General features: G+C 45.6%; 1 protein-coding gene and 1 long non-coding RNA gene across 2 annotated transcripts; one reads left to right on the top strand and one right to left on the bottom strand.

Annotated features, from left to right (window-relative positions):
- The first annotated feature begins 35,851 nt into the window (after nt 1–35,851).
- On the top strand, nt 35,852–37,389 carry LOC123157531 (ethylene-responsive transcription factor WIN1). Its single transcript, XM_044575821.1, has 2 exons — nt 35,852–36,257; nt 36,471–37,389. The coding sequence occupies exons 1-2, from the start codon at nt 36,175–36,177 to the stop codon at nt 37,063–37,065; spliced, it is 678 nt and encodes a 225-aa protein (XP_044431756.1). The 5' UTR covers nt 35,852–36,174; the 3' UTR covers nt 37,066–37,389.
- Nucleotides 37,390–37,705: 316 nt separating this feature from the next.
- Nucleotides 37,706–42,347, bottom strand: LOC123160141 (uncharacterized). The gene is made up of 3 exons (XR_006480013.1): nt 39,073–42,347; nt 37,869–38,040; nt 37,706–37,779 (listed from the first exon to the last, which is right to left on the bottom strand). It is a non-coding gene; the product is annotated as an uncharacterized lncRNA (long non-coding RNA).
- Nucleotides 42,348–72,089: the final 29,742 nt, after the last annotated feature.

Raw genomic sequence — 72,089 nt, 5'->3', positions numbered from 1 at the left:
GACCATCTTCTCCATGAGGATTTCGAGTGACTTATTATAAGTTGTTCCTTATGGATCCTTTGTTCTCCCGAAGCCAGACCTTTACTTGATGTTCCAGATACCGACTGGTATTGGGTTAAGCTGGTACATCAAGGAGAACATTAGAAGCGGAGTGCTAAATGTCTCTCGGTCGATCATCCAGATTTTGTCCCCTTGGCCCCGCCAAGGTGAAATCTGAGAAGGTGTTATCTTCCTTTGCATCTGCATCTTCTACCGGCATTCATCATGGTAGTACGTTATGTTGCCAGGATCCTTGACACGGATATTGGTAAAACCCTGATGAATATGGAAATGCTCAAGTTCTTGAGAGCACGCACAAGCGCTAGGTGTTATCATTGGCACTAACTGGGCTTGCTCTCAGCTCCTCGGTTATGCTATAACTTCTCAAATAGTGGACTCACTCTCTACTGTTGAGCTTCTCTTCAGTTACTAAAATCATCCCTTGTGTTGTTTTCAACAAGGTAATCCACATCATCCATTCTAATCCAGGCATGCCATTCTACCGACCCCCTCCAAACGATCGCTCGAGAATTGCCTTAGGCTGGTATAAAGAATATCGATGATCTCTGAATCAAAGGTAATTCTTTTTGCCACTTAAGGGGATATTTCTACGAGCCACCTTTCCCTAAGGTGCCCCGTTATGGTATCATGGCAATTATTTCATCGCTATCTTGAAACCATTCACCATCTCCTCAAGTGTGGAATTGTTGTCTACCTAGTGAACCCTCGTCATTTGTTCCACTCCATCCCTCTAGATGTGTGTTTTGTGTCTCAGCTCGAGTGGTGTTGCTATGCCTCATTCCGTGAGTTGATCCTAAGTTGTTCGATCTTCGAGAAGATCGATCCTTCTAGAGTCTCCTTCTCCTCTCGTTGTCATGTTAGTTGGAGTTCTCAAAGGAAGACATCGAGTCAAAGATGGTGATCGAATCAACGCCGCTATGAAGTGCAACTTGGATCGTGAAGATTGTGTTAGTTGCGTTTCCCCCTTCATCCTACCCTACGGTTGAATCTCAGGACGAGATTCTTGTTTAGTGGGGGCGAGTTGTCACATCCCTAGCTTCTGGATTTGCACTAGGCTAACTTCATGTGTGCATCATGTTTAAACTTTGAAAGAAACTTGAAATGGGGATGTCCAAACCCTAGTACCAAATGGAATTCAAATAGGTTCAACCTAAAAATATTTTCAGTGAATCCAAATGGCTTTCAAAAATGTTCATCATTTTTGGAAAATGCTTGAAACCATCACCAGAGGTGTTGCACATTTTTCCATGACATATTTGGTCACTGAATTAAATCATATGTACTTTGCATTTGGGCATTTAAATGCTATTAAATATTTTAAATGCTCAAATAATCATAAACTAAAATGTTTACTGTGGTATATATCCTAAACAGTAGCCATTATTAGTTTCATGATTTTTGGATCTATTTCAGTATTTTAAATAAAGCCCTAAAGACTGAAGAATAATAGAAAACAGAAACAATAAATAAATAACACAGAGAGAGAGAGAGTTAGTACCTGGGCCTTACCTGGCGCCACCAACCGGCCCAGCACGGCCCAGCCCACCGCCGCTTCCCCCCCTATCGTCTTCCTCCCTCGCTAGAAGGACAGAGGCGCATGGCCACCTCATGCCGGCCACCTCCTCCCTCCCTGCCTGCCTGGCTCCTCCCGGTGCTCCTAGACGACGCCACGGAGACGCCACGCACCCCCTGGCCCCTCTCACTCTCTCCCGTGCCTCTCCCCTCCTCTGGCTCTCTCCCTCGCACCACCCGAACGCGCCCGCCGCCGCCGACGTGCACCACCGCGGCCACGGCCATCCCTGAGCCGCCCCGAGCTATCCTCGAGCTCCGCCACCTTGTTCCCTACCTCCTCACCGAGCCACGCGACCGGAAGGGCCCCGAAGCGCCGCCCCGATGCTTTTCTCCTCCTCGGCCGCCGGAGATCGGCCTCGCCGCCCCGCTCAACTCCGGCCACCCTCGAGCCCACTGACCCTTAAAACGGACTCACGGTGAGCCCCTGAGTCGCCTCCCCCTGCTCCCCTGGTCGCTTTCGACCTCTAGGCCATAGCCCCGTCTTGGCCGAGAACTCCACGCCGCCGGCGATGTCGCCGCCGTAACTGCAGCCACTAAGGCTCGAAACCGAGCACGACATCGTGCTCCTAGCATCTTCAGGAGCTCGGTGAGCCCCTTAGCCAGCCCTCCCGTCCACTGTGGCCTCGCCCTGCTCGAACCCGTAGCTCCGGCCGCCGCACTTGCCATCGCCGCCGTCGCTGTAGTGCACCCCAGCTGCTGCCGCTGGCCGTAATGGATGTGCACGAGCCTGGGCGTCTCGTAGAGCCTCCCTGCCGCTCGTTTGGTCGCTTGAGCTGCGATTTCGAGCACCTCCGCCGTCTCTAGCGTCGCCGGCGACGAGCCGTGGACCAAGTCCGGCGAGGTTGACCCGTTTGACCTGGGGTTTGACCCGGGGTTTGACCCTCCCACGGTCACTGACGTGCGGGCCTGTCTCTGTTAACCCTTAGTTAGATTTAGATTAGTGCTAATTAACCCTGACAATTAGTTTAGTCACTAACCAGTGGGCCCAGGCCCTAATTAACCTAGGTTAGTGCTAGCGTAACACTAACTAACTCTATTAGCTAGCTGTTACACTGACATGTGGGCCCCAGCCGTCAGGTTTTGACCTGGGCTGGCGTCTTTGACCTGATGACGTCACCCCGACGTCATGCTGACGCAGTTAATCATTTTCTGTATTTATTCTTATTCAGGAAATCCAGAAATTTGCCTAAACTTCTAAAATTCATAGAAATTAAACCGTAACTCTAAATGAAATAAGTTATATATGAAAAATGATCAGAAAAATCCAATCTATCCACCTGTACTGGTTTCATGCATGTTTAAACAACTTAACCTTGCTGTTTAGTGCAAAACATGATAAGCACTATTTAAATTCATAAGATGAGTTTGGGGTTGAACCATTGGTTCAAAATGACTCAAACCCATTTGGTTTTAGTTGCATTAGCCCAACACACTCATTTTGCCATGTAATGATCATGCATCATATTGCGCATTGCATTGATTGTGCTTCCTTCTCTGTTACCGGTGATTGCCCCCTCTCGGTAGACGACGTTCGACGATGAGTTCGATGACACCGATGAAGAACTATACTATCTTCAGAAGTGCCAGGCAAGCAAAACCCCCTTGTTCATTCCGATACAATCCCACTCTCTCGCTCCTGCTCTATTTTACTGCATTAGGACAACAATGATACAACTGTTACTTGCTGCGGTAGTTGAACCCCTTTATCCTCTGCATGACCTGTCATTGCCACAGTAAATAGATGAAACCCACTAGCATGAGTAGGAGTTGTTTGAGCCCTGATGTGCCTACTCATTCATGCTTGTTTGTCATGCCTGCTATTGCTTAGAGTTGTGTCAGGTCTGATTCATCGGGGATGAATTGGAGGTGTGTAAACATGTCCTACTATGTGTGAGCTAAGTGTGTGAACACGATTTGGTAAAGGTAGCGGTGAGAGGCCATGTAGGAGTACATGGTGGGTTGTCTCATTGCAGCCGTCCTCAGGAACTGAGTTCTGTGTTTGTGATCCATGAACAGTTACTACCACACATTGGGTTCCGGTAACTCGACCCCTCTCGACTTATTAATCAACATGATCTCTGTCCAGGAGTTGCAACTAGTTTCTGGTGTTTGTAGGTAGTGTTAGTAGTCTACCAAGTGGCACCCGGTACAGGTGGGCTTGGGACAGACTAGGCACCGTGGCACGGTGTACCAAGCGTAGATCCACCCATCGAGGTGGGCTTGGGAACCCTGCACACATTGTTTGGGGCCGTGAGGGACACCCCGGCCGGATCTCCTTGCGGATGGAACCCGAATAGGCGATAAACCTGGACGAGAGACTTGTGTGGTTAGTCAGGTCGTGGCCGACTCCCTCGCCAGGCTTCCGCTTGATGGTTGCCGAGATACACGAGGTGTACATGGCGGTAAGTGGCGAGAGCGTGTGTGAAGAAGTACACCCCTGCAGGGTTAATATGATCTATTCGAATAGCCGTGTCTGCGGAAAAGGACTTCTGGGTTGCCTGTACAGTTCATAGACAAGTGAAAGTGGATACTCTAAAATACGCAAGATAAGCGTGAGTGCTATGGATGGCGTTCTCATAGGGAGACGGAGCGGATCCATAGTGGTGTATTGATATGGTGAATATGTGGATTCGTGTGCGCCACCTCAAAAGAGTTACTTGCAGTCGTAGTTCAGGATAGCCACCGAGTCAAAGCTGGCTTGCTGAAGTTAAACCCCACCATCCCCTTTGTTGATAATGATGCATATGTAGTTAGTTCTGATGTAAGTCTTGTTGGGTACATTTGTACTCACGTTTGCCTATTTTACGTTTTTGCAGAGAGACTTCAGTCTCGCTAGTAGTTCCGCGTGGACTTCGATGTTTAACTTGTTACCTCAGCTACGATCTTGTGCCCTTGGCAGGATCTAGTAGATAGTCAGGCTTCTCAGCCTTTTTCATTTGTAGATGTCTGTACCCAGACATGTTGAGCTTCCGCTTGTGCTTTGACTTGTATGCTCTGAATGTTGGGTCATGAGACCCATGTTTGTAATATCTCGCTCCTCGGAGCCTATTGAATAAATACTTGAGTTGTAGAGTCATGTTGTGATGCCATGTTGTATTTGCACATATCGAGCATATTGTGTGTATGTTATTGAAATGCTTGGTATGTGTGGGATCTGACTATCTAGTTGTTTATCCTTAGTAGCCTCTCTTACCGGGAAATGTCTCCTAGTGCTTCCACTGAGCCATGGTAGCTTGCTACTGCTCCGGAACACTTAGGCTGGCCGGCATGTGTCCTTCTTCGTTCCCGTGTCTGTCCCTTCGGGGAAATGTCACACGATGAATACTGGAGTCCTGTTAGCCCGCTACAGTCTGGTTCACCGGAGTCCTGCTAGCCCAGTGCTACAGCCTGGATTCACTTGCTGATGACCGACACGTTCGATGTTGGGTCATGGATGCATGTCCCTGTAAGTTTGTGCCACTTTGGGTTTACGACTAGCCATGTCAGCCCGGACTCCTTATCATATGGATGCTAGCGACACTATCATATACGTGTGCCAAAAGGCACAAACGGTCCCAGGAAAAGGTAAGGCGACACCCGTGGGGATACCGTGCGTGAGGCCGCAAAGTGATATGAGGTGTTACATGCTAGATTGATGTGGCATTGAGTCGGGGTCCTGACATTTATACTGGTTCGGCCCCTTGCGGTGAAGGTAAAATCCTATGATCCAGTTTTGGGTGGGATTGCTTATGTCTCGATAACCAGGGAGTGAATTCGCTTGACCTAGTTCTCGATCTGATGTTACTTGCCCTAAACCGCCGCCGGGTCGTCCCTTTATATACAGAGGTTGACGCCCAGCGGCTCACAGAGCCCCAGTCGGTTCATAAACAGTGTTCGGCTCAGTCTCTCTCTATTCCTGTCTTACAATACAAGTTATACATACATGGCGGTTTATATCTACAGGCCTTAAGTCGCCTCTAGGCCTTGGGCCTTTAAGTGAACGCCATCTTCAAGTGTCTTCAATGGGCTTTGTCATAGGTGTGACCTGGCCCCTCCTGGGCAGGTCATGCCTAATAGTTATATCCCCAACATTAGGCCCCAGATTGATTTCAACGGGTTCATGTCAATCTTCAACACTTAAGAAAAATCTTCTGCTCTTTGCTTATGAAATTTTTGTAACCCACCATGACGTCATCATTTGGATCTACGGTAACCCACCATGACGTCATCTGTCATCAAGTTATGCTTTGTCCAATATACCTCAACAGATCCTTATCTTTAATGATCATCCCGAGAATCAAGGCATCTCAGTAGTTGGACAATTATTTTTTCAGTCTCCTCATTTTTCGCGCCTTCTCATCAGCTTTTTCCTTATAAATAGACCTGACCAGGTATTTCCACATTCTTCTCCTTCCTGCGTCTTCTTACTCCCGCAACCCTACTGCCACTCAAGCTCCGCCGCCGCAGCAGCGCACCTTGTCTTCCTCGACCCCGGCCGCTACATCAACCTGAGTCGATCCAGAGAACGGTGGAGCCCCTCCACAGTAGATCTGCAACTGTAAGTCTTTCTCTTTCTGCACCTTAGATCTGTATTAGGGTTGCGAGCTCCTCTTTGTTCTTCGCTGTTCATCATGGGTTCTTCGTGGTTTCTCCACCGTAGCTTCCTTTGATCCAAGAGAAGTATGAAACTCATGCGGTAGCTGTTTCGCGTCCATTTTCAATACTAGCAGATCCCCTTTTCTTGTAAAAAGGACTCATTGAACTGATGAACTCATATGTACTTCGTTTTTAGGTCTAGAATATTTTCTTTTCTGAACAGCCGTTTGATCCAAAATAATAGTTGTAGCATGTGAAACTTGTTTATGCAACACTTAGGCAAAAAACTAGTATTTGTTAGATCCACATAGCCATGGCGATTCTCATCACCGGCGTAAAAGGCAATGCTTAGTTGATAATCTTGACCGCCCATGGCGGCTTAAATAACTTAACTGCTTATGATGCTCATGTCGGCTTAAATGATCTGACATAATTAGCCTTATACCATTAGGCCCCTTTATAAGCCGCCATCTTGAATATGCACTGTAATATTTTATTTGACTTAAATTTGAACCGGAAATTTTTATCCTTTCTTAGGCTTCCATCACGATGCCGCCTAAGACAAACACCTCATGCAACTAGGTCCCGTCCATTGTCACCGAACATACCTTTGAAGACTTTGTTAAAGTCGGCTATCTGCCAAAAAGGGATGTTATGTCGTACCGTGCCCCTGACCCAACAGAAGAAAGACCTCAACCCAAGGAAGGGGAAGTGATTGTCTTTACGGATCATATGAACCGGGGTTTCTCACCAACCGGCTCAAAATTCTTTAGGTACGTCCTCACTTCTTTGACCTCCGTCCTTAAGACATCGGACCCAATTCTGTGTCTAACATTTGTAATTCAAGTGTTCAGTGAGGTATACCTTGGAGAAGAACCCAACCTACTACTATTCAGAAAGTTATTCTACTTGAACAGCCAAAATGAATGTGCCAGCGGACAAAGCTTGGAACTTGGTGGTGTCTCAATCTAGCATCGGAGAGACGTGATTTTTCCCTATGCCCATCCGCCAAGCCATCCAAAAGACTAGAATCAAACGTGGTTTTATTGCCAAGACACCTCTCCGGCTGATGAGAATCCGTTGCCCAGTTTTCGTTCCTTGTGTCTTGATTCCAATCATCCACTTCCTGACACGATATCAGCCGCCGAATGCAAAACGCTCGCCCCCACCTTGGCCAAAATCAAAGCTCTTTTGGGGAATGGGTTAAATGGCATTGACTTGGTCCGGGTCTGGCTCGCCTGGCGGATCATTCCATTAAGCCGCCGCCCCGGTCTAATGTGCAATTAGTCAGGCAAGAAATATGATCCTCTGCGACACAGTCCTGATAATTTGCCTGATCACGTCATCAATGACATGACCAAGTCTCTCCTCAATGAAAGCCTAGTAGACTGCGGCAAGGTGGGCTTAAGCCCTTTCTGCCAAGCCAACCCAGCTCCAGCGGTAAGTCGCTAAGCTGAACAAATCATTTCCAAAATTGATGTTTTGTCTGTACTTAAACTTTTGCTGACTTTCACAGGCTGATGACAAATTCTGGAAAGTAAAATATGATCATGAGGCCGCAAAAAGAGCCAAGAAGGCCAAGAGAGCCGCTAGGAGAGCCGCCGTGAAGAGACGCAGAAAGAAACCTAGTGCTTCTGAGCAACTTCAGCTGGATGATTATTCTGAGTTGGAGGTAACCCTTGACTCTCTTGGCTCATTTTTTAATCACCTTATTGATACTGATTATGATCAGGATGACACGGGCACGAGTCACGGGGTGGATGAAGAGGTAAATATTATTTCCTCTGACTCAGAGCCTTTGTCGCACCCAAAAATCCGCCAAGTAACCCGGAAAGTAAGATTTTCACATCCCTTAGCTTATCAAGATCCTCAATTTATTTTGAAGCGACAGATTCATGAGAGCCGGAGACAGACCCGGTCCACCAAAGACACGGAACTCTCCTTCGGTCTACCCAATACACCAAGAAAGCGTCAGAATGAGTTCATCTCCGTCTTAGATTCCTCTTATCCTTTGGCGGGTCTCACTCGTCAGCCACTGAACCCTTCTGACTCGAATTATCAGGAAACATCTCCTTCCTCCGGCGACTCAATTCAATCCAACTTGCCGGCTTTCAAGACCGCTCCAGGGTAATGATGACTTACTTATCTTGTACTTTGAATTTTTATGCTTATACTGACCTTTTGATCTTATGTAGCAGCAAAGAAAGGTTAGAAAGAAGGCCAAGAAGGACAAGCCGGACGAGCCAATCCTCAAAGAACCGGCACTTCAAACGGTCGTACCTAAAGCCTCTGGTACTGAGCCACCGCGTGAGCTGGCGTATGAACAGCCAACATCAGCCGCTGACCCGCCTGCCGAGCAAGCTCTTGATGGCTCTGAAAATCCTAAAGTTTCTAGTCCCGTCAAAACAAGTGACCCTCAAGATGCTGACGTTGAAATTACCAAGACCAGCTATACTGAGCCGGGAAGGCCTACTGTGCTCGCCAAGTGCTCTGCCAAAGAAGAACTCATGGAACATCGCAATGTCAGATTTGACATTGCTGATTACTCTCACATGAACGTTGGGGAAGTTTTATCTGGCTATCTTAGTCAAGTGCACAGCAGCCGTGATGTCGAAATCGACATGGTGAAGCAGATGCACCATAAATTTGAGGTATGATCTCCTCTTTTCCTTGAATCTCCCTTATTATGCCAGCCCCCAAGTCTATTTCTTATGATGAATATGTTGTAGACTTTAGAACAAACATATAATATTAAATGATATCCTTTGGTCAAACCTGAAAAATCCGGCTTAATCCATAGCCCCCAAGGGCTGGTTTAATCAAAATGAATGAAGCGGTCCTTCACATGCTTGTGTAGAATATATTAACTGCATAGTTTGAACTGCAATATGCATTAGCCCCCAAGTGCCAAGTAGTCTTGCTTGCAAAGTGCTTGGGACTTTAATTTTGTGAGCCACCAATCTCATGAACCGCCACTATAAATAGACTTCCGTGGTAGACATTAGCCCCCAAGTGTCAAGTGCTTTGCTTTGCAAAGCGGTTGGGACTTACTCGCATGAACCGCCAATCTCATGAACCGCCACTATAGATAGACTTCCACGGTAGACATTAGCCCCCAAGTGCCAAGCACTCTTGCTTGCAAGGTGCTTGGGACTTGAATATGATAGGCTAATAGTCATAATTTTGACCCAGTATTTGTGCAGGTCGCCACCAATCAATTTCAATCAGAAATATCTGACTTGAAGAAATGCCTGCAATCACAAGAGACAGAAACCCAAAGGGCCAACTCCAAGTTTGAATTCAGTGTATCTGAACAAGAGAAGATGAAGGCTGACTTTGAGGTGGAGAGAAAAGCTTGGGCTGATGAAATGAATGCCTTAACCAACGAGCTGACAAAGCAGAGGCGACTCTTGAAAAGGCGACCAATGAATTATTTGGCTTAAAACGCCACTTGACCCAAATGGTGACAACAATCTTTGGTAAGTCGCCCTGCAATTTATAAATAGTTGAAACTTTCCAATGATCATATAAATTGTTATTAACGCACCTGACATTGCTATGCAGGCCCCAGGAGTTCAAATCTCAACCAGGACATGTTGATAAATCTTAAGGCGGTTTATACGCTGGTGGAGCAACTCTATACCAAATCTCAGTGTGCCTTAGCCACAGTGGCCATGTCTAATGAAGTCCCCAAACTTTTGGCTGATGTATTAAGGAAGCTTTCTGTGCTGCCCCAACGGTTCACTGAACTGAGGCGATCGTCTGCGAGAGCTGGAGCTGTGGCCGCGTTAAGCCGGGCCAAATCTTGGCTTCCGGAACTAGACCCGGACGATATCTCCATTGGGTATCCAAGCCTTAAAGAAGATGGTACGCCTTTTGAACAGGAAGATTTTGCTGCTTGTGTGAAGGAAATACGCCCTGTGGCCACTCTGATTGCTAAAGAGGCGGATCTCACGAAGTATCAGGCGGGTTATGATGCAGAGAACTAGAGGATCCCAACGCCACTGTATACTCTGACAAGTCTGATTCCACCAATTCGTAAGCATACCTTTGCCCTTGAAGTTGACCCGGATGGATTAATTGATGACGAAGCTGAATTTAAAGCTTTGATTGGCATTGACTGGTCGTCATCAACCTTCCAGGACCGGGAACAGGACGAAGAAGTGGAAAGGGCTGATCCGGAAGCTTCAAGCCATCAAGAGAATTGATCCGCTGGGCAGCTCATATTTGTAGTCTTGTTGAAAAACAATATTAATCATTTTGACTCGGGGAGTCATGTAATAGGAGTAGAAATGACTTTGTTGTGACGTGCCTTCGTGCATGTTTTCATGCCTTAACACTGTTTAAGTCGCCATCATATATTTACTCCGTCTTACGCTTTTCTATTTTCCTTGTGCATAAGAGCCTGTAATCTGTCCTGCACAGAGAGATAGATCACAGAGACCCTTGGCGGCTTACCGCAAGGCGAGTCATAATTATCCCACATAATAATAAATGTGAAATATGAGTTATAAATAATCCTGATGAGAATCTGAACTTTCAATATAACTGTGATAACATCATACTTGAGATGTCAAATTTTTACTGCCGGTTTAGATGACCTGTATAGTAAGGGTGATGACCCACTTTAGAAGTCATGACTTCAATTGGAGTTTGTCTCATGCCTGGCGACTTATTGTTCAAATTCAAGCCTGCTTAAACAGAAACCTCATATGACTTAAAACATGAACCCAGAAAAGGTCTCAAGACAAACTCAAAAGGTGCTTTCAAAAAGACATAAGCAAAAAAGAATAGAAAGACAAATCAAGGCTTTTGATTCGAATACGATCAGTAAACCGTCCCAAAGGGGTTAAGATAGGGTTCGAATACGACCATGTAGCCCCCAGTGGCTTTGGCATTGCGTCGATCAAGAGGGTACCGACAGTTATGTTCTCTTTGGTTTGAATACGACCTATGTTTGAACAGGAAGCCCCCAAATGACCTTGAGAAGTTTTTAACGACCCTGATTCGAATATGATCAGAGTCGGACCCAAGAGGGGTTAAGCTATTATTTGAATACGATCAAGAAGCCCCCAAGTGGGTTTTGGCATTGCACCGATCAAGAGGGTACCGACAGCTATGTTCTCTTTGGTTCGAATACGACCTATGTTTGAACAGGAAGCCCCCAAATGACCTTGAGAATATTTAACGACTCTGATTCGAATACGATCAGAGTCGGACCAAGAGGGTGAAGCTAGATTCGAATACGATCAGCCCCCACTTGATCATTTGAAGTTATGATGATGAAGACATATGATCTTTGAGGATGAAAAGGATAGAGGTCCTGCTTTATTATTTATAATATATACATCGTCAAGATATGTACATCATGAGAGCCAGTGGATCAAGTGTAGTAAGGCCGAAGATGAGCTATATTCCATGGCCGGCGGGTCTCCTCCTCCGACTTACGTGAGTCTTTGTGCTCTAGAACATCGATAAGGTAGTATGACCCGTTGTTCAAATTCTTGCTGACCACAAAGGGCCCTTCCCAAGGCGGGGATAACTTGTGTGCATCAGTTTAATCCTGGATAAGCCGGAGCACCAAGTCGCCTTCTAGAAAGGTTCTGGATTTAACCCGGCGGTTGTGATAATGTCGCAGGTCTTGTTGGTAAATCACCGAGCGGGCTGCTCCAAGTCACGCTTCTCATCCAACAGGTCAAGTGCCTCTCGAGGTGCTTACTCATTATCAGCTTCCACGTAAGACGCCACTCAGGGCGAGTCATGACGAATGTCGCTAGGAAGAACCGCCTCTTCTCCATAAACCATGAAGAAAGGGGTATAACCCGTAGATCTGTTGGGGGTAGTATTAATGCTCCATAACACTAATGGTAACTCCTCCACCCAACAACCCGGCGTTCGTTGCAAAGAAACTAGAAGCCGGGGCTTGATACCCTTCAAAATCTCCTGATTGGCTCTTTCTGCTTAACCATTGGATTGGGGGTGAGCTACTGACGAGACATCAAGCTGGATATGCTCACGTTGACAGAACTCCTCCATAGCCCCCTTGGAAAAGTTAGTGCCATTATCAGTTATAATAATATGGGGGAAGCCAAAAAAGAAAATCACCTTTTTCATGAATTGAACCGCCGTCGCCGCGTCACACTTACTGACCGGCTCTGCTTCCACCCACTTTGTGAATTTATCCACTGCCACCAATAGATGGGTCTTTTTATCCCTAGATCTTTTGAAAGGCCCGACCACGTCAAGCCCCCACACAACAAACGGCCAAGTAATTGGTATCATCCTCAATTCTTGAGCCGGCACGTAAGCTCGCCGTGAAAATTTCTTACATCCATCACATTTACTAACCAGATCTTCTGCATCAGCGTGAGCCATCAACCAATAAAATCCATGACAGAAAGCTTTGGCCACAAGGGACTTTGAACCGGCATGATGAGCACAATCTCCTTCATGAATCTCACGAAGAATCTCTTAACCTTCCCCGGGAGACACACAACGTTGAAACGCCCTAGTGACACAAAAATGATGTAACTCGCCATTGGCAATCGTCATTGACTTAGACCGCCGGGTTATCTGTCTAGCCAAGGTTTCATCCTCAGGCAATTCGCCCCGGGTCATGTAAGCCAAATATGACACTATCCAATCTGGGATAACATGAAGAGCCGCCACCAACTGTGCTTCCGGGTCAGGTACAGCCAAGTCTTCCTCTGTGGGCAACTTAACAGAAGGATTATGCAACACGTCCAAGAAAGTGTTCGGGGGTACCGGTTTACGCTGAGATCCAAGCTGGCTTAAAGCATCAGCCGCCTCATTCTTTCTGCGATCAATGTGCTCCACTTGATAACCTTTGAAGTGTCCAGCAACAGCATTAACCTCAAGGTGGTAAGCCGCCATGAGAGGATCTTTGGAATCCCACTTGCCTGAGCCTTGTTGAGCTACCAAATCTGAGTCGCTGAAGCACCTTACCCGGCTTAAGCTCATCTCCTTAGCCATCCGAAGACCATGGAGCAAGGCCTCATACTCAGCTGCATTGTTAGTACAGGGAAATATCAACCTTAGCACATAACAAAATTTGTCACCTCGAGGGGAAGCCAAAACAGCTCCAGCCCCCGAACCTTCCAATTGCCTGGATCCATCAAAGTGAATAGTCAAGTATGTGTTGTCCGGCTACTCTTCAGGCGCCTGCAACTCTGCCCAATCATTGATGAAATCCACCAGTGCTTGAGACTTGATAGCAGTACGTGGTACATACTTTAAACAGTGAGGCGCAAGCTCAATAGCCCACTTGGTGGCTCATCCCGTAGCCTCTCTGTTCTGGATGATATCCCCTAAAGGAGCAGAACTGACCACAGTGATGGGATGACCCAGGAAATACTGATTAAGCCTCCGGCTTGCCATGAACACCTCATAAACAAGCTTCTGCCAATGTGGATACCTCTGTTTGGACTCAATAAGCACCTCCCTGATGTAGTAAACCGGCCGTTGAACCGGATATTCCTTACCAGTATCCTTGCGTTCCACCACAATGGCCACACTGACAGCACGTGCGTTATCCCCCACGTATAACAATAAGGGCTCTTAATCAATGGGAGCGGCAAGAACCGACGGCTCAGCCAACTGTCGCTTCAAATCCTCAAAGGCAGCGTTAGCAGCATCACTCCAGACAAAGTCATCTGTCTTTTTCAACATCTGATACAACGGTATGGCCTTCTCACCTATCCGGCTTATGAACCGGCTTAAAGCAGCAATACGACCCGCCAAACGCTGAACGTCATTGATACACTTGGGTTTTGCCAAAGAAGTGATAGCCTTGATCTTCTCCGGGTTAGCCTCAATGCCCCTGTTAGAAACCAGAAATCCCAAGAGCTTGCCTGCCAGCACCCCGAAAACACACTTCGCCAGGTTAAGCATCATATTGTAGACCCGGAGATTATCAAAGGTCTCCCTTAGATCATCTATCAGGGTTTCCTTCTCTCTGGACTTCACCACAATATCATCCACATAAGCATGTACATTGCACCCAATCTGAGTATGAAGGCAGTTCTGCACACAACGCTGATAAGTCGCCTGGGCACTCTTGATCCCAAAAGGCATAGAGACGTAGCAAAAGGCTCCAAAGGGAGTAATGAACGCCGTCTTCTCTTGGTCCTTAACTGCCATCTTGATCTGATGATATCCAGAATAAGCATCCAAAAAACTCAAACGCTCACATCCCGCCGTAGCATCAATGATTTGATCAATGCGAGGGAGAGCAAAGGGATCAGCCGGACAAGCCTTGTTTAAGTCCGTGTAATCCACACACATATGCCAAGTGTCGTTCTTCTTGAGCACTAGCACCGGGTTAGCCAACCACTCAGGGTGAAATACCTCAATAATGAACCCGGCTGCCAAGAGCCGGGCCACCTCCTCACCAATGGCCTTGCGTCTCTCCTCATTAAACCGCCGAAGAAACTGCTTGACCGGCTTAAACTTCGGATCAATATTGAGAGTGTGCTCAGCGAGTTCTTTCGGTACACCCGGCATGTCAGAAGGCTTCCATGCAAAGATGTCCCGATTCTCATGGATGAACTCGATGAGCGCGCTTTCCTATTTGGGATCCAGATTGGCACTGATACTGAACTATTTAGATGAATCGCCAGGAACGAAGTCAACCATCTTAGTGTCCTCAGCCGATTTAAACTTCATCTCCGACTCACGCTCCGTGGTGGGCTTCTTCAAGGACGTCATGTCGGCCGGGTCAACATTGTCTTTATAAAACTTTAACTCTTCTGCAGCACAGACCGACTCAGCATAAGCCGCGTCGCCTTCCTTGCACTCCAAAGCCACCTTTCAACTGCCATGAATCGTGATGGTCCCTTTATGACCCGGCATCTTCAGCTGCAGATAAACATAACAAGGCCATGCCATGAATTTGGCATAAGTCGGTCGCCCAAATAGAGCATGATATGGGCTCCTGATCTTGACCACCTCAAAAGTTAACTTCTCAGCCCTAGAATCATACTCATCTCCAAAAGCTACCTCCAGCTCAATTTTGCCCACTGGATATGCCGACTTACCAGGAACTACGCCATGGAAAACAGTATTGGACTGCTTAAGATTCTTATCAGTTAACCCCATACGGTGAAAGGTCTCATAATAGAGGATATTGATGCTGCTGCCTCCATACATGAGTACCTTAGTGAACTTGTACCCCCCAACTTGAGGTGCTACCACCAAAGCCAAGTGACCCGGGTTGTCAACCCGGGGCGGGTGATCCTCTCGACTCCACGTAATGGGTTGCTTAGACCATCGGAAGTACCGAGGAACTGCCGGCTCAACGGCGTTCACTGCCCTCTTGTGAAGCTTCTGGTCCCGTTTACATAAACTTGTGGTGAAAACATGATACTGCTCACTGTTCAATTGCTTTGGATGACTCTGATATCCAGATTGCTGCTGCTGCTGACCCCCTGGCCAGATTGTTGATTGTAGCCGCCTTGACTACCTTGATTGAAACTGCCTTGATTACTCTGGTGGCCCTGAAAGCCGGAACCAGACCCGCCACTTCCATTGTTCGGACCATGAAAGCCGCCGCCTCCTGAACCGCCGCCCGGCCCATGATTACCATCAAACACGTTAGAATCCTTCCATAAGTGAGTAGCTGGCTTCTCTTGAGTGTCATGCTTCGGGCAGGGTTCATTTAACAACCGCTCGAGAGTAGGACCTGACCCGCCGGATCGAGGAGGTGTCCTCCCCTGACGCCGCTGATTGTTGCCCTGTGCATTGGTGTTAGCCACAAACTCCGAGCTACCATCAGCCTTACATTTATTATTACCTCCTTGATTTGTCAGGTTTTGCTGAGGACCCTTAGCGTTGTTGCGCTTCTTTCCCTTCCCTGCCTTCTCATCATCAGACTCGGGATCCTTGGTACTATTAGAGTCAACATATTTGACAAGAGCCGCCATCAGCTGGCCCATGTCAGTGCAGTCATGCTTGAGCCGCCCCAGCTTCATCTTCAGGGGCTCAAAACGACAATTTTGCTCTAACATTAATACCGCATAGCCGGCATCCATCTTATCAAATGAATGTATTATTTCCTTGACCCGACGCACCCAATGGGTCATGGACTCACCCTGCTGCTGCTTGCAACTAGTTCAATCCACAATCGACATGGGATGCTTGCATGTATCTTTAAAGTTATGGATAAACCGCTCCTTTAACTCTGCCCACGAACCAATGGAATTAGGCGGCAACACTTTCAACCAATTACGAGCCGTCCCATCTAGCATCATGGTGAAGTACTTAGCCATTGTAGCATTACTAACTTCCAGTAGCTCCATGGCCATCTCATAACTTTCAATCCACGCCCCAGGCTGTAGATCAGCCATATAATTAGGCACCTTATGAGGCCCCTTGAAATCCTTGGGAAAATGCTCGTTACGCAGAGCCGGCACCAAACAAGGTACGCCCCCAGTCCTGGTGACCAAACCTGCCTCAACTGATGCTGTCGGATAAACCGACAGGGGCTGATAAGCCGCCTACTGAGCTGCTATTTCTGCCGCCTGTTGAGCCGCCAGCTGAGCTGCCTGCTGAGCCGCCAGCTGAGCTGCCTGCTGAGCCGCCTGCTCAATTTGCTGACGCACTCTGTCCTGATTACGCACATTAGGAGCCACACCCTGAGTCGGGTCGTACCCGCGCGGCTGATCGCGGCGCTGGGCATTGCTTGAAACGGCCGGCGAGTCTAGGTGCCTGCTATAACTCTTGCTCCGGCTCGGACGTGGGGTTGAATGAATCATGTCTCGACTGTAAGAGTATGCCTCCTGTTGTGCTAAAGCTGTCTGAAGAAGATCTCTGGCCCTTCGTGTTTCAACCGCCGTCGGTGAGTCACCATCTGCTGGGAGAGCCGCCAGCCGTGCTGCCACCGCGATCATGTTCTCCAACGGGTTAGAATAATGACCCGGTGGTGTCGGCACATAAGGAGGCAGGGCAATATTCAGACGTGGGGGCCCATAACTCGTGGCTGAACCGGCATGTCGGTCTCGGGTGCTGCAACCCGGTTTACCTCTGACGGGTTACTAGGGCCTGCTCCGGGTATGTCGAAAAGGTTCCTAGGATCATAAACCGGAGGCAGACGAGATTGAGTCTTCTGGTACCTTCTCCTCATAACCTCATTTGATGTGTTCTGGTCCATCGTGAGCTGAAAAGCCTGCGACTGAATCTGCTGAGCTCGAGCATCCAAAGCCGCCCGCTCTACGGTCATCCTGACGTCTTCCGCCGCCAGGTCTTCTTTAGGTTGTGCTATGTCAAGCTTCAACTGTGCCACTTCTACATCATGTTGAGCCTAATCCGCCGGGTTGACCACGGCGGTTAACAAGGTCGTCAACTTGTCCATGAGATCCATCAACACCTGAGCCGACGAGCGTGCAGGGCCTCCTGCCCCGGCACCTGTCACCGCTGCTGACCCAGAAGTCATTGCTGCCGCAGTTGATGAATTTAACGCAGGTTGGGTACCTGCCATGAAGATTCCGACTCTGCTCGGCGGCTCAAAGGGGTCCGGAATGCTGTTGCAATCGGAACAGCCCCCAAGCCCGCTGTCTTGCAGTTGATATAACGAATCCGTCTCACCTTTGGACGACTCACCATCAGAGTAGATGGTCGTCTCACCGCCTGAAACAGATCCTTCAGAAAATTCCCCTCCATGGATGCATCGCACGCTGAGCCGTCTTGATGATGTCGGCGCAGATGTCCGGCTCAGGACCCGGCTCGCCGATCTTGCCGATGAAGACGTGGATTCCGCCGTGTTGGAAATATGCCCTAGAGGCAATAATAAAAGGATTATTATTATATTTCCTTGTTCATGATAATTGTCTTTTATTCATGCTATAATTGTATTATCCGGAAATCGTAATACACGTGTGAATACATAGACCACAACATGTCCCTAGTGAGCCTCTAGTTGACTAGCTCGTTGGTCAACAGATAGTCATGGTTTCCTGACTATGGACATTGGATGTCATTGATAATGGGATCACATCATTAGGAGAATGATGTGATGGACAAGACCCAATCCTAAGCATAGCACAAGATCGTGTAGTTCGTTTGCTAGAGCTTTTCCAATGTCAAGTATCTTTTCCTTAGACCATGAGATCGTGTAACTCCCGGATACCGTAGGAGTGCTTTGGGTGTAACAAACGTCACAACGTAACTGGGTGGCTATAAAGGTGCACTACAGGTATCTCCGAAAGTGTCTGTTGGGTTGACACGGATCGAGACTGGGATTTGTCACTCCGTATGATGGAGAGGTATCTCTGGGCCCACTCGGTAATGCATCATCATAATGAGCTCAAAGTGACCAAGTGTCTGGTCACGGGATCATGCATTACGGTACGAGTAAAGTGACTTGCCGGTAACGAGATTGAACAACGTATTGGGATACCGACGATCGAATCTCGGGCAAGTAACGTACCGATTGACAAAGGGAATTGTATACGGGGTTGCTTAAATCCTCGACATCGTGGTTCATCCGATGAGATCATCGAGGAGCATGTGGGAGCCAACATGGGTATCCAGATCCCGCTGTTGGTTATTGACCGGAGAGCCGTCTCGGTCATGTCTACATGTCTCCCGAACCCGTAGGGTCTACACACTTAAGGTTCGGTGACGCTAGGGTTGTAAATATATTAGTATGCAGCAAACCGAAAGTTGTTCGGAGTCTCGGATGAGATCCCGGATGTCACGAGGAGTTCCGAAATGGTCCGGAGGTAAAGAATTATATATGGGAAGTCGAGTTTCAGCCATCGGGAAAGTTTCGGGGTTCACCGGTATTGTACCGGGACCACCGGAAGGGTCCCGGGGGTCCACCGGGTGGGGCCACCTATCCCGGAGGGCCCCATGGGCTGAAGTGGGAGGGGAACTAGCCCCTAGTGGGCTGGTGTGCCCCCCTGGGGCCCCCTCTACGCCTAGGGTTGGGAACCCTAGGGGAGGGGGCGCCTCCACTTGCCTTGGGGGGCAAGTTCCCCCCTTGGCCGCCCCCCCCTAGGAGATCCCATCTCCTAGGGCCGACGCCCCCCCTGGGGTCCCTATATAAAGAGGGGGGTGGGAGGGCAGCCGCACCCTGACACCTGACGCCTCCCTTCCCCCCTTGCTACACCTCTTCCTCCCGTAGTCGCTTGGCAAAGCCCTGCCGGATCCCTTCTGCATCCACCACCACGCCGTCGTGCTGCTGGATCTTCATCAACCTCTCCTTCCCCCTTGCTGGATCAAGAAGGAGGAGACGTCACACTGACCGTACATGTGTTGAACGCGGAGGTGTCGTCCGTTCGGCGCTAGGATCTCCAGTGATTTGGATCACGACGAGTACGACTCCCTCAACCCCGTTCTCTTGAACGCTTCCGCTCATGATCTACAAGGGTATGTAGATGCACTCCTCTATCTCGTTGCTAGATGAACTCATAGATTGATCTTGGTGAACGTAGGAATTTTTTTATTTTATGCAACGTTCCCCAACAGTGGCATCATGAGCTAGGTCTATGCGTAGTTCTCTATTGCACGAGTAGAACACAAATCTGTTGTGGGCGTAGATGTTGTCAACTTTCTTGCCACTACTAGTCTTATTTTGCTTCAGCGGTATTGTGGGATGAAGCGGCCTGGACCGACCTTACACGTACGCTTACGTGAGACAGGTTCCACCGACTGACATGCACTAGTTGCATAAGGTGGCTAGCGGGTGTCTGTCTCTCCCACTTTAGTTGGAGCAAATTCGATGAAAAGGGTCCTTATGAAGGTAAATAGAAGTTGACAAATCACGTTGTGGTTATTCGTAGGTAAGAAAACGTTCTTGCTAGAACCCTTTTGCAGCCACGTAAAAGATGCAACAACAATTAGAGGACGTCTAACTTGTTTTTGCAGCAATTGCTTTCTGATGTGATATGGCCAAAAGTTGTGATGAATGATGAATGATATATTGTGATGTATGAGATCATGTTCTTGTAATAGGAATCACGACTTGCATGTCGATGAGTATGACAACCGGCAGGAGCCATAGGAGTTGTCTTAATTATCGTATGACCTGCGTGTCAATGATTCAACGCCATGTAATTACTTTACTTTATTGCTAAACTGTTAGCCATAGTAGTAGAAGTAATAGTTGGCGAGCAACTTCATGGAGACACGATGATGGAGATCATGATGATGGAGATCATGGTGTCATGCCGGTGACGAAGATGATCATGGAGCCCCGAAGATGGAGATCAAAGGAGCTATATGATATTGGCCATATCATGTCACTACTATATAATTGCATGTGATGTTTATTATGTTTATGCATCTTGTTTACTTAGAACGACGGTAGTAAATAAGATGATCCCTTATAATAATTTCAAGAAAGTGTTCCCCCTAACTCTGCGCCGTTGCTAAAGTTCGTCGTTTCGAAGCACCACATGATGATCGGGTGTGATAGATTCCTACGTTCACATACAACAGGTGTAAGACCGTTTTACACATGCAAAAACACTTAGGTTAACTTGACGAGCCTAGCATGTACAGACATGGCCTCGAAACACAGAGACCGAAAGGTCGAACATGAGTCGTATGGAAGATACGATCAACATGGAGATGTTCACCGATGATGACTAGTCCGTCTCACGTGATGATCGGACACGGCCTAGTCGACTCGGATCATGTAACACTTAGATGACTAGAGGGATGTCAAATCTGAGTGGGAGTTCATTAAATAATTTGATTAGATAAACTTAATTATCATGAACTTAGTCTAAAATCTTTGCAAATATGTCTTGTATATCAAATGGCCAACGCTCATGTCAACATGAACTTCAACGCGTTCCTAGAGAAAACCAAGCTGAAAGATGATGGCGGCAACTATACGGACTGGGTCCGGAACCTGAGGATCATCCTCATAGCTGCCAAGAAAGCATATGTCCTAGAAGGACCGCTAGGTGAAGCACCCATCCCAGAGAACCAAGACGTTATGAACGCTTGGCAGTCACGTGCTGATGATTACTCCCTCGTTCAGTGCGGCATGCTTTACAGCTTAGAACCGGGGCTCCAAAAGCGTTTTGAGCAACACGGAGCATATGAGATGTTCGAGAGATATGAAGTCTCCGACAAGTTCTATAGTTGTAAGATGGAGGAAAATAGTTCTGTCAGTGAGCACATACTCAAAATGTCTGGGTTGCACAACCGCCTGTCCCAGCTGGACATTAACCTCCCGGACGAGGTGGTCATTGACATAATCCTTCAATCGCTCCCACCGAGCTACAAGAGCTTTATGATGAACTACAATATGCAGGGGATGGTGAAAACTATTCCTGAAGTATTTTCAATGCTGAAGTCGACAGAGGTAGAAATCAAGAAAGAACATCAAGTGTTGATGGTCAATAAAACCACCAAGTTCAAGAAGGGTAAGGGTAACAAGAACTTCAAGAAGGACGGCAAAGATGTTGCCGCGCCCGGTAAGCCAGTTGCCGGGAAGAAGTCAAGGAATGGACCCAGCCTGAGACTGAGTGCTTTTATTGCAAAGGGAAGGGTCACTGGAAGCGGAACTGCCCCAAATACTTAGCGTACAAGAAGGCCGGCAACACTAAAGGTATATGTCATATACATGTAATTGATGTGTACCTTACCAGTATTCGTAGTAACTCCTGGGTATTTGATACCGGTGCTGTTGCTCATATTTGTAACTCACAGCAGAAGCTGCGGAATAAGCAGAGACTGGCGAAGGACGAGGTGACGATGCGCGTCGGGAATAGTTCCAAGGTCGATGTGATCGCCGTCGGCACGCTACCTCTACATTTACCCACGGGGTTAGTTTTAAACCTCAATAATTGTTATTTAGTGCCAAGTTTGAGCATGAACATTGTATCTGGATCTTGTTTAATGCGAGATGGCTACTCATTTAAATCCGAGAATAATGGTTGTTCTATTTATATGAGAGATATGTTTTATGGTCATGCCCCGATGGTCAATGGTTTATTCTTAATGAATCTCAAACGTAATATTACACATATTCATAGTGTGAATACCAAAATATGTAAAGTTGATAATGATAGTCCCACATACTTGTGGCACTGCCGCCTTGGTCACATTGGTGTCAAGCGCATGAAGAAGCTCCATGCTGATGGACTTTTAGAGTCTCTTGATTATGAATCATTTGACACATGCGAACTATGCCTTACGGGCAAAATGACCAAGACTCCGTTCTCCGGAACAATGGAGCGAGCAACCAACTTGGGAAATCATACATACCGATGTGTGCGGTCCAATGAGCGTTGAGGCTCGTGGAGGATATCGTTATGTTCTCACTCTCACTGATGACTTGAGTAGATATGGGTATGTCTACTTGATGAAACACAAGTCTGAGACCTTTGAAAAGTCTAATGAATCTCAGAATGAGGTAGAGAATCAACGTGACCAAAAGATAAAATTCTTACGATCAGATCGTGGAGGAGAATATTTAAGTCACGAATTTGGTACACACTTAAGGAAATGTGGAATCGTTTCACAACTCACACTGCCTGGAACACCTCAGCGTAACGGTGTGTCCGAACGTCGTAATCGCACTCTATTGGATATGGTGCGATCTATGATGTCTCTTACCGATTTACCGCTATCATTTTGGGGATACGCTCTAGAGACAGCTACATTCACTTTAAATAGGGCTCCGTCTAAATCCGTTGAGACGACACCGTATGAATTATGGTTTGGGAAGAAACCTAAGTTGTCGTTTCTAAAAGTTTGGGGATGCGATGCTTATGTCAAGAAACTTCAACCTGAAAAGCTCGAACCCAAGTCCCTAAGGAAACCATTGGGTATACTACCTTAGATCCGAAGGCAAGATCTTTGTTGCCAAGAACGGATCCTTTCTGGAAAAAGAGTTTCTCTCAAAAGGAGTAAGTGGGAGGAAAGTAGAACTCGATGAAGTACTACCTCTTGAACCGGAAAGTAGTGCGACTCAGGAAAATGTTCCTGTGGTGCCTACACCGACTGGAGAGGAAATTAATGATGATGATCAAGGTACTTCGGATCAAGTTGCTACTGAACTTCGTAGGTCCACAAGGACACGTTCCACACCAGAGTGGTATGGCAACCCTATCCTGGAAATCATGTTGTTAGACAACGGTGAACCGTCGAACTATAAAGAAGTGATGGCGGGCCCAGATTCCAACAAATGGCTTGAAGCCATGCAATCCGAGATAGAAACCATGTATGAAAACAAAGTGTGGACTTTGACAGACTTGCCCGATGATCGGCGAGCGATAGAAAACAAATGGATCTTTAAGAAGAAGACGGACGCGGATGGTAATGTTACCATCTATAAAGCTCGACTTGTCGCTAAGGGTTATTGGCAAGTTCAAGGGGTTGACTACGATGAGACTTTCTCTCCTGTAGCGAAGCTGAAGTCCGTCCGAATCATGTTAGCAATTGCTGCATACTATGCTTATGAGATATGGCAGATGGACGTCAAAACGGCATTCCTTAACGGCTATCTTAAGGAAGAACTGTATATGATGCAGCCGGAGGGTTTTGTCGAACCTAAGAATGCTAACAAGGTATGCAAGCTCCAGCGATCCATTTATGGGCTGGTGCAAGCATCTCGGAGTTGGAACATTTGCTTTGATGAGATGATCAAAGCGTTTGGGTTTATGCAGACTTATGGAGAAGCCTGCGTTTACAAGAAAGTGAGTGGGAGCTCTGTAGCATTTCTCATATTATATGTAGATGACATACTTTTGATGGGAAATGATATAGAACTTTTGGACAGCATTAAGGCCTACTTGAATAAGTGTTTTTCAATGAAGGACCTTGGAGAAGCTGCTTACATATTAGGCATCAAGATCTATAGGGATAGATCGAGACGCCTCATAGGTCTTTCACAAAGCACATACCTTGATAAGATATTGAAGAAGTTCAAAATGGATCAGTCCAAGAAAGGGTTCTTGCCTGTATTGCAAGGTGTGAGATTGAGCTCGGCTCAATGCCCGACCACGGCAAAAGATAAAGAAGAGATGAATGTCATCCCCTATGCCTCAGCCATAGGATCTATTATGTATGCCATGCTGTGTACCAGACCTGATGTAAACCTTGCCGTAAGTTTGGTAGGAAGGTACCAAAGTAATCCCGGCAAGGAACACTGGACAGCGGTCAAGAATATCCAGAAGTACCTGAAAAGGACAAAGGACATGTTTCTCGTTTATGGAGGTGACGAAGAGCTCGTCGTAAAGGGTTACGTCGATGCTAGCTTCGACACAAATCTGGATGACTCTAAGTCACAAACCGGATACGTGTATATGTTGAATCGTGGAGCAATAAGCTGGTGTAGTTGCAAGCAGAGCGTCGTGGCGGGATCTACATGTGAAGCGGAGTACATGGCAGCCTCGGAGGCAGCACATGAAGATATATGGATGAAGGAGTTCATCACCGACCTAGGAGTCATACCCAATGCGTCGGGGACAATCACTCTCTTCTGTGACAACACTGGAGCTATTGCCCTTGCCAAGGAGCCCAGGTTTCACAAGAAGACCGTGCACATCAAGCGTCGTTTCAACTCCATCCGTGAAAATGTTCAAGATGGAGACATAGATATTTGCAAAGTACATACGGATCTGAATGTCGCAGATCCATTGACTAAACCTCTTCCGCGAGCAAAACATGATCAACACCAGACTCTATGGGTGTTCGATTCATCACAATGTAACTAGAATATTGACTCTAGTGCAAGTGGGAGACTGTTGTAAATATGCCCTAGAGGCAATAATAAAAGGATTATTATTATATTTCCTTGTTCATGATAATTGTCTTTTATTCATGCTATAATTGTATTATCCAGAAATCGTAATACACGTGTGAATACATAGACCACAACATGTCCCTAGTGAGCCTCTAGTTGACTAGCTCGTTGATCAACAGATAGTCATGGTTTCCTTACTATGGACATTGGATGTCATTGATAACGGGATCACATCATTAGGAGAATGATGTGATGGACAAGACCCAATCCTAAGCATAGCACAAGATCGTGTAGCTCGTTTGCTAGAGCTTTTCCAATGTCAAGTATCTTTTCCTTAGACCATGAGATCGTGTAACTCCCGGATACCGTAGGAGTGCTTTGGGTGTACCAAACGTCACAACATAACTGGGTGGCTATAAAGGTGCACTACAGGTATCTCCGAAAGTGTTTGTTGGGTTGACACGGATCGAGACTGGGATTTGTCACTCCGTATGACGGAGAGGTATCTCTGGGCCCACTCGGTAATGCATCATCATAATGAGCTCAAAGTGACCAAGTGTCTGGTCACGGGATCATGCATTACGGTACGAGTAAAGTGACTTGCCGGTAACGAGATTGAACGAGGTATTGGGATACCGACGATCGAATCTCGGGCAAGTAACGTACCAATTGACAAAGGGAATTGTATACGGGGTTGCTTAAATCCTCGACATCGTGGTTCATTCGATGAGATCATCGAGGAGCATGTGGGAGCCAACATGGGTATCCAGATCCTGCTGTTGGTTATTGACCGGAGAGCCGTCTCGGTCATGTCTACATGTCTCCCGAACCCGTAGGGTCTACACACTTAAGGTTCGGTGACGCTAGGGTTGTAGATATATTAGTATGCAGCAAACCGAAAGTTGTTCAAAGTCCCGGATGAGATCCCGGACGTCACGAGGAGTTCCGGAATGGTCCGGAGGTAAAGAATTATATATGGGAAGTCGAGTTTCGGCCATCGGGAAAGTTTCGGGGTTCACCGGTATTGTACCGGGACCACCAGAAGGGTCCCGGGGGTCCATCGGGTGGGGCCACCTATCCCGGAGGGCCCCATGGGCTGAAGTGGGAGGGGAACCAGCCCCTAGTGCGCTGGTGCGCCCCCTGGCCCCCCCTCTGCGCCTAGGGTTGGGAACCGTAGGGGAGGGGGCGCCTCCACTTGCCTTGGGGGGCAAGTTCCCCCCTTGGCCGCCGCCCCACTAGGAGATCCCATCTCCTAGGGTCGGCGCCCTCCCTGGGGTCCCTATATAAAGTGGGGGGTGGGAGGGCAGCCGCGCCCTGACACCTGGCGCCTCCCTTCCCCCCTTGCTACACCTCTTCCTCCCGTAGTCGCTTGGCGAAGCCCTGCCGGATCCCTGCTGCATCCACCACCACGCCGTCATGATGTTGGATCTTCATCAACCTCTCCTTCCCCCTTGCTGGATCAAGAAGGAGGAGACGTCATGCTGACCGTACGTGTGTTGAACGCGGAGGTGCTGTTCGTTCGGCGCTAGGATCTCCGGTGATTTGGATCACGACGAGTACGACTCCCTCAACCCCGTTCTCTTGAACGCTTCCGCTCGCGATCTACAAGGGTATGTAGATGCACTCCTCTCTCTCGTTGCTAGATGAACTCATAGATTGATCTTGGTGAACGTAGAATTTTTATTATTTTATGCAACGTTCCCCAACACGCCGAAGGGGACCCGGTACCCGTACTCAATTGAGCCGGCGTCGGGGCCCCAGCCTGCGTCATCAATGTAGAGGTTGCTGCGACGACTCTTGGTCATCCGGCCCACAGCGTATCCCTTGAGCCCTTCGAAGCTGCCCTTCAAGAACTCAAATCCACCATGCGCTGGCCCCACGGTGGACGCCAACTGTCGTGGAATTGTCACGTCAGATGTCCTAGCGTAAGGACTTAGTCGTGGAGCCATCGCAACTAGGAAGCTTAAAGGGTTAAACGGGACAAAGGACACGAGGTTTATACTGGTTCGGCCCCTTGCGGTGAAGGTAAAAGCCTACGATCCAGTTTTGGGTGGGATTGCTTATGTCTCGATAACCAGGGAGCGAATTCGCTTGACCTAGTTCTCGGTCTGATGTTACTTGCCCTGAACCGCCGCCGGGTCATCCTTTTATATACAGAGGTTGACGCCCAGCGGCTCACAGAGCCCCGGCCGGTTCATAAATAGTGTCCGGCTCGGTCTCTCTCTATTCCTGTCTTACAATACAAGTTATACATACATGACGATTTATCTCTAAACCGCCATCTTCAAGTGTCTTCAGTGGGCTTCGTCATAGGTGTGACTCGGCCCCTCTTGGCCGGGTCATGCCTAATAGTTATATCCCCAACACTATTAAAACTTTTGTTTCACATAAATTTTTATTGAGATTTTTTGAAATTTTGAAATTTTCTTGTAGTTTAACTGTTCATCGAGCTCACATGAGTAAGCTCTAGATTAGAACAGCACTTTGGGAGGAAAGGATCGTTCAGTCATCCGTTGGGATCACGGTATATGGCGGCGGCTTTCTCTCCCACCTCTGGCTCTCTTCTCTGATCTCTTTCTTGCTTGTTCGTGTATCCAGCTACCCCAGATTCTTGTTCGAGTAATTCCTATGCCCAACTCTCTGTAATCGTACTTTGGAGTGTTTAATGGAGAGGGGTGCTCTAAGTTGTACTACTACTAGCGATCAGTTACTTGCCAGTCAATTCCGCCAGAGTGGGAAATGATTGAGAGCGTGCGTATATATCATGACACCACTGATCCGCGGAATTAGGAGGACCAACTGATGGACCATCCATGCGCTACAGAACAGGCAGAGAGGATAAAGTTTTTTTTGAAACGGAGGCAAAAAATTTGCCTCATATATTAAATGAGGAGGAGAAAGAGTTTGTTACAACATAGTGCCAAGAAACGGCATGGCAATTACTCTCGCAATAAGAAAGACCCTAGATTTTTCGCCCCGGCTTTAACCCAAAGGTTGGACTCTTCGATCACATTGTTTAGCAAGACATGCGGAGGGGCACTCTTGTGTCTAAACACCCTTGCATTACGCTCATTCCAGATCACCCATGAAACCAACATGGTTATCGAAGCCTTCGCTTTTCGGTTGGCGGTGCCCTCGGTGCTCAAACTCGCCCACCATTCCTTGATGGAGTCGTACAAGTGCCATGCGGACGTGTCCACGTCGTGGATGCAGAGCTTCTGAATCACCATGTTCTAGAGCATGAGGGTGAAGCGGCATCTGAAGAATAGATGGGGACCGCATTCCTGCACCCCTCTGCACAAGGGACAAGGGCCACAGTTTGGCCAGCCTCGCCTCTGCAATCTGTCTGCAGTCCAGATCCTATCTTGAAGCGCGAGCCAAGCAAAGAACTTGACTTTCGGAGGGGCCCAAACCTTCCAAACCATTTGGTCCATGGGGGAGAGGACCAAGCCCAAAAACTGCGCCCTGTACGCGGAGGCCGCGGAGTAGTTCCCGGAAGCCGTGTGCTTCCAAAGGATGTCATCGTCGGCAAGCTCATCAAGGTGGACCTCTTGGAGCAGCGTCCATAGGGTGAAGAATTGTGAAACATGCTCAATGGAGGCCGGTGTAGGTGGCCTGATTTTGAGAATCCACGCGCTCTCCTTGAGGGCCTCCCGCACCTTCCAGCGCTTCCGCGAGGAAGCCTCATAAATGAGCGGAGCGATGTCTCTGGGCTTGCGACCCAGAAGCCAAGGAGAGTCCCAAAAAGGTGTCCGCGCACCATTGCCAACCGTGATGGTGGTACATGCGTAGAAAAAATTTAGGTCATCCTCATCACACGGGTTCCCACCTCCAACCCACAGCTTTGTGGGCTCCTTCCACTCATACCAAGGCCACCGCAGACGCAAGGCCCGCGCGAACTTGAAGGTGTTTAGGACCCCAAGCCCACCATAGTCAAGCGGCCTACTGACAGTGTCCCAATTGACCTTGCACTTTGCCCCAGTTGTCTTATCCGATCCCGACCAAAGGAATGCCCGCTCGAGTTTGTCAATGTTTTGCAGGATGGTGGTTTGTATGACAAGCGGCGTGATGAAGTAGATGACTTGGGAAGCGAGAACCGACTTGACGAGCGCCGCGCGTCCAATGGTGGTGATGTTTTGGCCCTCATATGTTGTCAATCTACTCGCCACTTTATCCACTAAGAATTGAAGATCAGCAAGCTTCAGCCTCCAAATCGACAGCGGTAGCCCCAAATAACGGAGCGGAAAGGCAGCCCTAACAGCCGGCAGCCCATGGGTTATGCGGTCCAAGTCGAGGTTGCCACATCTAATGGGCACCATTGAGCTCTTATGGAAGTTAGTGCACAGACCGGTGACGTCCCCGAATCCCCTCAGAATGGCCGCCAGGTTGTCCACATCTCTTTTGATGGGCGCAACAAACACAGCCGCATCGTCCGCGTAAAGAGAGGTACGCACGATGACCCCTCTCCCACGGATCTTGTGCAGAAGGCCTTTCCTAGTTGCCGTGTCGAGGATTTGCTTCAAAGGGTCGATGGCAATGACAAAAAGGAGAGGAGAGATGGGGTCCCCCTGCCGAAGCCCTTGGCCATGCTTGATGGGAGAGCCGGCTACCCCATTCAAGAGAACCCTCGAAGATGAGGAACAAAGGAGAGCCGCAATCCACTCCCGAAATTTGCTAGGGAAGCCACGCCTCCGCAGGAGGTCAAGCAAATACTCCCACTTGACGGAGTCAAAGGCCTTGCGAATATCCAGCTTGAACAGGAGAGAAGGGGTCTTGCTCTTGTGCAGGCGACGAGCAAGGTTCCTAACAGACATGAAGTTGTCATGGATACTCCGCGTTTTGATGAAGGCACTTTGGGCGTTGGAGACGAGGGCGGACATGTGCGGTCCAAGCCTACTAGAGAGCACTTTGGCGATGAGCTTGGCGACCGCATGAATGAGACTAATAGGCCTGAAGTCAACGATGCTCTCCGCCCCATCCTTCTTGGGAAGCAACACAATATTCGCAGAGTTGAGCCAGTGGAGGTTTGTTGTGTGTAGGGAGTCGAAGCGCTGGATCACCGCCATGAGGTCGAGCTTGACGATGGCCCAACACTTCTTGAAGAACAGGCCGGTGAAGCCATCCGGCCCCGGGGCCTTGTCGCTAGGCATGCTATTTATTGCCTCGAGGACCTCCTCCTCAGTGAAGGGCGAATCAAGCTCGTGCAGGTCATGCGACTCCAGATTGAGCTCCTCCCAATTGAAGTCGTCGTACTTCCGCTTCCTCTTTTCATGACATGCGAGAAGTGGTCATGGATTATCTTCTCCTTGGCCTTGTGTTCGGTTACCCACCCTTGATCGTTCATGATGCGGTGGATGTGGTTTTTTCTCCTCCGCGCGTTGACTCGACGGTGAAAGAACTTGGTGTTGGCATCTCCTTCTTTGATGTTAGCGATTCGGGCACACTGCTTTTTGCGTGCTTTCTCAAGCACGGCCAAGCTTATCACCCTTCTCTTAAGGCGAGCACGAAGGTCACGCTCCTCAGGGGAGAGAAGCCTGCTCTCCTGGGCAATGTCGAGGCGAAGGATAACCAATAGGGCGGCGTGAAGATGGACCTTAGCCTTGGAGAAGAGGCCTCTACTCCACTCCGAGAGCCGCATGGTCGTCTTCTTTAGCTTGTGGAAAAGCAGAATGTAAGGGTCGGTGTGCTCAACTGGCTCTGCCCAGGCCTTTTGGACCACTTCGGTGAATCCGGGCATAGACGCCCAAAAATTCTCGAATCTAAAGGTCCTAGGCCTCCGCGGCCCCTTATCCTCGGCAAGCAGAAGGGGGCAATGGTCAGAGAGAGACGAAGATAGCGCATGGAGAACGTGATCATCAAAGGTTGTGTCCCACTCCGCATTGCAAAAGAAAGAGTCAAGCTTGCACAAGGTAGGATTTGACCTCTCATTGCTCCAGGTGAACCTCCTGTTCTGGAGATGGATTTCTTTGAGCTCACACTCATGGAGAGAAGCCCGAAACCGGTTGATTCGGCTGCAATTTACGTTCCGCTTGTTCTTGTCCCTAGCTCGGTAAATCTGGTTGAAATCCCCGGAGGCTAACCAAGCCACCCCTGTAGGTGGCTTCTGTGCAACAAGCTCAGCAAAGAACACATCTTTGAGCGAGTGGTTGGTAGGGCCGTAGACGGTGGTTAGCTTGAAGCTCACGCCCGAGTCACGGACCCGAATCATGGCCGAGAGGCAGAAGGTAGTAACGGTAATGTTGGACAGTTCCACCAAGAGATCATCCCAAAGGAGCAGGATACCCCCCTGGTGCCATTTGCCGGACGCTGTGCAAAGCTACGCAGTCTATGGCCCCCCAAAAAAGCCGCTGTGAGCGGGTCGATATTGTCGAGCTTCGTCTCTTGGAGGCACACAACATGGTAAGAGGAGGAAGCGATAGTGGCGTTGACTGTCGACCGCCTATCAGGGCAATTGAGGCCCCTGACATTCCAGCTCAAAAAATTGATCGGTTGTGTCGACATGATCTAACCATGATAGCCCTTGACCAAAGCCACATAACATGTGCCAGGATAGTGGAGTTCGAATCAGCAGCATACAGACTACAGAAAGATACAAAAGCCAACTCCAACGGGTGTACAGCCACCCCTACAGACCTGAAACAAGGCGTCACCACAATACGCCCATACAGCACACTTCCAGTATAAATCTGGACCTCTAAGCACGTACGCATATTAACTAACATTGGAAACTGAAGGCCCTAGGCGTATCGGCATATTGAGCAGCAACTCAAGTTGCTGCCTGCTGCAGCACAGCCTCCTCGTCAATCCTCTCTAGGTCCAGCGCGGCTCCACCTCCATGCGTCAGGAGCGCCTCTTCCACAGCAGCAGCATCAGTGTCGTCGAGCTTGAATAGGCCCCTCATGGCTGTGAGCACCTCCGGCGAAAGCTGCTCCTTGAAGCGGTCCGCGAATGCGTCCAGGGCAGCCGCAGTCACGTCCTCGCCATCTTTGACGATGCCCAGAGAACGGCAAACCAGGATTTCAGCCGCACGAGCCACGGGTCGTGGCCTTCGGACGAGCCGTCACCCGCGTCTTGTGCAGCGAGAGTGCACCGCCAACCTCAGAGATGGTGACTCCTGCCAAGGTCTTCCGACGCGCCGCTGGAGCTCGCGGAGGCGTTGCAGCCGGGGTGGGGACGGGCAGAATGGCGGCCTGCCGCTCCCCGAAAAGCGGCGCAAGGCACTGGAGGCCAACCGCACCGGAAGCGTCAGCCCGGCGGCGCCGCACAGGAGAGGGAGTACGACGCACCGGCCTGCTGGACGGCAGGGGAGGCGTTGGGGAGGCCTCGAAACCAGGGGGCCTGGAGGGGGGCGGCACCGGCAGCAGGAGCATGGGGGGCTCACAAAGCTGGAGCAGCGCCGAGCTCGGCCCGCCAGCGCCATGCAGGAGCATGGCTGACCGGCCTTCGTTCCTCTTTGATCTTGGCGATGGAGGCAGGACGGAGGTAGGCGACAGCGGCGGCGACACCGGTGGATAAAGTTCCACATGCCCAAAATCCCGTGATTTGGGGTACCGGGATTCCACGCCGCAATTTTATCGTACACACCCTTAGAACTCCAGCATGAGCTCTTTGGTGATCAACCGCGCTGTAGCCGGGATTGCCACCGACGTCGTGTACATAGGCACGCATGGGCGTTCTAAGCTGCAGACATGACCGTCGAATCGCCGTTCACCAGATCTCAGAGGTCGGCAAGAGAAGAGATTGAGGCTGAGGCTACCCCAAAAGGAGGAGGCACCACATCGTCAACCAACCGTAGTAGTATGGTCTTCTTTTTTTTTGAGAGAGAGACCGTAGTAGTATGGTCGAGGCTCCTAGCCGCACTGGACCGCACAGAGACCTTGTGAGCCCGAGAGCCCACGTAAGTCAGGGCGGCCCAGACCTAGAGCCAGCCCCAACAACCGCCATCCGCTAGCCCGTTTGCAACCACCGTACACCCCGGGACGACAGCCTCATTATTGTGCCCGGCCAACCCTTCCCATGGCCGAGCTGGTACAGGCAAAAATAATGGACCCTCCCTCGGGTCGTCGGCCGGCCGACACAGTCCAGGCCGGATACCTCGGAGTCAGGACACTCTGATCGGTCCGCCCCCTGCACACCGCACTGCAGGCGCGGCAGTTCCAAGTTCCAACAAAAGACCGACCGATCCATCCGCCCCTTTTTCTCCGTGTGCCGAAGGTGGCGCCATGGACACTAGTGGCACTGCCAGTGCTGATCGTTTGGTGCTAACTGCTGCTGTGCTACTGCTGACCCTACGCATGCACGAACGAGAAAGCACCCCTTGGGGGTTTAACGCGGCGGCTGCTTAATAAAAACAGTAATAAAGTAAAACCACTACACGTAGTACGACTAGAAGCTTTTACTGAGGTGGAGTTGCAGTGCCAGAACGTACCTAACCAAGCTGGAGCCACAATTGCTTATGCTACAAAGTTGCAATTGATTACAACGATCGATTGCGCTCCTTCTAATTGCGCTGGAACAAGATTAGGCGGGGATCAAACCCTACGGGTTTTATTAGAAAGGTTTGATTAGCACAGTCTGGGCGCTCGCCAACCACTCCATCACCGTGCATGCAGCTGTAGACGCCTCTTCGAGGCCACACCCGAGTGCAACCAGCACGCGCCTTCCCGATCCAAGACTTCTCCGCCGATCGGGACGCCACACAGGACCGGTCGCCGCCCTCCGTTGCCCGAAACGACCGGCGCCCGGCCCGGCCAGCTCGGCTTCGGCCCACCGTCTCCCGCGTGCACAATGTGAACTTGCACAGGGCGTCAGCTCGGCAGAGACCAAAATGAGTAGCCTATAATTAAGCACGTAGAGGGTTTTCCTGCCTTGGTTACACGCCAAAGCAGCCCCTCCTGAAGCACTGTCATTACCCTCGCCACCTAATTAGAGGATAAACATTTCTAGAAAAAACATCAGAGGATAAACATTAGCATCCAAGGTTCCAAACACCACGCAGTACGCCCTACGAAGCCGTAGGAGTATAATCGAGTTGCCGGATGCTGTCTGCTACTAGATCAGATCACTGAGGAGTACCGGCGTCGTACCACCAGCACGGCGTAACTGCCCCGCGCAGCGCGCCCTTTTTAACCGTCTTTCACACAGACATGTCCTGACAGCGCCGGTCACACGCACAGCCAACAACCACCTTAACCTGCCCTGCCGCGACGCACTTTCCACTGGAAAGAAAGGACCGCGCGTGCGACCGCTGTACGTGCGATGGATCGGGCTAGCAGGGCAGGGCAGGACAGGAAGAAGCTTCCATCCGTCGTCCTGCACGCACGTCAGATGAACTCACTGACACGCGTATCTGAGTGGAGCCGGGCCGTGAAAGCGCGCTCGTGCCCACTCGATTCCCGCTGGCGCCATTACCTCCCTTTCACCTTTTTTTACGGAGCCCTGCCGGTCGACGCCATGGATGGACCCATGATTGGCTGCTTGGGCGAGCGGGTGATTGAGCGAGTGAGCCGTAGTACCGGATGGATGCATGGCGGGCCGATGGGTTGATGGATCGGGAGGAGGAGGATGCAGTTATTGCCGGCCAACTTCTTGCGAGTCTAGCGTGCTCCTGTGTACTCCCCATGGCTCGGCCGCGAGTGCATGGACGGTGGCTTTGGAACTGGCGTAGTTAACCTGCAGTGCAGCGCGCGCGTCAGCGCATGGCATAGATTTGCTCAGTCCTGGATATAGTCGCACTTGACTGCCTGCCTGATGAGTTACCACGTCCATCATGGGCACGTCGTATCGGCATTCACGCATGCTTTATTGTTGTGGAGTAGGAGCGGTACTGTCCTCCACTCGTCTTCTCCCTTCGGAAATGTATACCTGTAGTACTACTCCACTAGCTTGAGTGTCAGAAATCAGCCTTGATAATCAATTAATTTCATAGTATGGTGAGATATTATGTGATACTACTATAAAAAATGATAATGCAGTTTGGCCCATGTTCAAAAAAAAAGACCTTATGTTTGTCGTTTGATCCATGCACACAAGGAATTTATAGGGGTAACCCTTGGAAACAAATGACAACCAGCTGGAGTATATAGGGGTAGCACTGAGCAGGGAGCAACAAGAGCGAGGGGCGGGTTGGATCCATGGCTCCGGCTCGTCTCTTGCAAATGAGGTCTCCCACGCCATAAATGAGGTCGCCAAGCGTGTAGGTGGGGGAGTTAATTACCGGGGTTACGTACTGGCAGGCAGCGGGGAGGGAGTGGTTATGTTGCCACTCGGCCACAGTTCACCGACAACCCACCCCAGCAGCGTAACGGGGGGCCCCCTCTTCCCTTCCCCCTTTGCTCTCGCCGGAGAGACTTTTCTTACTCTCTCTCCTTTGATCTTTGTCTTTCCCTCTGGCTGCGCTGGGCTGAGCTTTATCACTTGCTACACGCATGCTGTTACAGCTTCTGACCCCACGGCTCCAACCTCCCTCCAATCTCTAAAATGACTTACAGTAGTAGGCAATTGCTAGCTGAATTGCCTGCCCTTTAGGCACCACTACATATGTATTCAGATACAGTAGTCACTAATGTCACAACTTCCATAGGGAGTGGTGAGTTTCAACCTGAAACTAAGTTGTACTCCTGGAAGTAACTTTGTCCTAGCAAGACGAGGGGTAGACTCGGTGCGTGTACTGCATGGTCACACGAAACCTGTTCAGAAGCTCTCCTTACAGTGGTGCACACATGACAGTACTCCAATGTCCTAGCGCAGTAGCAGTACAAGTGAACAAGGACGGGCATGCATGGAAGCAGCCCAACCGTTAACAGATACGTGCAACGCAAGGCACACACACTCACACTTGAAGTTACCGCCACTGGCCACCCCCAAATCCATTCTTCACTACTCCTACCCTCTCCCCCTCTTTCACACACACACGCCCACCCGCAATATGCAATGTAGCCCTACGTATCATGTATGTATATATGCAAGCGTACGCGTATACGCATCGGCCTATCCATCTTTCTATCTAACCACATTTAACGCTCTGCAAGTACAGGGGGTCCGAGGGGCAGTAGCTTATATTCACTGGGAGCAGCAGGGCCTTCGCTCCTCCCCACACTACACTGCTCCGCCACTCTTCCGTGGAGGAGGCCGGGCTCACACTCACTCACTCACTCGCACTGCCACACTGCCTGCTGATCATTCCCTTCCCTCTGCCCGTCCTCTTCCCTGCCAGAGAATCTCCGCTCTGCATTCTGCAGAGAAACATGGTACAGTCCAAGAAGAAGTTTCGCGGCGTCAGGCAGCGCCACTGGGGCTCCTGGGTCTCCGAGATTAGGCACCCTCTCCTGTAAGCCTCAGTGCCTCACCCCTAGCTCTCTCTCAGTAGCTGCTCTACTCCTACTCTCCGGCGGTCCGGCCTACTCGTGTAGCTATCCCACAGTGTCCTGAGAGATAGATACATTGATTCTGGTTTGAATTGCTACGTACTTTAAGGTTGCTTTCGTCGATTTTCTCTTGATGTGGTTCCAAATGCATGCATGTATATGTGTGTGGTTCGCAGGAAGAGGAGGGTGTGGCTGGGCACCTTTGAGACGGCGGAGGAGGCGGCGCGGGCGTATGACGAGGCTGCCATCCTGATGAGCGGGCGCAACGCCAAGACCAACTTCCCAGTGCCAAGGAGCGCCAACGGGGAGATCATCGTCGCCCCGGCAGCGGCACGGGACGGCCGTGGTGTCGGCTCGTCGTCCTCCGGCGCGGCCGGCGCCAGCAGCCTGTCACAGATCCTCAGCGCCAAGCTCCGCAAGTGCTGTAAGACACCATCCCCGTCCCTCACCTGCCTCCGCCTAGACACCGAGAAGTCCCACATTGGCGTCTGGCAGAAGCGCGCGGGAGCCCGCGCCGACTCCAGCTGGGTCATGACCGTCGAGCTCAACAAGGAGCCGGCGGCGGTTGCGGCACCAACGCCCAGTGACAGCACGGTGTCGGCGACTCCTTCCTCGTCGACGTCCACGTCCACAACGGGCTCGCCGCCGGAGACAATGGAGGACGAGGAGAGGATCGCGCTGCAGATGATCGAGGAGCTGCTGAGCAGGAGCAGCCCGGCCTCGCCGTCACATGGGCTGCTGCACGGTGAAGAAGGCAGCCTCGTCATCTGAAGAAAAATATTGCACGGTTAAGAAAGTGTGATCAGGTCACCATCCCAGATCAAGGATCTGGTAGGGTGGTTGGCGCACAAGCAGTTAAGATCACTGCTCCACATCGTAGGTACCAGCTGAGCATCTCCCCATTACGCACTACGTAAAATCAAGCTTAGGAAACGATTAATTACTACCGTGTGTACGTACGTGTGTGAAGCCCCGTGTATTTATAAATTAATCAAAGGCTTACTTGTATGGAACTATGTATATGCCGTCACCGTCATGATAGTCACACTATGTATCAACATCATCAGACTATATAATACTATATGATTACGTGTATATCAGTGATGATATCGCTTTCTAATAAATGGAATAAACACCTTGTAATGCAGTACACTTGTGCATTTAATTTCCTTTGTTAGACTATACCGATGAAGTGTTGTTTTCAGTCGGGTGAATTTAAGCGTCCCTCTTCATCAAAAGGATATCACGAATATGGTGAGATGATATTTGCACATTCTTGGTTTGACAAGACAGTTGTCTGTAAGCACTGTTCATTCTAGTCCCGTAGTCGTAACCCTAATTAAGAACAAGGTTCCAAAAATTGTGTATGAACCATCATATGAATGCAAGCACAAAATTTTGAACATGTATGCGGTATGTTAGTACTTCGTATAGCCGGAAGGAGTAATCACCGAAGATACGAGAGAGCATGCACCTCGAGTTTTCCTGTACATCATCTCAACTCCATCAGTGACCTCAAAGAACGTAGTTAGCCGAAGAGCGTCAATGAGAATTTAATTGAGAAGTGAACTTACGAAATCATTTGGTAAGCCCAAACGAGACGAAGAATACGATTTACCGAAAACATCTGTCAATCAATTACTCCTGCGCATGAGACTCTCCATGCAATTCCTAGATGTTCCCGTGTGTAACCCTCTTGTAATACAAGGGATCAGTCACGAATCATCAGATGCTCTAAGAAAATTGCTGCATGGAAACATCATCCGTCAGCTAGCTAGAGGCGAACTCAAATACGTCAGTGCATTAACATTACCATGTGTTAGTGCATCGAATTTGAAAGAATATCAGATCCACATTTCTCGGTATTAAAATAGGTCCAGTTGGGAGATGATCAATAATCAGTAACCATGTTAGACTATGACTAGTACATAGACCATACACACTACTGCACCAGGCTATGTGGACCAACAGATGACCACAAGGCATCAACTAAACCAAGATGGTGCACAAAACCACATGCATACAGAATTATAAATGCTAGGTTTTCATCCATATATATGCATTGTCACCTTCAAACAATTGTGTTTTGTGCTGCGACGCCAATGCAGCACGAGCTAGCAAGCAACAGTGTTTGCAGGATAAGATAACAATCATGTATGAAATGTTAAATGGGAAAAGAAAAGGAAGCACTAAAATGGGTGATAAAGATCCATGGTCCCCATATTATTTCCCATTCTTAATTTCACAACACACATATAGTCACAATGAAGTGCAAATCAGCTCCACACGGTTGGCTCTATAGGTTGGTAAAGCACGCAGTCAATGCAGAAGGGCCCGGTCAGTTAGTTGGTCAGCCATAAAGTACAATCATGTCAGAAAAAATAAGAATAATAGTAACAGCATGAGGATATATACTAGCTGCCTGCCATTGATGCATACTCCCTCCGTCTTTGAAAGAGTGTACTTCCAACTTTGTTGGAGGGTCAATCTATCTCAAAGTTTGATCGAGTTTGTGCAAAAATATGTCAATGCTTGTGAAACCAAATAGATATATGACGAAAAAATATTTTATCATGAATCTAATGCTACTAATTTGATGGCATAGATGTTGGTCTATTATTGTATAAATACGGTCAAACATAAAAAAAGTTTAACTTTCCAACAAACTTGGAAGTACACTCTTTTAAGGACGGAGGGAGTACACTAGTATGAGGTCTAAGACAGTGGCACTACACATTTAGTAGTAGTGCAGTGGTACACAAAATGATGAAATGGTACCTGATTAAGACCTTGGTGAAATCCAATGGTGGTGGCCAGAAGCAAAAGCGATGCCAATATAGCGAGATCCCTACTGAGTTGGGATGCTTAGATACAAACAAATCAGTTTGCCTTTCTCGTCATGTCCTTGTTATCAGAAAAAGGTGATCACCACTTCAGGTCTACATCCATCAAAACATAATAAATGGGCTCCGCACAGCAAAGCTGAAATATTATGACAATTAGTGCTCCTAATATGTCCTGCAGAACAAATTGTTAGATATATGATGCTCCAATGATTTAGGGTAGTGACACTGCTGCTGCTGCTATATTTTCTGAAAAAATCATACTAGTCCCGCCTTGACATCTTGTGGTGCCACAGTAGCTGGTGAAGGACCTCCCATGTTGCAAAAGCATGCATTCAATATGTCCAGTAGTGTAGGTGTACTGGTCCCCCAACATTAACTTTGCCCTTTGCTACACTCATTGGAATCAATCTGGCGATGCCATCCTAATCAACATTCAACATTTGTAAGGCATATAGCATTAAGTTACCCAGCGATGTTGACACTGTTATCCCCCAGATCCACCTAAAATGGCCCAAATTATGGTGCATGTACATGCCAACTAATTGATTAATGACATTGTCAAGTGGATGGTAAAGATAGCAGGAGTATTACCCAGGCAATGCCAATGAGTAGAAAAATGGAAAGCTGCTGTGTTTCAACCTTTGGATAAAGAGGAGGCTGCAAACGTAAACTGTTAGACAAAGGACGTCATGCATTCCTTAGCTTGTAAAAGTGAAGGATCAATTTTAAGTGTACATTTCCACTATATTCTACTGCTTACCAGCAAGGTGCCTGTGCTACGCCACGAACCACATGAAACAAGGTGGAGTATGGTACTCCCTCCGTCCCAAAATAATTGTCTTAAGGTTAGTACAACTTTATATTAAGATTAGTACAAAGTTGAGACACTTATTTTGGGACGGAGGGAGTATTACCCAAGAACAAGAACTTGTTTGAAAGTTGGTCCGAATGTAATTAGTGGTGGGAGACGGCACGAGGGGAGAATTCAGGAGGACCGTGAAGGTTTGCATGATCCTGCCCTGTCAGAGTTTGGAGGAAGATTGGGAGAAGAGTGAACTGACGACCATAAGTAGGACAGATATGATAAGTATTTTTAAGGCAGTTCACACATACAAAGAAAAAAGTATTTAAAATAGAAGCTCACTGAAATTATTTCTCCCATAAACCACTCAAGGGATAAGTTCACACTAAAGGCCTGTTCGGCATCCCTCCGACTCCACGCTCTCGCTCCCGGAGCTGGCGGAGCTGAAGGTAAAAAGTATGGAGCGGGGGAACAGGTGCTCTGCAGATCCTTGAATTTCAGGGAGCAGTGGATTGCCAAATAGCCCCTAAGTTGTAACAAAAGACTATATCAAAGACTAATCATGTGCCAATTAATATAGAAGTGATTAGGGTTGAGAGTCTAATTTTTGCCAACAACCACTGGATTGTGATTTATAAACTGAATTAAGGATTAACAAATAGTTCAAACGGAAAGCATCTCACCTAACTTGTAGTATTATTGGTATAGAAACTTGTAGGGTTAGGGTCATAAGACTTGGTAATTGGTATATCAGCAACCGCACACTTGCAATGCATGGTCTCCACTGTAATGTATACCTTTTTGCGAAGACTATGCAATATATACTCAGATATGAGACAACATCATTTGAAAAATAAGTTTGCCTAAACTTCTTTCTCCGAAAAAACACCCGAAAGAAAAAAATGGAGTATTAACCATGCATCAAATAGTGAACCATAAATTTGCAATTAAGAAGTAAAGAAATTAGGGCTGATTAGGGCCGAGAGTCTAGATTTTGTCATTGTATTGTGACCTGTAAAAATTGAATCAAAGATTACCAGATGGTTCAAATCAAAAGTATACCACCATACTTCTATAACTATTCCGAGTTCCAAATACATTGGACTGCTGAAATATCCAGCAAGTAAATTGCTATACTATGCAAAGCTATAGTGTAAAAGAGACCCAACATGAGAGAACCGCCTATTTACCATGTTTAGGAAGATGCCAACGAAACATGGTATGTGCGGACACAGCTAATTCATAATGCACACAGGAAATGAACCTGCTCAGTAAATATTGGAATGCTTTGGCCTGCAGTTAGTGTGTACGCACACTCTGGGTTTATCGGTATCGATACTTCTTTTATCAAAGATAAATCACGTCTGGCACACTTCTTCATGATAAGATGTGAAAAGCTCTTGCACATTCTCTAAAACATCACTCTAAAAGAATCAGGTCTGACCAGCATTTCTGCAAGCAGCTAGCTGTAGATCAGCCAACCACCCATTGCAAAGCGTTGGTAAGTATAACTGCTTAGCTATGATCAGACCCCTACCCCTCTTAGGAGTGCTTAGTACTGCTGGTGGTCCTAGCTATTTGTTAGATCTTGACACTATCAAAGGCTCATAGCCATTCAGAATGGTTATAATATGCTTGATGAATCATTATCTTGGGTTTATTTCAACAATTCTTTCCATGGAACAAAATAAATAATGCATACCTTTATTTCAGCTTACACATACATTACACTAAGACTTTCAGAAAAGCATTTTAGTATATGTCACAGTGTAACCGTGGTATGCATGCAGAAAAGACCCCCAATTTCGACCATTGTATAATACTAGAGAAAAATTTCCAAGACTACAGGCGGCGGTCAAAACATCGAAAAACTGAAGATTTACTCATTAATCTTGCAGAAGTACAGAGTTTCTTTTTTCGAGTTTGAAGAAGTACAGAATTAAGGGGTAAACTTCTCAAGGAAGTAGTAAATGTTTTCTAGGATGTTTTGAGAATTCAGTGTTGATAGCGATGGCCCGACATGGTAATAAAAATGCAGACGAACATCTAGCATCGCTGTTGACCAAGCTACAGAATAGGTATGGAAGGCTACTCTATGCTAAATTGCTGCTTAACCCTTTAGTTCTTTATAGATTTGAAAATAAACCTGTAATTTTGTAAAAACGTTATTTCACTAAAATAAACTAGCTTTTTGACAGCTCCCGCTGACACGTATACCTTTGAAGAATGAATTGATATATAGTGGTTTGTCTGGTCCTACTGGTTAGTGTCTACTTATTGCACATTACCAGCATTTTTTTTTTTTGAAAAAAACAGTCCAGAAAGGCCAAGTGAACTAGTTCGAACTTCTGGCCCAACAACATTCATAGGGCAATAGGACATAGATCAAACCTGATACTCCCTCCATCCCAAAATAAGTGTCTCAACCTTAGTACAACTTTGTACTAAAGTTAGTACAAAGTTGAGACACTTATTCTGGGACGGAGGGAGTACTATTTAAAAAAATATGCATGGCACAATTGTATTTGATTCAAGTCTGCCATCAATATTGTGAAGTGCAATAATTTGTTTGTTTGAAAAATGCGAAGTCATGGTGTTGGTCTTGGTACATGCATAAACTCTTTATTTCAACAACCGCGATTTCAATTTCATCATTCAACTCTTTTATACTTGAATGATGTTCGGTCTCACTTATTATTTGCAGCCTAAATAGTTGTACAGATCTTCTATTTCTCAGAATAATATCCTTAAGCTAAACCTAGACTAACAGACCTGAATGCATGGACCTTATGATAGTCAAGAAATTTTTTAACCAGAGTATGATAGTCTAAAGTTATAGGCAGGTGATGACACTTAGAGCACAAGAACCCAGGCGAACAGTTTCAAGAGCATAAATGTGCCAGACCTACATTGTGCAAAAGCAACCTTCAAAGCAACAATAGGACTGAGGTCATGTTGTATGTATGTCCATTTGCTTTCAAAAGATGACAAACGAGTAACCCACATATTATAAAATTCCCCTCTCATAGTCTCATTTAAGAAATGGCCAGAGCGTAACTTAATTCCCAACCAAGTACAATCAATACAATAGAGGTATAACTTCTCTATACAAAAGAAGTTCAGAAAGAGCACATATTACCCGACATAATCAACCTATACCGGACACCTTGATTGTTTGATACTAGATATATCCAGAGCAACCAGGTCAGAAATTTTACCCTATAATTCAATATGGAGGAGCAGGAGGCCTAAGTAGAATATGGCAAACGGGTTAATCATTGCATTCCCGAGTGAAAACACAGAGCAGATTGACAACCAAGAAAATTCCTGAAGTATCTAGGCTAGAAGCGACCGAAACTACAGCAAAAGAAGTCACCGTAAGAGTAACATATGCTAAGGGGGATCGTATAATAAGGGAGCAAAGTGACTCCATGCTTCTTGAAAGGAAACAGCAAATATCCTAAAACCAAAATGAGTTGAATGGCTGATTTGCACTAAATTTTTAGCTACCAAGATCTGTCCAGCTTTCTGCTGGGAGAGTATAGAGTCACTCCTATATATGGTAAGACATCAATCATAGTTGCCTGTGCTAGAGCTAGCCACACAAGTACAGAATCAAATGTTCTAAAGCTGTGATGTAACTCATTAACTACAAACAGATTCTAACAATTACTTTCACAAATCAAAAACTTGAACAACTACAATAAGATAAAGGAAAACTGCAAATCATACCTTTGTATTTGACTCATATATTGTTGGGCAGATAATTTACATTTGTCATATGAATTTATGCTATAGAGTGCATGTCAAAGAGACGAAGAGTCGCCACTGCACTCCGGCAGGCTTCAGAGAATGAACAGACCCACTAAAAAGCTTGCGGTCATCCTCAATCACAAAGAAATTAACACAACCACGTCCTCCATTCAAGATACTGCTTGGTGGAATTTTTCAGGTTAACTAAATATAACTTGGCATAATCTCAAAATCCATGATTCATACTCTGTCCATAAACTTGTTAGAAACAGTGGCAGACATTTCTCCTGTAATGAAAATTCTAGGCGACTAGACTACTTGTTCAGCTGTTCAAATCCTTTGTACAGCTTACTTTGTTTCCATCTGGTACATATATTACTGTCACCAGAGTTTTAGTCTTCCTGATCAAACAAACTGCTGCTGAATGCAGAGACATCACAACCTGGTTAAAATGACGCAATTAGGCCTTGTGGAAGTGCTCGGAAGAGTTACATGGCCTAAATACCTAAATGTCATTGACTTTAAACAATCTAAATCATCCAAACAAGGGTGCAGAAGATTATAAGGTTCAACATTGTAGGATCAACCAGCCTACTATAGATAGTGGTACCAACTATCACACATCTCAATTTCTGCATTTCTGGGGCAAAGGATCGCCATAGAGAAGTTTTAAAAGGTAGATCCTTTTGAAGCACTATTGCTTGCTCTTCCACCAACAGGAGCAACTGCAAATGGTCCTTGCTAGTCCATAAGTGCCACAACTGCACATTTGAACAACTAAGGATTTTGCCAACTGGGAACATAACTGTTTCTTTGCAGATACCTAGCATTAACAGAGTCAAAAGCTTCCATTATTTGGCCACATGTGTGCTTGCCATGTCACCCACATACAACACAATTGTGCTCTTTAGGAAGGACTCTTCCCTGCTAAACATACCATGGCAAGAAGTCACAGAACTAGCAAATTGTCATCCAGATTCGGCTGAATCAGATGCATGAGACAGGTAAAGCACCTGCATAGTGCATATTCAGGATTACTTCGCAAGTATAAAATGAACTTGCAATGCCAGAGGATAGATACTAGAGTAAAACTGGGATAATAACAGATAATCAGTTTGATACATTTTCCAGGGATATCTCTATGCATATTTGTTCAGTATGGACATTCTCATGGTTAAAAACAGATAAAATTTCATCGCAAATTAGACTAGAATAGTGTAGTACAATTGTTAAACTAACATGCAGAGTTATTAACAAGAATCCATGCTCTTGTCTGACATTCATCTGAATTCAAACTTCAGAGGCATTGTAAATAACTACTACTAGCTCGAAACAACAAGCATTCAGAAATTATGTCCAGAAACCTTAACCTCCCAAAAGCAGCAAACCAACAACATACGATTAACCAAAAGGCAATAGTCAGATTTGCACTCAAGCTACGCTTCCACATGGCCACGTGGATACAATCAACAAGGAGGTCCTAACTACTACATAATCTACACCGCGAAACCTAAAATCCTACCAAAATTCCGGGGGCATCTCCTCAGAATTCGCCCTCGCCTCGCCTGGCCACTCCCCGTCTCCCCCGTTCGAGTCCCGCGGAAACGGGCCCGCGTTTCGGCGTTCGTGCGCACCCAGAGCAGTCATCTCGGCTCAAGGTAGTCGCGCGTTACGCCCCCACGGCCCCGCCTCGCCCACCATCCATTTCCCTTCGTCCGGAAAAACGAGAGTCGATTAGGAGAGGAAACTTTCAGTATACCTCGCAGCACGGCGGAGCGGAACGGAGACCAATTGGACGCGCCGGGATTCGTGTACGGGCACGGGCGAGGGATTCGCGTCGCCGGTGAGGTGAGCGGCGCTGCACATTGAGAGGCGCCAAGACGTGGAGGGGATGCGAGCCGACTAGCCGAGACCGACGCGGCGAGGCAAGAGAGATCGAATCCTCGTGGGCTCGTGTTTGGGAGTGTTCATTGTTCAGTTGGGCTGTGTAAATGTGTGTTATGGTTTATATGGGCTATCGATATGTGATTTGGGGATGAGGGCCTTTTCCCGTTTATATTCTTGTCCTTCTTCTAACCAACGCGTACCTTTGGAGGAGAGGAGACCTCCGGCATATCTTTTTGGCGCTTCAGGCTAGGGGTGGACCAAAAGCTCATAGCTCAGTTGATAGTTCGGCTCGTTAAGCTCGTGACTCGCTTCTTAATGAACATAGTCAATTATCGATTTCAACTCATTAAGCTTAATGAGTTTAATGAACGAGCGAGTTAGCTTGTTAAACTCATTAGTAACAACACAACACATATTTTCATTTTATATGACAATTTTTTTTGTAGCACCTCAACCCATCTATTCAATCTAATCTATATAGGAGGTAACAAACTAGTGCATTCCTCTTGTAGTCACCATCGTCCTTCTTAAAAACCACATCTACACACTCATCCTGTAGACCGTAACACATTAGGATCTATTAACAAGTGCTCGCAACCTTAACGAGCTTCAAATGAACCAAGCCGAGCAGGTTTTTCCGCTGGTTAATCTTAATAAGCTTAATGAGTCGAGCCTTAACAAGCACGAGCACAAGATGCTCGTTAATCCCCCCTACTTCAGGCGTCCGTTACCATGCATTTTGCAAATGGGCGCATAAAGACCTCCAAGTTGGGCCGACCAATTTTCTTTTTTTCCCTGGTTTCATAAACGTAAAAAGGTGCTGGCACGAGGGTTCGAACCCACTATCCCTTTGTTATGCAGGTTCTGCTCTAACCATCAGGACATCGCCCCGCAACTACGAAGATACTTTGCATTCTTATTTGATTCATTCTTCAGTTCAATTTGTTCTTTTTTTTCTTATCATTTTCTGTTCCTTTTTTAATATTTTCTTTATGCATTTTTTTCAAATACGTGAACTTTTTTCCTAAGTTGATCAACTTTTTAAAATTAGTTGAATTTTTTCAAAATCAATGAACTCTTTTCACAATTGATTAACTTTTATTCAAATTCGTTAACTTTTTACAAAATTGATTAACTTTTTTTTAAAATTTGTGAGTTTTTCCCAAAATCCGTTTCTTCTTTTTTGTTTTCTTTATGCACTTTTTTTCAAATTCGTGATTTTTTTCCTAAGTTGATCAACTTTTTAAAATTAGTTGATTTTTTTTAAAATTGATGAACTCTTTTCACAATTGATTAACTTTTATTCAAATTTGTTAACTTTTTACAAAATTGATGAACTTTTTTTTAAAAAATTTGTGAGCTTTTTTCATCAATTTTGAAAAAAGCTTCATCAATTTTGAAAAATAATAATCAAACTAAAAAATATTCAACAATTTTCGAAAAAGTTTCACCGAATTTCAAAAGAGTTCACCAAACTTGAAAAAAGTTCACCGATTTTGAAAAGGTTCATCGGAGTTGGAAAAAAGTTCACCCAATTTGAAAAAGCTAATTGAAATTTCAAAAAAATCATCAAATTTAAAAAGGTTAATTGATTTTGAAAAAGTTTCTGCATTTTGAAAAAATAAAATAGAAAATAAAAAGGGGAAAAAGATGAAAGTAAAGAAACGGAAAAAGAAAAGAGAAAACCAAAAAAAGTCGAACCAGAAAAATCCACAATGGAGAAAGAAATAAAACGGGTGCATAAAGTGTATAAAAGAGAAATAGAAAGAACAATATCACAACTTGTTGTCTGTTTGGTTGGTTAGTGCACTTTGGAATCAAGGTGGAGATCGTGTGCTCGAATCTCTCCCACGCGACAATTTTTGAAGTTTAAACCAGAAAAAAAATCAATTCAAGTATCGAAAGTATGTTAGCTCATGCTTGTTCCTCATATTAAATTGCAATAATAATTACCGATCTTGCTATCAATTGCCTAGGACAATTTCGCAGATCCTACCACCTATTTTCTACACTCGCTATACCAACTTAATTCTTATTTTATTAACACATCATCTAACTTTTATTTTGATGTTCTTTATTATCTTACAAAACCAATTTAAACAATACTCCCTCCAATCCATATTACCTGTCTTAGATTTGTCTTGATACGGATGTATTTTAACACTAAAATATGTCTAGATACATCCGTATATACACAAATCTAAGACAAGTAATATGGAGCAGCGGGAGTAGCAAACTTTAGAAAAAAAATGTTTGAGAAAAAACATAAAATGTACATGAATTTAAGAAAATGTTCATGATTTTAGAAAAAGTTCAGAAAGTCATGAAATGTTTGGGATTCCAAAATTATTCATGATTTTTTTAGAAAAATCACATACTAAAAAATATTCGAAAGAACAAAGAATGTTCCTTACTTTGTAAAAATGTTCGTGAATATATAAAAAATGTTCGAAAGGTATAAAAATGTATTTTTGAACTTTAAAAAATGTTCCCTAAAATTCAATAAAAGTTGATTGAATCAAAAAAAATTCACGAATTCAAGAAATGTTCATGCATTTCCAAAAACAAAACAAATTATTTTATTGAAATTCAAAAAAAGCACAAAATTCAGGGAATGTTCTACTGATTCAGGAAAATGTTCAAGAAATTGTAAAAAAATCATGTTCAGAGAAATGTTCACAAAATTGTTGAAAATGTTTGCAAATTTGAAAATGTTTGCTATTTTATAAAATTATTTGCGAATTCAGAAATTTTTTCATGATTTCCAAAAATATTCATGAATTTTGAATATGTTTGCAAAATAAAATATTAAATATATAAATTAAATAAAAAAAATTTAGAAAAGTAAAATTAAATAAAAAAGAAATTAAAAAACAGAAAATGAAAAAAAGGAGGAAAGTAGAAAGAAAATTCAGAAGAAAAAACACCTATTGCTTCTGACGGTACGTCACGAAAATTGCCCTCGGAGTTGCCTATAAAGTACAAACTATGCCACATGTAAATGATGAAAAATGATTCGATTTTATTTCAAGGTTGCCTATGGAGCAAATGCCATAGCCTTCCACGCGGGAGACAAGGGATCGAACCCTGGTCGATATCCCTTTTTCTCCCTTTTCTCTTATAGGAGTATATAGCAGGCCCTACACGCTGTAATGGGCCGGTTGTGTCGTGATGCCTTTTTTTTCCTTCTTTAAATTAATCCAGCATTTCCAAAAAAAATTTAAATTCTAAAAAGTTGCAAGCAATGAAAACAAAATATAGATAAATCATAAAATGTTGTGAATTCAAAAAACATCTGGGAAATCATAAAATGTTTGTGATTTCAAAAAACTGTTCGCATATTATAAAAAATCAGTATTTCAAAAAAATCATGAAATATAAAATATTCGTGATTTTTAAAATATGATCCTGTATTCGAAACATATTGGGGGATTTGAAAACAATGTCCATGAAATTTTAAAAAATGTTCATAAAATTAATACCGATTCATACATAACGAACAAAATGAACCATCGCTTAGGTAGGCGTTTTATTAGGGGATCTTTAGCCTTTTTCTCCCCTTTTCTCTTATATATAGCAGGCCCTGCACGCTGTAATGGGCCGGTCGTGATGCCCTTTTTTTCCTTCTACAAATTAATCCAGCATTTCCAAAAAAATTAAATTCTAAAAAGTTGCGAGCAATGAAAAAAAAATAGATAAATCATAAAATGTTGTGAATTGAAAAAGCAATTGGGAAATCATAAAATGTTCGTGATTTCAAAAAACTGTTCGCATATTATAAAAAATCATGATTTCAAAAAAAATCATGAAATAGAAAATATTCATGATTTTTAAAATATGATCGTGTATTCAAAAGATATTTGGGAATTTGAAAACAATCTCCATGAAATATAAAAAAATGTTCATAAAATTAATACCGATTCGTAAGTAACGAACAAAATGAACCATCACTTAGGTAGGCGTTTTATTAGGGGATCTTTCGAAGTCGTTTTATGATTTTATTTAGTCCCTCGCGTGTCGGGTAAAAAAGATTTCAGTGTTCTGTACAGCGCCGAGCCCCAAAAGAATTGACACGACTTCCTATGGGTTAGTTTTCGTAATCTATATGAAATGATTAAATGTTTATTTTGCCTCCATACACCGGTAGTCTGGTACCATAGTTATACTGGTTATGGAAAACACCACTATGCTAAGTCAAGGCGAGACATATCATGCATCAGTCTAGCTCAGGCAGGGGTCCATCAATGTAGTTTGCTCAGCAAAAAAAATATTGTGGCGCCTTAGGAAATCAAGTCGTGATGAGATCATCACATTTTTCAGTTTTTTAAATGACTTTTTTAAAATCGATTCTCATCATGACATCACTCAAACATAGTTTGTGAAATGACATATTGAAAATCGTTATCTCATCGTGGCATTTGATTCAGACTTTTTTTTATCTCTACCACATCTGCATAATCTATCTGATTGTTTTTCTGCTGTTGCAACGCACGAGCATATTTGCTAGTAGTATAAAAACGGTTCAGGGAGAACCTTCCCAAAACCTGGTGGAAAATAAACTAGATTGGGCCAGCCCATACAGTAGATAGACGAGTGGGGGGTACGCGCTAGCTGGCTATACAGCGACCTACACGCGGAATAGAACCGCCAATTGGAGGGCTCTGGTCATTTTCTTTGTGGGAGCACGCAAGTATGAATGTAAATGGTACGGATAATTTTTATTTGAAATCTGCATATGCCTTTAAGGATATGATATGTACTTGCACGAATCCATTGAATATGGAAGCAGATACAAATTTTGTTTTACTCCGGCAAATATGGTATCAGTAATATCGGGTAGATTAGCCAATATTTTTGCAAATTATTCGAGGTTATAAAATAGGATTAGCCGACTTTTTAAAAAAAAATCCCATGTATTAATAATTAATTAAAGACTTGATACAAAAGTTCATTATAGTATTCGCCATGCAGGCCAGAAAACTATTACATAGAAGGCCATCTGGCCTATTATCAAAACTAAACTTAGCTATCTGATGAGCCACCTCGTCTGCCTGTCTTCTGATCTTCGCCAACTTAAAGCTTGAAAGAAGCTTGGTAAAAGCTAAGGCTTCCTTCTTGAGATCCACAAGAGAAGATGTATTAGCTGATTTATTAGCCCATGTGATAAGCTCAAATACCTAATTAGACCATTAATTAGAATCATCGCATATAAATAAAATAAAACCATAACAAGATTAGACCGTGGTGAACGATCACTATCACAATCATGGTTGTCGCAGTAGTAGGCGTTGTCTTCTCCAGCACCACCACCGGCCGGCCGCAGCAGATTGCTATGTACTCTCTACTGCATATCCTAATATTTGTTCCATGCGAACAAGCGTAAACGATATAAGTGCATGCATGTTGTGTGCATAATACATTTTTATATGGTATGTCAGTATATTTTGTGATGCATGATGTTTCTTTCTCTTTTTTATTCAATATTTTTGGGGTTGCTAAATGTGCATACCGCACATGGCCCTGCCACGACACGAGCTTGATCCAGCTCGTGTGTCGTCGGGTGTGTACGCACAAACGCTAAAATGTTAGAAGTTATGCAGTTTATATTATTTGCATATCCTATATACCTAAATTCTCCCATCGTTCATAAATATTTGATTTTTAGAGGTTTCAAATGGACTATGACATACGGATGTATATAGACATATTCTAGAGTGTAGATTCACTCATTTTACTCCGTATATAGTCACTTGCTGAAATCTCTAAAAAGACAAATATTTAGAAACGGATGGAGTAGTTCGTCCCCACTATCTCGATGATCTTAACATGCACACATGCCACATAATCAAAGCAGTGGCGGATCCAGTGAGGGTGTCGTGGGTACGCTGCACCCAAAAAATATGCAAATCTTTTTTATCTAGTACTCCCTCCTTCCTAAAATATCAGGTGCGGTTTGACTTTTCGGGTCTTCGTTGCACAACTTTGACTACGATTTTCATGTATTGTATGTCTATAAAATTTGTATACATACATATAAAATAAAATTGTCTTGCAAGAAAAATACGACAATGGCATTTATACATGTTCAATCCATATACTTTGATACATATTAGTGGCCAAAGTCGTGCACCAAAGACTGTAAAAAGTCAATCATGCCTTATATTTTGGGAAGGAGGGAGTACTAGTTTTTCTAATTATATATGTATTATAGGATTAAAATGCTAAATTTTATTGTTATACATGAAATTTCTATTGTGAATGTAAGGTTGGTGTCATGGTACTAAGACTGACAGTAAGAGTAGGGGGTACGTATGAGGAGGCAAGGTCCTAGCTACAGTGAGATTGTACGCAAGTGTTTACAAGTTCAGGCCCCTCTCAGAGGAGGTAAAAGCCCTACGTCTCGGTGCCCGGAGGCGGTCGACTGGATTATAGTATGGGTGTGTGTGTTACAGGGGGTGCGAACCGTTGTGCTAGAGGAGGGGGGGTGGGTGGGTTATATAGAGTGCGCCAGGACCCCAGCCATCCCCCGTTACAAAGAGTTCAATGTACAAAAAGAGGGGACGTTACTGATAACGCCAGCTATAAAGTGCTATTAATGCCTTTGAAGACTACGGAGTGAATGCTTGACCGTTGCTGTCCTGTGCGACTCCTGGTCTTCAGTGGGCCAAGTGATTTCTTGTACGGTCGAGTGATCTCGGGAAGGAGGGGTACCCGAGTGATATGACTGGTCGAGTGGATTGCACTCGACGTCTTCAATTGGTATTCTCTGCTGTCTCCGAGGTGCCTTTGCTTCTAGGGTAGTGACCTTAGGTAGGGTGTATAGGTCAGGCCTGTGATCCTACCCTAGGTCTATATCCTCATCATTAGCCCCCGAATGGATTGAGGTTCGAGTGAAAAGAAGGTGGAAGTCAGTCTTTCCTTGACCGATGTGCTCTACAAAGACTTGAGTTGGTTCGGAGGCTTATGTTGAAACTGCAACTTCGTTTCAGTTGCCTTGATCAATTCAGTAAGTCGTCGAGTGAGTTTATAACGCCACCTTGTCGAGTGTTCCCTTTGCTGCGAAATCTTCGGCGCGATTGGTTACGGCGTGTTCCAGATCTCGTGGGGTTCGAAATTTGGGAAGCGCACGAGGCAGAGCGCGCCGCAGTGAGCAGGATGGATAGACGAAGGCACCTCGATCTTCGCGCCACCTTTTTCGCCACGTACCGAGTGCATGACTGTTGCAGGATTTGACAGGATCGCCTGTTCCCACCCGTCAGCCACTCGGAAATGGCTCTTTATAAGGCGTCGGGTCCGAGGCGTTTGCACTGTGCGCTCCTTTTTCCCCAATCTTCTCTGCCTCTCCGCTGCTCTCTTCTCCTCCGCTCTCGACACCATCGTGCCGCCACCATGGTGAAGGACAAGACTGCGGCGCTAGAACGTGCGAAGAAGGCGACGGGGACGACGAAGGGCAAGAAGACGGCTCGGGGGTTGTCGTCGAGGTCCGAGTTGCCAGCGGGTTGGATCCAGGGCGATTGGATCCGACCTTCGCTCCGGCCAGAAGATTTGGAGGAGCTGGCGGAGTCCAGATTGATCGCCAACGATACTGGGAGGTTGCCGGAGGGAGAGTTGGAACCTCAACTGCGACAGGGTGAGTGTGTTCTGCTCGCCACCCACATTGACCGTGGTTTCTCTCTTCCCCCGCACCCTTTCTTCCGAGGCTTCTTGAACTTTTTCGGAGCCCAACTCCATCACTTCTCTCCCAACACCATTACATATCTTGATGCGTTTGTGTCCATGTGCGAGAACTTCTTGGTTGCCGACCGCATTGGGATCTTTTCAAGCACATCTTCACCATCCGCTCTCAGTCGGTGAAAAAAGCAAACTCGAGTGACAAGAGGACACATGTTATCCAGATGTGTGGGGGTTTGGGTATCCAGAAGAGAAAAAGGAGTTCTTTTCCTTCTATGACACTTCCTGAGTCGGTCAGAGGCTGGCAGTCGACCTGGTTCTACTGCCAGGACATTGTGACCCCAGGTCAGTCGACTGGACTTCGCCCTTTCACTTTAGATTGTGTTCAGCAACCTTCTCCACTGAAAGTGACTACTATGGAGAGGGTGGAAATGGACATGCTGGTCGAGAGAGTGGTTCAGTTGATCAATTAGGGCATGACTGGAATGAACTTACTGAAGGTGTTTCTCAGTCGATGCATCCAACCGCTTCAGGCTCGGGACCACTCGATGTGGATGTACTCTGGTGCCAACGACACCGCTCGGGTCCATCCTGAGGAGGTCTCGACCAAAACGGTGGCCATTGGTTGAAGAGTATTACAGGAAACAAGGACAACCCAAGGGGAGCCAGGAGGGTCACCCCATTCAGCGACAACAATCAACCAGATAAGGTTTGAACTTTGCTACCGACTGTTTTCCTATGCATCTTGCATCTGTCTCTGAATCCGACTGAAATTTGCTCGACTCTTTGTTTTGTAGATTTACACTGAGATGTACTCCATGCCCAACGGTGAGCAAACTCGAAAGCAGGACCAGGAGGGGGAGGACAGCACGGACAAGAGCGGCGACTGGCAGTCCCCAAAGGATGATGATGATGAGGAGAGCGAAGAATCGGACGACGATGAGGGGGTCGACTCGCCACCACACTTAGAGCGTCGATCAAAACTTCTTCACGATCCGGCGGGCGGGCGCGGCAAGACCACGGCTCCTAGCACCCAAGCGCAGAAACACACTCGAACATCGACTCCGGAGCCGACGGAGAAGGTCGCCAAGCAGCCCAAGGTTGTGCCCTCGAAGGCTCGAAAAACCTTGCCCCAGATCAAGATGGACGTTCGTGTCGCCTCTGGGTGAGCACTCGACCTTTCTGCGTTTTCTTCTTCCGACTGATACTTCTGTTTTTACCGAGTGGACTATGAACCTTTTCAGTGCTGCAACTTCTGTGAATGACATGGATGTCGACAAGGCCCCTGGGGACAAGGAAGTTAATGACGCGGCCTCTTCTAGAGCAGGTAGGCCTTTTCCAACTTGAACTTACTCTGCCGATTGATTTGTTGGTCAATTAAACTCTTGGGATTGTTTTCATTGCAGCTCCCTGGGATGTCATTACCCTTCCGGACGACGAAGACGAAGAGGTGCCTCTGAGAGGGAGAAGAAGGAGGGGCAGGGCCTCGAGCGGGAAGGCGACTGAGGGACACGTGCTTGAGCCAGTGATCGAGCGATCCGGAGATCTGGCTTGAACCAGCGTCACTTTCGCCAATCCGATGTCGACTGACCGTCCATCAAGGTCGACTGCTCAGGCCCCTACCCCTTCAATAGAACTCCATGCATCCGATCATGTGGCGGCCCCGACTGTGTTGCCGTCATCCCTCTTCACTACATACCAGACTCCGGACCATCCGTTGAGTGCCGCCCGGGACGCTCTTCTCCAGGTGAACCTCGTGATGGAGCAAATGAAAGTGGCGCATGAGGCCAGTCAGGTCGCCTACAATGCCACTACTGCTCTACAGGCAAATGTCAAGGTTAGTTGGTTTCCGGCTGATATTTTGAGTAGTGATAGTTGCAATTGTCACTTCGCCATCCATATGATGTCCTTGGATGATCGTTTTGAACCTTTTATGTGCATCTATGAGTCTGCATTTCTCATCCAACCACCCACTGTGGTGTTTCTGTAGTCAGATGGAATATCTTTTCTGCTTGAGCCGACTAGGTTGAGTCAAGTGTTTCTCTGAACCAGTGGGGGCACACATAGTGCACCCACTGGGTGTAGTCCCCATGATCATGATCGACTGCTGGTAGTTGATTTGGGTTTGAGAATCGCTTTTTTTACTCATACTGGGTAGACCATGTCGAGTGTAAGAACTGGACCAGTGGGGGCACGCCAAGTGCACCCATTGGGTGTAGTTCCCGAGACTACTGTTGAATGTTTGATTCGGCGGTAGTCTTAGAACAACTTTTACTGAGGTTACCTTTTGTTTCTGTCGACTGACATATCCCTTTTGCTGACTGCAGAAGTCTTGTGATCTTGGGGCTCAACTTTCTAAGCTGGACAAAAAGCAGATCAGCATCAATCTTGACCTGGAGCTGGCTAAGAAGAACCTCAAGAAGTCCCAAGATGAAACAGCTATCATGGGAGGTAACCACTCGGAGCCTTTCACGTTATGATTCTCCCTTTCCTCTTTCCAGTCTCTTTGAACAGAGTGATTCCACTCGAACAGATGTGCGTAGTGAAAACCATCAACTTCAGGCTCGTCTGAAGAATGTTATTTCTTTAGAGAAAATGAAGCAGGCTCTGGAGAAGAAGGACTTGGACCTTGCTGCAGCCCAGAAGGAGGCGCGAGAGAAAACAACGATTGCGGACAAGAAGCTGGCTTCAGTCGGCAAATTAGAAGACGAGATCGCGCAACTGAAGAAGGACAAGGACAGATTGACTGACGAAGTAGGGAACCTCAAAGCCAAACAGGGCGAGTTGGAGTCGTATCTGGGGCAGCTTGCTGCAAAGTTGGTCTTAAAACTTGAAGGTATTTCCTCTAGTTCGACTGATTTGAGATGTCAACTGACATGTCTTGTTGAACTGTCGACTCATTGTTTTTCCGACTGCGCAGAGCTCTGCGAGGACTTTCAAGAAGAAACCAGGCGGGTTGAGACAGGCCTCGATCCCATAAACTGCCCCGTCAAAGACGATGTTGCGATGAGCGTGTTGCGGCTGGAGTCTCGTTTGGACAACACCATGAACTACCTCGCTCAACTGAAGGCCGCGATGACGCGGGTTGATGATGAACTCTGGCCTCAGGCGGAACTCTCATAGGATCTCGAGTCTCTGATGGCTCGATTGAATCAAATCCCCGGTCGAGTGCAGGAATGGAAGAAGTCATCAGCTTGGTGTGGTGCTGACGTCGCTCTATCACTGGTCCAGGTGCATTGCAAGGACGTCAAAGAAGACAAGCTGGCGGCCCTCAAGGTTGCCAACACAAAGAAGCTCAATTTCCAGTCTTCCATGGACACCTTCCTTGACGCCGCCACACGCATCGCAGACAGCATCGACCTCGACAGCTTCGTCGAGCCAGCAAGTCCTCCTCCTGTCGAGTGAACAAACATTATGCCATACCCTTTATTTGCCTGAGGATGCCGAGTGGTTATCTAACCGTTAAACTCTTTCAGGGTTGACGCCCGTGCACCTATGCCCGTCGTGGTTCTGAACTTTTGAGGGATTTATCTGAACTTTGTTTTCCTTGAATATCTTGGCTCTTGCTCTTGTTGTACTTGTGACGCAGCCCAAACATGGTGTTCGATCGACACCTCGTCGTCCTTGCGGATCGGGATGGAGCGCACATTGTACTTGTGGCGCAGCTCAGACGTGGTGTTCGATCGACACCTCGTCGTCCTTGCGGATCGGGATGGAGCGCACATTGTACTTGTGGCATAGCTCAGACGTGGTGTTCAATCGACACCTCGTCATCCTTGCGGATCGGGATCAAGCGCACATTGTACTTGTGGCATAGCTCAGGGGATCTTTCGTGATTTAGGCGATTACGGGGTCGCAGCTAAGCCCCCGAGTGGGAGGATTGCTCTCCGCTCGGAAATGTTTTTTTAACTTAGGCGATTACAGGGTCGCAGCTAAGCCCCCGAGTGGGAGGATTGCTCTCTACTCGGAATATTTTTTAACTTAGGCGATTACGGGGTCACAACTAAGCCTCCGAGTGGGAGGATTTCTCTCCACTCAGAAATGTTTTTTAACTTAGGCGATTACAGGGTCGCAGCTAAGCCTCCGAGTGGGAGGATTGCTCTCCACTCGAAAATGTTTTTTTAACTTAAGCAATTACGGGGTCGCAACTAAGCCTATGAGTGGGAGGATTGCTCTCCACTCAGAATGTTTTTTAACTTAGGTGATTATGGGGTCGCAGCTAAGCCCCCGAGTGGGAGGATCGCTCTCCACTCGGAATGTTTTTTTAACTTAGGCGAATCGGATTCGCAGCTAAGCCCCCGAGTGGGACGATCACTCTCCACTCGGAATGTTTTTTAACTTAGGCGAATCGAATCCACAGCTAAGCTACCCACTGGGGGATTTTAGACATAAATGCTTATGGGAAACTGATCATTATGATACTGAAAAAATCTTGTCTTTGAGAAGCAAACTGAAATACTTTTATTACAACTCGTCAGGTCGAGTGATCTATGTGTAGAAGTGGTGGAGCAGCTCTGCGTTCCACGCACGTGGCTCGTCTATCGTCTTGGCTATGCTGTAGATGTGGTAAGATCCATTGTGAAGCACCTTGGTGATAATGAAGGGGCCTTCCCAGGCCGGAGCAAGCTTGTGAGGCCATTTCTGATCCACTCAGAGTACCAGGTCTCCTTCTTGGAATGCTCGTCCTCTGATATTTTAGGCATGCAGTCGACGCAGATCTTGCTGGTAGATGGTCGACCGAATCAAAGCCATCTCGTGCTCCTCTTCCAAGAGATCAACGACGTCTTCTCATGCTTGCTCTGCTTCAGCTTCTGTGGATAGTTCCACTCAGGGGGTGTTGCGCAGCAAATCACTCGGAAGTACAGCCTTAGCGCTGTATACCAGGAAGAAAGGAGTCCGGCCAGTCGACCGATTTGGTGTTGTTCTCAGTCCCCACAAGACGGACGGCAACTCTGTTACCCAGGCTCCAGCGGCGTGCTTGAGGTCGCAGATTAGGCGAGGCTTTAACCCTTGGAGGATCAAACCATTCGCCCTTTCTGCTTGTCCATTTGACTGCGGGTGTGCGACTGATGCATAGTCGACCCGAGTGCCTTGGGTTGCACAAAACGCCTTAAACTCGTCAGAACCAAAGTTGGACCCATTATCTGTGATAATGCTATGAGGAACTCCATATCTGAATATCAACTCCTTGGTGAAATTGACAGCAGTGCTTGCACCAAGGTTCTTGATGGGCCTAGCTTCAATCCATTTAGTGAACTTGTCGACGACTACAAGCAAATGTGTCAAACCACTCGCACTGGTTTTGAAGGGGGCGACCATGTCCAACCCCCAGACTGCAAACGGCCAGACGAGTGGAATGGTCTTCAAAGCAGACACAGGTTTGTAAGACATGTTGGAGTAGAACTGGCAGCCTGCACAGTTGTCGACTATATCTTTAGCCATTTCATTTGCTCGAGGCCAGTAAAATCCCGCTCAGTATGCTTTGGCCACGATGGTCCGAGAGGACGCATGGTGACCGCAGGTCCCCGAGTGGATATCATTTAGGATCATTCGACCTTCCTCTGGGGTGATGCAGCGCTGAGCCACTCGTGTGACACTTTCTCTGTAAAGCTGTCCTTTCATCACTGTAAAGGCTTTGGATCGACAGACTACCTGACGGGCTTCATCCTCATCCTCCGAGAGTTCCTTCCTGAGAATGTACGCAATGTACGGTACTATCCAATCGGGTGTGATCACCAAGACCTCCATGATCAGGTCGACCACAGCTGGAATCTCGATTTCAGTTGGGTTGGTAGAACTTGTCGGTTGTGGGGCCTCCTCCTTGAAGGGATCCTCTTGTACTGACGGGGTGTGAAGATGCTCCAAGAACACATTGCTGGGGATAGGTTTCCGAGTGGAACCTATCTTCGCCAGATCATCAGCCGCCTGATTCTTGATTTGTGGTATGTGGTGGAGCTCTAACCCCTCAAACTTCTTTTCTAGCTTTCTCACTGCGTTGCAATAACCAGTCATTGCGGGACTCCTGACATCCCATTCCTTCATTACCTGATTGACCACTAAATCTGAGTCACCGTAGACCATCAAGCATCAGACGCCGAGTGAGATGTCCATACGCAACCCATACAATAGTGCCTCATATTCAGCTTCATTGTTAGAAGAATCAAAGTGAATCTGGAGGACATAACTGAGCTTGTCTCCTCGTGGGGATACTAAGACCACTCCTACGCCAGAGCCATTCAACATCTTGGACCCATCAAAGAACATGGTCCAATGTTCCGACTAGATCTGAGTCGGCTGCTGTTGTTCTGTCCACTCTACGTGAAAATCTGCAATTGCTTGAGACTTGATGGCCTTCTTTGCCTCAAACTTGATATCCAATGGAAGAAGTTCAATCGCCCACTTTGCTACTCGACCAGTTGCATCTCTATTGTTCAGGATCTCTAATAATGGAGCGTCGCTGACGACTGAAACTGAATGATCAGAGAAATAATGTGCAACCTTCTTCATGGTTAAGTAGATCCCATAAACAAGCTTTTGATAATGAGGATATCTCTGCTTGGACGGGGTCAAGACCTCTGAAATGTAATAGACTAGGTGCTGAACTTTGAAGGCTTTGCCTTCCTCTTCCCGCTCGACTGTGAGCACTGTGCTGACAACTTGTCCTGTGGCTGTGATGTAAAGCAAAAGAGGCTCTTTACTGACTGGAACAACAAGCACCGGCTGGGTGGACAACAGGGCTTTGAGCTCCTCAAACGCTGCTTCGGCTTCGTCATTCCATTCGAACTTGTCAGACTTCTTCATCAGTCGGTAAAGAGGCAATGCCTTTTCGACGAGGCATGAGATGAATCGACTCAATGCAGCCAAACAACCAGTAAGCTTCTAAACATCATGCACTCGCACTGGGCGCTTCATTTGGAGGATTGTGCCAATCTTCTCTGGATTTGCGTCGATTCCTCGTCTAGAAACGAGAAAACCGAGTAATTTTCCACCTGGGACTTCGAATGTGCATTTTGATGGATTGAGCTTGATATCATACCTTCTTAGGTTGGCAAAGGTTTCAGCAAGGTTAGTCAGCAGGTCGGAACCTTTGCGTGACTTAACCACTATGTCGTCCATGTATGCTTCCATATTCCGACTGGTCTGAGTGAGCAGGCACTTCTGAATCATGCGCATGAATGTGGCACTAGCATTCTTGAGGCCGAAGGGCATGGTGACATAACAAAAACACCCGAACAGGGTGATGAAAGCAGTCTTGATCTCGCCGGGTCCAAACAGTCGGATCTGATGGTACCCGGAATAGGCATCCAAGAAGGACAGTCGCTCGCACCCCGTAGTTGAGTGGACTATCTGGTCGATGCGGGGCAGCGGAAAATGATCTTTCAGGCATGCACGATTGATGTTCTTGAAGTCAATACACATTCGAAGTGATTTGTCTTTCTTGGGAACCATAACGACATTGGCGAGCCACTCGGAATGGTATATCTCGCGGATGAACTCAGCGGCCAGAAGCCGAGCCACCTCCTCGCCAATTGCCTTCCTCTTCTCCATGGTGGACCAACGAAGATGCTCTTTGACAGGCTTTGCTTTTGGGTCGACTCGCAAATGGTGCTCAGCCAGTTCTCTGGGTACACCTGACATGTCAGATGGCTTCCATGCAAAGATGTCCCAGTTCTCACGGAGGAACTGGATGAGCGCGTCTTCCTATTTGATGTCGAGTGTTGTTGAGATGTGGGTCAGAGCGGCATTAGGGTCGGTCGGCTGGATGTGAACCGTCTTGGTCTCCCCAGCCGACTGGAATGCGGACTCCGAAGCAGGCCTCTTGGCACGCAACAAATCACTCAGATCTGCTGTCTTCTGATACTTGGAATTCCACAGCTGCCATCTACTCATCTATTATTTTTGCACCGTCCTGAAGATAATCTTCTGCTTTCTTCCGGTTACCGAAGACTGTTATCACGCCTTTGGGGCCAGGCATCTTCATATTTAGGTACACATAACATGGTCGAGCAATGAAACTAGCATAGACATGTCTGCCCAGAATGGCATGATAAGCACTCTGGAAATCCACAACCTCAAACTTCAACTTTTCTTTGCGGTAATTCTTCTTATCGCCGAAAACCACATCAAGAGCAATCTGGCTGAGTGAATCGGCTTTCTTTCCTAGGATGACTCCATGGAACCTCATGTTGCTCTCGCTGAGTTTGGACATCGGAATGCCCATCCCCTTAAGAGCTTTAGCGTACAGAATATTGAGGCCACTGCCACCATCCATCAGAACTTTGGTCAGTCGAGTGCCCCCGACGGCTGGGTCGACCACCAGCGCCTGCTGCTGATATGTCCATTTTGCATCATGCTTTTATACCGATATTTATTGCATTATGGACTGTTATTACATGATATATCACAATACTTTTTCCTATTCTCTCTTATTTTACAAGGTTTACATGAAGAGGGAGAATGCCGGCAGCTAGGATTCTGGGCTGGAAAAGGAGCAAATATTAGAGACCTATTCTGCACAGCTCCAAAAGTCCTGAAACTCCACAAAAAAGTCATTTTTGGAATTAATAAAAAATACCGGCGAAGGAATCAGCATCAGGGGGCCCACTCCCTGTCCACGAGGGTGGGGGGCGTGCCCACCCCCCTAGGGCGCGCCCCCTGCCTCGTGGGCCCCCTGGCAGGCCTCAGGTGCCCATTTTCTGGAAAAAATCAGAAGCAAGCTTACGGGACGAAACTTCGCCGCCACGAGGCGGAACCTTGGCGGAACCAATCTAGGGCTCCGGCAGAGCTGTTTGCCGGGGAAACTTCCCTCGGGAGGGGAAATAATCACCATCGTCATCACCAACGATCCTCTCATTGGGAGGGGGTCAATCTCCATCAACATCTTCACCAGCACCATCTCCTCTCAAATCCTAGTTCATCTCTTGTATCAAATCTTTGTACCAAAACCTCACATTGGTACCTGTGGGTTGCTAGTAGTGTTGATTACTCCTTGTAGTTGATGCTAGTTGGTTTATTTGGTGGAAGATCATATGTTCAGATCCTTAATGCATACCAACATCCCTCTGATTATGAACATGAATATGATTTGTGAGTAGTACATTTGTTCCTGAGGACATGGGAGAAGTCTTGCTATAAGTAGTCATGTGAATTTGGTATTTGTTCTATATTTTGATGAGATGTATGTTGTCTATCCTCTAGTGGTGTTATGTGAACATCGACTACATGAAACTTCACCATTGTTTGGGACAAGAGGAAGGCATTGGGAAGTAATAAGTAGATGATGGGTTGCTACAGTGACAGAAGCTTAAACCCTAGTTTATGCGTTGCTTCGTAAGGGGCTGATTTGGATCCATATGTTTCATGCTATGGTTTGGTTTACCTTAATACTTCTTTTGTAGTTGCGGATGCTTGCAATAGGGGTTAATCATAAGTGGGATGCTTGTCCAAGAAAGGGCAGTACCCAAGCACCGGTCCACCCACATATCAAATTATCAAAGTAACGAACGCGAATCATATGAGCGTGATGAAAACTAGCTTGACGATAATTCCCATGTGTCCTCGGGAGCGCTTTTCTCATATAAGAACTTGTCCAGGCTTGTCCTTTGCTACAAAAAGGATTGGGCCACCTTGCTGCACCTTATTTACTTTCATTGCTTGTTACCCGTTACAAATTATCTTATCACAAAACTATCTGTTACCTACAATTTCAGTGACTGCAGAGAATACCTTACTGAAAACCGCTTGTCATTTCCTTCTGCTCCTCGTTGGGTTCGACACTCTTACTTATCGAAAGGACTACGATAGATCCCCTACACTTGTGGGTCATCAAGACTCTTTTCTGGCGCCGTTGCCGGGGAGTGAAGCGCCTTTGGTAAGTGGAACTTGGTAAGGAAAAATTTATATAGTGTGCTGAAATTTACTGTCACTTGTTACTATGGAAACTAATCCTTTGAGGGGCTTGTTCGGGGTATCTTCACCCCGACCAGTAGAGCAAAGAGTTGCTCCTCAACCTACTGAACCTACTGAAAATGTTTACTTTGAAATTCCTTCGGGTATGGTAGAGAAACTGCTAGCTAATCCTTTTACAGGAGATGGAACATTACATCCCGACTTGCACCTAATCTATGTAGATGAAGTTTGTGGATTATTTAAGCTTGCAGGTATGCCTGAGGATGTTATCAAGAAGAAGGTCTTCCCTTTATCTTTGAAGGGAGACTCATTGACATGGTATAGGCTATGTGATGATATGGGATCCTGGGACTATAAACGATTGAAATTGGAATTTCACCAGAAGTTTTATCCTATGCATCTTGTTCATCGTGATCGTAATTACATATATAATTTTGGCCTCGCGAAGGAGAAAGCATCGCTCAAGCTTGGGGGAGGCTTAAGTCAATGTTATATTCATGCCCCAATCATGAGCTCTCAAGAGAAATGATTATTCAAAAAATTTATGCTCGGCTTTCTCTCAACAATCGCACCATGCTTGATACTTCTTGTGCTGGGTCTTTTATGATGAAGACTATTGAATTCAAGTGGGATTTATTGGAAAGAATTAAACGCAACACTGAAGATTGGGATTCCGACGATGGTAAGGAGTCAGGTATGACGCCTAAGTTTGATTGTGTTAAATCTTTTATGGATACCGATGCTTTTCATGGATTGACTCTGAGATAGTAGCTTCTTTCTGTGAATCATTTGCTACTCATGTTGATCTCCCTAAGGAGAAGTGGTTTAAATATAATCCTCCCACTGAAGTAAAAGTAGTTGCACCTATTAAAGTTGAAGAAAATACTATCACTTATAATGATCCTATTGTCCCTACTACTTATATTGAGAAACCTCCTTTCCCTGTTAGGATAAAAGATCATGCTAAAGCTTCAACTGTGGTTCGTAAGAGTAATACTAAAACACCTACACCACCTGAGCAAATTAAAGTTGAACCTAATATTGTTGTGGTTAAAGATCTCTTGGCTGATAATATTGATGGGCATGTTATTTATTTCTGTGATGAAGCTGCTAGAATTGCTAGACCCGATGCTAAGAAACATAGACCTGTAGTAGGCATGCCTGTTATTTCTGTTAAAATAGGAGATCATTGTTATCATGGCTTATGTGATATGGGTGCTAGTGCCAATGCAATACCTTATTCCTTATATCAAGAAATTATGCATGATATTGCACCTACTGAGGTAGAAGAGATTGATGTTACAATTAAGCTTGCTAATAGAGATACAATTGCACTAATTGGGATTGTTAGAGATGTTGAAGTCTTGTGTGGGAAAGTTAAATACCATGCTGATTTTCTTGTCCTTGGTTCCCCACAAGATAGCTTTTGTCCTATTATATTTGGTAGACCCTTCTTGAATACTATTAATGCTAGAATTGATTACAAAAAAGATGTTGTCATGATTGGCTTGGATGATATGACTCATGAGTTTAATTTTGCTAAATTTCATAGACAACCCCATGATAAAGAATTGTCTAGTAAGGATGAAATTATTGGTCTTGCTTCTATTGCTGTGCCTCCTACCGATCCTTTAGAAAAATATTTTCTAGACCATGAAAATGATATGTTTATGAATGAAAGAAGGGAAATAGATGAAGTATTCTTTAAACAGGGACCCATTTTGAAACACAACTTACCTATTGAAATCCTAGGGGATCTTCCACCACCAAAGGGTGATCCCGTGTTTGAGCTTAAACCATTACCTGATACTCTTAAATATGCTTATCTTGATGAAAAGAAGATACATCCTGTTATTATTAGTGCTAACCTTTCAGAGCAGGAAGAGGAAGGATTATCGAAAACTCTGAAGAAACATCATGCTGCTATTGGATATACTCTTGATGATCTTAAGGGCATTATCCCACTCTATGTCAACACAAAAAAATTGGAGGAAGATGCCAAACCAGTTATTGATCACCAACGATGATTAAATCTTAAGATGAAGGAAGTGGTAAGAAAGGAAATACTAAAACTCCTTGAGGCATGTATAGTTTATCCCATTGCTAATAGTCAGTGGGTAAGTCCTATCCATTGTGTCCCTAAGAAGGGAGGTATTACTATTGTTCCTAATGATAAAGATGAACTGATCCCGCAAAGAATTATTACATGTTATAGGATGGTAATTGATTTCCAAAAATTAAATAAATCTACTAAAAAGGATCATTACCCTTTACCTTTTATTGATCAAATGCTAGAAATACTATCCAAACATACACATTTTTGCTTTCTAGATGGTTACTCTGGTTTCTCTCAAATACCCGTGTCAACGGAGGATCAAGAAAAGACCACTTTTACTTTCCCTTTCGGAACTTTTGCTTATAGACGTATGCCTTTTGGTTTATGTAATGCACCTGCTACTTTTCAAAGATGCATGCTGGCTATATTCTCTGACTTTCGTGAAAAGATTTGTGAGGTATTCATGGATGATTTCTCCGTTTATGGATCCTCTTTTAATGATTGCTTGAGCAACCTTGAACGAGTTTTGCAGGGATGCAAAGATACTACTCTTGTTTTGAACTCAGAGAAGTGCCACTTTATGGTTAATGAAGGCATTGTTTTGGGGCACAAAATTTCTAAAAAAGGTATTGAAGTTGATAAAGCTAAAGTTGATGCCATTGAAAAGATGCCATGTCTCAAGGACATCAAAGGTATAAGATGTTTCCTTGGTCATGCCGGTTTTTATAGGAGGTTCATTAAGGACTTCTCCAAAATTTCTAGGCCTCTGACTAATCTATTACAAAAAGATATTCCTTTTGTCTTTGATGATGATTGTGTAGAAGCATTTGAAATACTTAAGAAAGCTTTGATTTCTGCACCTATTGTTCAGCCACATGATTGGAATTTACCCTTTGAAATTATGTGTGATGCTAGTGATTATGCTGTAGGTGCTGTCCTAGGACAAAGAGTTGATAAGAAACTAAATGTTATTCAATATGCTAGTAAAACTCTAGATAGTGCCCAGAGAAATTATGCTACCACTGAAAAAGAATTTTTAGCAGTTGTATTTGCTTGTGATATATTCAGACCTTATATTGTTGATTCTAAAGTAACTATTCACACTGATCATGCTGCTATTAAATATCTTATGGAAAAGAAAGATGCTAAACCTAGACTTATTAGATGGGTTCTCTTGCTACAAGAATTTGATTTACATATTATTGATAGAAAGGGAGCTGAGAACCCCGTTGCAGACAACTTGTCTAGGTTAGAGAATATTCTTGATGACCCACTACCTATTAATGATAGCTTTCCTGATGAACAATTAGCTATCATAAATGCTTCTCGTACTGCTCCATGGTATGCTGATTATGCTAATTACATTGTTGCTAAATTCATACCACCTAGTTTTACATACCAGCAAAAGAAAAAGTTTTTCTATGATTTAAGACATTACTTTTGGGATGACCCACACCTTTACAAAGAAGGAGTAGATGGTGTTATTAGACGTTGTGTACCTGAGCATGAACAGGAACAGATCCTACGCAAGTGTCACTCCGAGGCATATGGAGGACACCACGCTGGAGATAGAACTGCACATAAGGTATTGCAATCCGGTTTTTATTGGCCTACTCTCTTCAAAGATGCCCGTAAGTTTGTCTTGTCTTGTGATGAATGTCAAAGAATTGGTAATATTAGTAGACGTCAAGAAATGCCTATGAACTATTCTCTTGTTATTGAGCCATTTGATGTTTGGGGCTTTGATTATATGGGACCTTTTCCTGCCTCTAATGGGCATACACATATTTTAGTTGTTGTTGATTATGTTACTAAGTGGGTAGAAGCTATTCCAACTAGTAGTGCTGATCACAACACCTCTATTAAGATGCTTAAAGAAGTTATTTTTCCGAGGTTTGGAGTCCCTAGATACTTAATGACTGATGGTGGTTCACATTTTATTCATGGTGCTTTTCGTAAAATGCTTGCTAAGTATGATGTTAATCATAGAATTGCATCTCCTTATCACCCACAATCTAGTGGCCAAGTAGAGCTGAGTAACAGAGAGCTTAAATTAATTTTGCAAAAGACTGTTAATAGATCTAGAAAGAATTGGTCCAAGAAACTTGATGATGCATTATGGGCTTATAGAACTGCATATAAAAATCCTATGGGTATGTCTCCATATAAAATGGTTTACGGAAAAGCATGTCATTTACTTCTTGAACTAGAACATAAGGCATATTGGGCTATTAAAGAGCTCAATTATGATTTCAAACTTGCCGGTGAGAAGAGGTTATTAACATTAGCTCACTTGATGAGTGGAGAACCCAAGCTTATGAAAATGCCAAACTATTTAAGGAAAAGTATAAAAAATGGCATGACAAAAGGATACAAAAGCGTGAGTTTAATGTAGGTGACTATGTGTTGCTTTTCAACTCTCGTTCAAGATTTTTTGCAGGAAAACTTCTCTATAAATGGGAAGGCCCTTATGTTATTGAGGAAGTCTATCATTCTGCTGCCATAAAAATCAACAACTTCAAAGGCACAAATCCGAAGGTGGTGAACGGTCAAAGAATCAAACATTATATCTCAGGTAACCCAATAAATGTTGAAACTAATGTTATTGAAACTGTAACCCCAGAGGAATACATAAGGGACACTTTCTAGAACGTTCTAGACCCCGAAAAGGAATAGATATGTGGTACGGTAAGTAAACCGACTCCAAATCAATTCTAACAGCAGTATTTCTCCGTTTTGGAATATTTAAGAAAATAGGAAAATAATAAGTAGTCCGGGAAGGACACGAGGCGTCCACGAGGGTGGAGGGCATGCCCCTGCCTCCTGGGCACCTCGTGTGCTCTCTGGACTCTGTTTTCTTGCACGATACTTCTTTTGGTCGGTAAAAATTCATTATATAATCCCCCGAAGGTTTTGACCACCATATCACGCAAATATCCTATGTATTTGTTTCGAGCTATTTTCTGTCAGATTTGTCAAGGCCAGGCATCATGTCATCACCCTCCAACAATGAAGGCAACAATGCTTGGCTGATGAAGATGGAGCTGAAGAGAGAAGAACCCGGGGAGATCAACAAGGAGGATAGGATCAAGAAGGCTATGGAGGATAAAGCTCTGGCGGGAGAAGAAGAAAACATCCAACCTATTCCTGACCTCTTTACCCCAACTGAGATTGAAGCTTTCAAGATGATTGAGTTAGATCACATACAGAACAAGTATCTCACACGTGAAAATATTTTGTTGAAGGATCATATCATCGCACTCAAGGGCATTATCCGCAAGTTGGAAGAGCTCCTACGCTCAATGTGCGACTATCCATCACCACCCTCTTCACCAGCAAATGAGACATAATCACATGGGTATGGGCACTCCCCTTGGCAACTACCAAGCTTGGGGGAGGTGCCCCAGTATCGTATCACCATCACACTCGTATCTTTATCGTTTTACTTAGTTCGATCCCTTTAGTAATATCTTGATCTAGTAGAATAAAGTTTTGGTATGATTTAGTTTTGAGTTTTGCCTTATGGTCCCTTTATGTAATCGAGTCAGTGAGCTATATATAATAAAGATTAGTGTTGAGTCAAGGGCCTTGCTGTTTTGCTATGATCTTGAAATAATAAAAAGAAAAAGTAATAAAAAGAAATAAAAGAGACCATGTTGGTCTTATGGATAGTGATGACTTCACACATAAAGAGTATGAGGCATAAAAGTTGCTGAGAGTTGGCAAACCTAGTTTTGGTCATCGTTGCAATTAATAGGAAGTAATAAAGAAAGAGAGGTTCTCACATATAAATATACTATCTTGGACATCTTTTATGATTGTGAGCACTCATTAAAGTATGACTTGCTAAAAAGTTGATGTTGGACAAGGAAGACAACGTAATGGGTTATGTTTTCTCACATCTTAGTTAAAGTATATTGTCATGGATCGTCCAACATGTTGAGCTTGCCTTTCCCTCTCATGCTAGCCAAATTCCTTGCACTAAGTAGAAATTACTTGTGCTTCCGAAATACCCTAAAACCAGTTTTGCCATGAGAGTCCACCATATCTACCTATGGATTGAGCAAGATCCTTCAAGTAAGTTGTCATGTTGTATGCAATAAAAATTGCTCTCTAAATATGTATGACTCATTAGTGTGGAGAAAATAAGCTTTATACGATCTTGTGATATGGAAGTAATAAAAGTGATGGACTGCATAATAAAGGTCTTTATCACAAGTGGCAATATAAAGTGACGTTCTTTTGCATTAAGATTTCATGCATTCAACCATAAAAGCACATGACAACCTCTGCTTCCCTTTACGAAGGGCCTATCTTTTATTTCTGTCTTATATATTATGCAAGAGTCATGGTGATCTTCATCTTTTTTTATCCTTTGGCAAGCACCTTGTGTTGGAAAGATCCTGATATATATATATCCAATTGGATGTAAGTTAGCATGAACTATTATTGTTGACACTACCCTTGAGGTAAAAGGTTGGGAGGCAACACTATAAGCCCCTATCTTTCTCTATGTCTGATTAAAGCTCCATAACCATAAGTATTGCGTGAGTGTTAGCATTTGTGAAAGACTAAATGATAGTTGAGTATGTGGACTTGCTGAAAAGCTCTTATGTTGACTCTTTCCTATGTTATGATAAATTGCAATTGCTTCAATGACTGGGATTATAGTTTGTTAGTTTTCAATAAAGTTTCTGATTCATACTTGACATTGTGAATAGATTGTTACTCGAGCATAAGAAATTATATGACAATATATATATATATATATATATATATATATATATATATATATATGTTGCTGTTATAAGAATGATCATGATGCTTGTCTGTCCGTATTTTATTTTTATTGACACCTCTATGTCTAAACATGTGGACATATTTTTCGATATCGGCTTCTGCTTGAGGACAAGCGAGGTCTAAGCTTGGGGGAGTTGATACGTCCATTTTGCATCATGCTTTTATACATATATTTATTGCATTGTGGACTATTATTACATAATATATCACAATACTTATGCCTATTCTCTCTTATTTTACAAGGTTTACATGAAGAGGGAGAATGCCGGCAGCTGGGATTCTGGGTTGGAAAAGGAGCAAATATTAGAGACCTATTCTACACAGCTCCAAAAGTCCTAAAACTCCACGAAAGTCATTTTTGGAATTAATAAAAAATACTGGCGAAGGAATCAACATTAGGGGGCCCACACCCTGTCCACGAGGGTGGGGGGCGTGCCCACCCCCCTAGGGCGCCCCTGCCTCGTGGGCCCCCTGACAGGCATCCGGTGCCCATTTTATGCTATATGAAGTCTTTTACCCTGGAAAAAAAATCATAAGCAAGCTTACGGGACGAAACTCCGCCGCCATGAGGCGGAACCTTGGCGGAACCAATCTAGGGCTTCGACGGAGCTGTTCTGCTGGGGAAACTTCCCTCCGGGAGGGGGAAATCATCACCATCGTCATCACCAACGATCCTCTCATCGGGAGGGGGTCAATCTCCGTCAACATCTTCACCAGCACCATCTCCTCTCAAACCCTAGTTCATCTCTTGTATCAAATCTTTGTACCAAAACCTCAGATTGGTACCCATGGGTTGCTAGTAGTGTTGATTACTCCTTGTAGTTGATGCTAGTTGGTTTATTTGGTGGAAGATCATATGTTCAAATCCTTAATGCATATCAATACCCCTCTGATTATGAACATGAATATGATTTGTGAGTAGTACGTTTGTTCCCGAGGACATGGGAGAAGTCTTGCTATAAGTAGTCATGTGAATTTGGTATTCGTTCGATACTTTGATGAGATGTATGTTGTCTATCCTCTAGTGGTGTTATGTGAACGTCGACTACATGACACTTCACCATTGTTTGGGCCTAGAGGAAGGAATTGGGAAGTAATAAGTAGATGATGAGTTGCTAGAGTGACAAAAGCTTAAACCCTAGTTTATGCGTTGCTTCGTAAGGGGCTGATTTGGATCCATATGTTTCATGCTATGGTTAGGTTTACCTTAATACTTCTTTTGTAGTTGCAGATGCTTTCAATAGGGGTTAATCATAAGTGGGATGCTTGTCCAAGAAAGGGCAGTACCCAAGCACCGGTCCACCCACATATCAAATTATCAAAGTAACGAACGCGAACCATATGAGCGTGATGAAAACTAGCTTGACGATAATTCCCATGTGTCCTCGGGAGTGCTTATCTCATATAAGAACTTGTACAGGCTTGTCCTTTGCTACAAAAAGGATTGGGCCACCTTGCTGCACCTTATTTACTTTCATTGCTTGTTACCTGTTACAAATTATTTATCACAAAACTATCTGTTACCTACAATTTTAGTGCTTGCAGAGAATACCTTACTGAAAACCGCTTGTCATTTCCTTCCGCTCCTTGTTGGGTTCGACACTCTTACTTATCGAAAGGACTACGATAGATCCCCTAAAACTGTGGGTCATCATCCGCCTAGGGGTAGCTACTCGTGGCGGGTGGTCTGACTGGTCGAATGTGATAGGAGTTTTTGACCACTTCAGATATTTCGGTGTTGCCGGAGCAACCATGTTCACCTCTCTGTTAATGACTTTCAGTCGACTTCTGCTCTCGACATCAGCAAAAATCACTAGGGTGGCATTAACATGGGGATAACCTTCTTCCTCTTCTTCCTTGTCTTCCTCCTTCTCAGAATCTTTATCCTTCTCGCTGGGTTGACCCTTCTTCTGGAAGCTCTGGATCAGGAGTCGACACTGTCGAGTGGTATGCTTGGGGAGGATCAGAGTCCCCTCTTTACCTTTCTTAGTGTGAATATGACACGGCAAATCCATCACGTCATTTCCATCTTGATCTTTTACTTTCTTAGGATTCCAGGGCCCTTTGGGCT

Source organism: Triticum aestivum, chromosome 7B (assembly GCF_018294505.1).
Source record: "Triticum aestivum cultivar Chinese Spring chromosome 7B, IWGSC CS RefSeq v2.1, whole genome shotgun sequence".
Lineage (NCBI taxonomy): Eukaryota > Viridiplantae > Streptophyta > Magnoliopsida > Poales > Poaceae > Triticum > Triticum aestivum.
The sequence above is the reverse complement of the archived record's forward strand: the minus strand, read 5'-3'. Positions and strand labels throughout refer to the sequence as shown.

Excerpts from the sequence above, each read along its gene's own strand:
- LOC123157531 (XM_044575821.1), top strand. The coding sequence starts at position 36,175 with ATGGTACAGTCCAAGAAGAAGTTTCGCGGCGTCAGGCAGCGCCACTGG. Across the intron at positions 36,258-36,470 it reads GAGATTAGGCACCCTCTCCT|GAAGAGGAGGGTGTGGCTGG; the intron begins GTAAGCCTCAGT and ends TGTGGTTCGCAG.